We start from the raw sequence: 72,089 nt of genomic DNA on the forward strand, positions 1-72,089 counted from the left end.
TATCTTGTGCGCCTCTTGACATTGAGCACTTTTTCTGTCTGTTTTGTGTCTTCAAACTCACGGCTTTTCAGTGTGATCACGCGGGTACGCGCTGACAGGCCATGACCTCTCGCAGCGGCCCCAGTAACTCCTGTGCGCGTCATGCACAAGCCAACCAATTGCGGGAAAAGGGCTTGTGATGCAGCTATTCTCAAGCCTGTAGCGTCTTTTCTCGAGAAAAGAGAAAGAATTTTTTAGCTGTATTTGAGAACTTATCGCAACTCCAGGCCACATACTGCGCAATATCATTTGGCTCGCGTGTTCTCGGGAGCCTCAACTGCCGATTGGTGGCGCTTTTTGACCATGCCTAGAATGTGTGGCAGGACCTCTTCACTTAATAGTCTTAAAAAGTGGCTTCTTCACCACAGCGCGTATTTCACAGGTAGTGTTGTTCGATTCTTTATTTTCTACAAACTGTATAGGCAGGTTCTGAAGAAAGACACAATTACTTCTGTGGCCTCATAAGCTCGTCTACTTCCATTGATGCAGACTGGAATTGACAACACAGGTTTCAGAGACTCCAAGCACAAACAAAAGCTACGGGAATAACCTATAGTCTCATAAAACTACAAGGCTAAAGTACGAACGCGGACTGCCGGCACGACTAAAGTAATAGCACCACTAATCGGCTGAACATGGAAGAATTACAGCCAGTCTGGTTCATGAATGCGTTCTCATTCATCATCATCATCAACATCATCATCATCAGCCAGGCTACGCCCACTGCAGAACAAATGCTTCTCTTGCGTTCCACCAATCCACTCGGTCCTGTGCTTGCTACTACAACTTTATACCCGCAAACTTCCTAGTCTCATCTGTCCACCTAACTGTGTCTCCCGCTCAAACGCTTGCATTCTCTTGGAATCCAGTCTATAATGCTCAATTACCAGCGGTTATCTTGCCTTCACGCTACCTGCGCTGGTCATGAACATTTTTTTGTTAATTCCGACTATCATGTCATTAACACCCGTTTGTTACATTATACGCACTGCTGTCTTCTTGTCCCTTAATGTTACACCTACCATGTTTTCTCCACTGCTCACTTCGTCGCCGTCAATTTATGGTTCATGCAGGCCTAAATTAACCCATATTTGAGAAATAAATGACGCTCCCTCATAAGTTCTATTGAACTGCAAGAATTGTCGGAGTGTGCAAAGGCACTGCCTGTTCGCTGAGTATTTTGGACTGTCAGGGTGTCATGTGGCCAAGCTGCAACCACTGCCGCTCTTCGTAACACTTTCGCAGCGCCTTGATCACGCACTCGATTGCGTTAGCTTTTTTAGTGATTTGGGCGCCAAGCATTCTTTTGGTGTGCCAGCTGGCTTTGCCCATATGAGCGTTTCGATGGTCGCGATTCACTGACACGCTTATCCGGCCACGCCTTGATATTGCGCCTGACCATGAGGCCACGAACTTCTGAACTTCAATCGATGAAGACTCCGCGAAGAAGTAAATGAGGCTGTTCCTATCATAGGTGGTCTAGTTAATTTCCTGCAAGGCAGAGCCCGACCACTGATAACGATTCAGAAAGCCAGATCTTGTTTCACTTCGAATTATCTGCGCAGCGGCAAATTGGAGACGGAAGGCAAAAAACCACAAAGCGTTGTCCGTGTGTGCTCCCTTTTTCCTATTCCCTATTTCATCCTGTACCAATGAATCAAAAGAACACCTATAACGCGACCTATCTCTGAAGCAATCATTATTGTTGCCAGTTGTGACAGTAGCCCAATCGACTACAGAGCGCCAACGGGTGTGGCAGCGCAGAAGGTATAACCCACTTTTTTTGTTGTATTGAAGCTCAGGTGACGCCTGTACTGTTTTCCGACCAGCACTTATAAAAGACGACGGGAACATGGGACGATGCAGGGAAAACTATAGCATGTAACTGGCAAGAATGTGTTTTATTAGGGTCGTTTTTAGGATATTCAGTCGAGGTAAGAGATGCGGAGTTATTTATAGTTACGTTCATGTATACATCAACAACACTTACGATAGGGAAGTATAGCGTAATCCGGTAATATGATATCATAAGATATTTGAGATGTATGAACCTACCGCCTCCTTGCTTATCCGTCGTACTCGTGTCTGTGAAAACGAAAAAAAAAAGCGTTGTTAGTACCAGCTCACTGCGACTACCTTTTGCTGCATACAATGTTATACGATCCAGGCGCCGTCTGCTTAGATAATAGTTTTGGTTTCGCATTTAAATTTTGTTTATTTAATTTTGAAAAACCCTAAAAGTCTCTCAAACACGAAGAGTTAAGCAGTCGACGTCGTAGTAAATAAAAAAACGAACAGCGAGTGAGGAATCAATCACGAGACAGAACGTTGCTAAACATGTCAAAGCAAAACATATGCCCCACATTAATTTTGCTGCTATACAATGGTTAACATCAACATATGCTTTCACTGTCCCTAGCTCCAACCATACGGTCTTGATAACAGTTCACGAAAACTAAAAATTGTATTCGCTCATATTACCCAGCTCATAAACTACTCCCCAAATATTCATTGTAATTATGCACTCCTATTTTTTGAGTCAACTCCAAAGCAAAAGCATCACCAAACATTTCCGATTAACCGGATTTAATTTTAAATTGTATTGAGTAGTGGCAATCTTTTATTTCATTTTCCCGCACAATGTGCTTACGCGTATAGCTCTGTACATAGAGAAAGATTGACAACTCTGAAAAAAAACTTCATTGTGATTTAGCTATATCGCCCAACGTGAGTGTGTCTGTTTGCTTCTGCTGATTTTTTTTCTCAACGCAGTGTAGTAGATCATTGCAGTAGTTTTCTGTTAGCGCCTTTCAAGAGTCCATTTCTTTGTTAAATAAAAGCTTACTGAAAAACCAATCGCCAATGGCGCCAAGAAATGTATCGGGGACGTTATATAGTACTCTAAATGTATTGCAGTATTAAATGTGTACATGTCAAGAAATTAAACTGGATGAAAATCAACTTTGCACCTACAGGTATCCAACGTGCAACTTTCTGATAATGCAGTCGGGTTGACAGGCAGGCTAGTTGGTACAAATTCATAATGGATTAATTAGAAGCACAAACCAACGGGACACAAGAGAAGAGACAAACAAGCGCAGACTGAAACTCAATTTATTCAGAGAAGAAATTATACACCAGAAAGATGAGAAAGGGAAACAACTGGGGAGATGGTTCCACCATGATCAGGTGTCGTCCAGAAACAATATTTCACAATCTATCAGTTATATAGACGGTGAACTGACACAACAATCAATATCTTTTTAATTAAAAAGGCTTCCGCAATCTCTCTAGTTTTCATGTCATGATGGCTGTATAAGACAGATGTGCGCGAAAATTCAAGTACGCAGAGACACTTTTTGCAATTGGCGGACAAATGTAAACCCGGGCTGATTTCACCGCCTTGTAGAGTTCTCGCAAGCGAATATTCAAGCAGCGCCCAGTCTGCCCAATGTATAAGCTGCCGCTAGACAGTGGAATACAATAAACGACATTAGATCGACAATTGATGAAGGAATCGACATGCTTGACACCCCAACCTTTCTTCTCAATTCAGCTGTAACGAAATCATGTTTCCACAAAATGGCGCGTGTATTTTCTAATCAAATAACTAGCTTGCGACAGGCAGGCTTTCCGTCCAATGTCCTCATTTTCGCCGCTCAGAAGGTACTGCGTATGAACAAAGGGAAGGGATGCCCTTTAAAGGAGGCAGATAAACGACGTAAGTTTGCGGTAGTCCCATATGTGCACGAGTTTTCGCATAAGATAAAAAATGTGCAAAAAAAATCAACCCCGACGTTGTGTTTTCCGCACGTGGAAAACTGCAGCAAATGTGCTCTAGAATTGAATTACAAAGCAGAATGAAGGCAGGTCTTGTGAAGAAAAGTTGTAGTGTCAAGCATGTCAATTATTTCACGAATTGTCGATCTAATGTCGTTTATTGTATTCCACTGTCTTGCGGCAGTTATACATAGCACAAGTAATCATGTACATGTAATCATGAGCTAGTGCTTTTTTTTGGCGTGAAGGTTAGTGTGGAATAATCTCTTTTGTCAGTTGGCGTTACGTGGCACGCGGTCTTTTCTACAAGGTGGGAGCTTAGCATCAAGCTCTAAAAGATTACAGTATCGATTCCTACCTGTGGACGGTCGCATTTTCGTCCGCTTCTGTTTCTTCACATTTATTTCAAGATCACCATTATACACTTCAAAGACTAATAACGTCCCGATAGCTTCCTTGGCTTGGATTTCTATTCGTTTCATTAGACTTTCACAGCACAGCCGTTTCAGTTGAATCAACAGTGAGGCTCACATGTAATGATAAATAAGTGATATCCAGTCATTGCGTGCATGGTGAGAACTCAAGATATTTTTGCCACCGGATTTCGACTTTGACAGTGTAGAGTGCAGAAAACCTTTATATTATGTCACATTCACCAAATGTGCCAACTTGGCGTGCCCCATTACATGGATGGGCAGTCAATAATTCCCAATGAAGACATCTGCTTAAGCACAATACGGTGTAAGTTGAGCACAGTTTCTCTTTTTGTGCAACTGTCGCCTAATGCCATGAGTACAACGAATGAATAACAATAGCAAATCTCTATAACCCTTTGCGACACAGCACCTTTCTTTAGGGGTGTGACTTAATTTTGCCGTTTCTGTGTGCTGTTTCCAAGGGATAGACCACGAACAAATCTAATGGTCAATAAAGCGTTGTGGTCACCCATACTTCATTTATATCACTTACGATTGACTTATGGGGGATATATCAATATCAATTATGGGTGACTTATGGGTGACTTAAGTTATGTGTGAGTAATGGCTTCAATTAAGACCGTACCACGTCCAATGAGTTCTACGAGGTGGAGTGCTTCGGTAGAAATTTGCAAACACTTTTTAACCTTTTCAGAAATGCTCACTCTCAGCTGATATTTGTCGCATGTAATTGGAGCGCGTCCTTGAATTCGATTAAATGAAGAAATACGTCACAAATGAGTTTGAATTAACGAGATAATTATGTACATTTCCATTATATTTATTAACTTTAAAATTTCTGGCAATGTTTTCGAACAGTCCAACTCACATAAAACTTTTTCTCTAGAACTTTAGTATCAAATTTCGTATATTCGGCACATTCTTGGGGTACAATGATGTCTGTCGCAAAAGGATATGGTCATTTCTTGTCCAGTTTGTGAATACTGTGTATTAGCGTTGTTATTACATAAACAGTACCACACACTGACATATCGACGTACGCTGCGGTACAATCCAGGCCAGAAAAATCGACGTCGCACGCGGTCGTATGTGCGGGAAACGCCGAGGTGTCCCGCTGTTGGTGCGTCGTGAAGTTGTTGAAGTATGGCAGGCCGTAGATGACGAGGGATGACAAGCAGAAGCTCAGGGCCTTCAGTGGTGACGTTGCGGCGGTAGAGGATGCCGTCATGCAGCACGAACATACGGGATTCAGCGTCATGGCTGTCAGACTGGATGGCGTCGATGATAGTGCGCAATGACTCATCCCGTCGTTGTTCGATGCGCATATCGCTGACGTCTGTAAACGTCATTACTCTGCTCTCCAGGTCAGGCGCAACGGGATCAGGAGGATCTACCGGATATCGAGAAAGACAGTCTGCGTCCTTGTGCAAACGGCCAGACTTGTAGCTGACGCTAAACGAAAATTCCTGAAGCCTCAGAGCCCAGCGAGCCAGACGTCCAGTCGGGTCCTTCAGAGAAGTCAGCCAACAGAGGGCGTGGTGGTCCGTAACGACAGTGAAAATGCGACCATATAAATATGGCCGAAACTTGGCGACGGCCCAAACTAAAGCTAGACACTCTCTCTCGGTGATGGAATAATTCATCTCCTGGGGAGAAAGCAGGCGACTGGCGTAAGCTATCACGCACTGTCTACCGTGGTGCCGCTGAGCGAGAACTGCGCCGATACCGTGGCCACTGGCGTCGGTGCGAACCTCTGTGGCAGCAGAAGGATTAAAGTGGGCAAGTATGGGGGGCGTAGTTAGGTAGCCGATGAGAGCGGCGAACGCTTGAGCCTGCTCAGGGCCCCATGAGAATGTGGTATCCTTCTTCAGCAAATCTGTCAGTGGCCGGGCAACGTCAGCGAAGTTTTTCACAAAACGGCGAAAGTAGGAACATAAGCCGACGAAGCTACGGACGTCGGATGTAGAACGGGGCACTGGAAAGCTACGGACGACGCGGATCTTTTCGGGATCTGGTTGGACACCATCGGCGTTTACAATATGGCCCAGAATGGCAATCTGACGGTGACCAAATTGACACTTCTTGGAATTGAGTTGTAGCCCAGCTGTTCTGAAGACTGCGAGAATTGCAGCGAGACGGGTCAGGTGGCTATCGAAAGTAGATGAAAAGACTATCACATCGTCTAGGTAACAAAGACAAGTAGACCACTTGTAACCACGCAGGAGAGAGTCCATCATTCGTTCGAATGTGGCAGGGGCGTTACATAGTCCAAAAGGCATGACCTTAAACTGGTATAAACTATCTGGTGTAATGAAGGCCGTCTTCTCGCGGTCCATTTCATCGACAGAAATCTGCCAGTAGCCGGACCGGAGATCTATAGACGAGAAGTATGTAGCCCCGTGTAGGCAGTCCAACGCGTCATCGATGCGTGGTAGCGGGTACACGTCTTTTCGTGTGATCTTGTTTAGGTGGCGATAGTCAACGCAGAAGCGCCAGGTACCATCTTTTTTCTTCACAAGGACGACAGGGGAGGCCCAAGGACTACTTGATGGTTCTATGACACCTTTGTTGAGCATTTTGTCCACTTCTGCTTGGATAACTCTACGCTCAGTGGGGGAGACACGATAGGGGCGTCGGCGAATAGGACTGGCGTCACCAGTATTTATACGGTGCTGAACAGTGGATGTTTGCCCTAGAGGTCTGTCGTCGAAAGAAAAAATGTCGGTATATGACGCGAGAAGGCGATGGATGTCATTGGCTTGCGCAGGGTTGAGGTCGGGTGCAATCATCTTCGAGAAACGATCTGGCCGAGAACAGGTGCTGTTCGCTACTGGAGACTGAAGTAAATCAATCTCGGTGGTGAGCGCTGCTATTTCGAATTCGTCAGCATTAGATACGCTGGCCAAGAACATGCCACGAGGAAGCACTTGAGGGCACAAGCTGAAATTGAGAAGTGGAAGCGAGGTACAATTGTCAGTAACAGTCACAAGCGTATGGGGAATGGCAATGTTGCGGCTCAAGAGGACGTCGGCGAGAGGAAGGAGGACATATTGACCATCGGGAACTTGGGGCTGTGCGGTCAAAACGACGAAGGTGGCTGCCTGAGCTGACAGCCGCACATCCTGAAGAGAGCACAGGCGCGGCGGGGCAGTGGGGGGGTCAGCGACTATCTGAGGCAACTCTAGCTGAAGAACGCCTGTAGCACAATCGATCAGAGCAGAATGATTCGACAAGAAGTCCAGGCCTAGGATAATGTCATAAGGGCAGTGGTCAATCACGGCTAAAATGACAGAAGTAGTGTGGTCCTTTATACGTAAGCGGGCAGTGCACAGACCGAGAACCATCGGCGTGCCGCCATCGGCCACACGGAGCATTTGTGCAGCCGCTGGTGTCAGAACTTTCTTTAAACGTGTGCGTAGGCTTGAACTCATGACCGAAATGCTTGCGCCGGTGTCGACAAGTGCTTGTACAGGTTCGCCGTCTACTTTAACGTCTATTACACTTCGTCTGGTGGGAACGGAAAGAGGATTTGCTGCGGAAGTCGTCAATGCAGCACCACCTCCGGGGGCTGCATTTCTCAGTTTTCCGAGACAACGCGGCCGGAAGCCACGGGGGACGAGAAGCGCCGTGGCTGCGGCGAACGGGACGATGGGCGACGTGTTTGCGGCGATCGAGACTGGTGCCCACGTGGTGAAGGCGAGCGGCTGTACCAAGTGTTCCGAGAATGGTCAATGGCATTGGGCTCTTCGGCAGGTGGAAAGGTGCGGGCGGTATCGTCGAAACGGGTCATATTGGTCGTTGCGCGATGTGCCGAGGACCATGTGTTGCGGCAGTAACGGGCAATATGTCCAACGCGGTGGCAGTTGAAACATATAGGGCGGTCATCTGCAGTTCGCCACTCAGCCGGGTTGCGAGTACGTGGAGAAGACCGTCGGTCGGAGAAGGGCATCACGAAAGGGCGTTCGCTGACTCTAGGCGCGGTGACATGGCACACGGAATGCACTCCGATGTTTTCAAGCTCCCGGCGCACGATGGCTTGAACAAGAGGAACAGTAACAGGAGTGGCATCGGTACTGCGCGAATAGAACGCCGAGGGCGCCATAGCTTCCAGTTCACGACGAACAATGCGTGTAAGGTCTCCCGGCGGCGATGCACGTTGTGGTGTTGACTGGTCCTCGCAAGTAGATGTTGCAGCGGTGTTTGGGAGTCGAGCGAATGTTTGTAGAATGCGGCGACTTTTCACTTGCTCGAACTGACGACACTCTTTGATGATCGCGTCTACGGTGGAACAGCCCTTGCACATCAGGAGATTGAACGCGTCGTCGGCAATCCCTTTCAGAACATGTCCCACCTTGTCACCTTCTGTCATGTCGCTTTCGGCCTTTCGGCAGAGGGCCAGCACGTCTTGAATGTAAGCGAGGTATGACTCCGTAGGGGATTGGGCACGGCAGGCCAATTCCTTTTTGGCGGCGATCTTCCGACTGGCGGTTTTGCCAAACACCTCCCGCATCTTTGCTTTGCATTGGTCCCAGCTTGTGAGTTCTTCTTCATTGTTCTCATACCACACCTTGGCCGTGCCTCTCAAATAGAACAGCACATTAGCCAACTGAAGTGTGGGATCCCATCTGTTCGGCACACTCACTCGTTCAAACATGGCCAGCCAATCGTCAACGTCGACGCCATCGGTTCCGCAGAATGTACCGGGATCCTTGAGAGGCGTGAAAACGTACGGTTGCGACGCCATGTTCGTCGGAGACGCTGACGTTGACGCGGAGGGCTGAGCATTGGCCATGGCTGGAAGGGCGATGCGACGTCCGCTGCGGAGCTCCGTTGCCTGATGGTTACCCAGCACCTCCACCAATATGTTACGAGGTTGGTTGCTTCTGAGCGAGATGTATTTGCAGAGTAAAAACTACAGGCAAGAGACACAATGGCTGATTGGCCCAGTCGCGCGCCTGTCAGTCGCACCTCTTCCTTTTCTTCCTCTCCGTAGCAATATAATGGCGCAGTTTGTAGCAAATCGAATGTATATTTCTCCATTTTTATCTGACTTCAGCCGTATGATGCGCTAGTTTTATGCAATGTGCATCTTAAACGTCCACATATCTGACAAACGTGGCTGACTGTAATATTCAAATAGATACTATTCCACTAATTTCAGTTTAAAATATGAGTGAGATAAGTCTGTGTATTTTTTGTCCCTGTCTACGTATCACGCTCGAATGTGAAACAAAAATGAATCGTCAACTCGCCCAATCAAACATATTCACATACCTGCCACCAAGTTAAATTTTCTGTTTTCAGTTACTACGACAACGTAGTTTAATCGTGATCTTTGAAGGGTGATCAAACTGCGCGGCATATTTTGCGACGCGAATCCAAGCACCCCAGTTGATTGATTGATTTATTGATATGTGGGGTTTACCCTCCCCGAACCCCCATATGACTGAGAGACGCCGTAGAGGAGGACTCCGGAAATTTTGACCACCTGGGGTTCTTTGAAGTGCACCCAAAGCTGAGCACTCGGGCCTATGGCATTTTCGCCTCCATTGAAAATGCAGCCGCCGCAGCTGGGATTCGATCCCGCGACCTTTGGGTCACCATCCGAGTACCTTAGCCACTAGACCACCACGGTGGGGGGGGGGGGGGCACACCAGTGCTCAGCTGAATTGGTAGAACATTTCAGTGAATACACGTGAAGGATAAGCCTACAGCTTACTATAGCCATAGGAATGGAAGTATTTCCTTATAGCTCGAATTCATTTGAACATTGTGTATTCAATAAGAAAAAAACGTCTGCCAGTTGAAAAACATGTCTTTATTTTGCTGTCGTACTGAATGATATGCAATTTTACGACTGTGAGAGTAAATTGTTAAAGCCTTAAAAAGTTTCATTTTGATAAACAACTTAACCCATAAAACTCGGCGTCAAATGTGCAAAAACAATGCTGCTGTGGTTTTTTATGTATTTCACTTGCAATTTCGACTGTACTTGGCACACCCGCCCTGGCAACTGTGATTAAAGGCTGTTCACGCTTGAGTTCGCATCCAGATGAAGTTTGAGTTCAGTTTTTGCCACTTTCCACTGCGCGTCGACCACTTAGTACGCAACCCAGTCAGTTACGCCCCCTGTGTGTGCATCTGGGAGCTGTAGTGGGACGCGGACATGGACGCTCATCTGTCGACAGGCCCCAGCTAGAGCAGCTCCACCTTTAGCCTGATGACCTTTTTTACCACATTTGTACTGCATCCTAAGCTGGTGTACTGGAGTCGGCGTAAACCTTCTACTTCAGATTTACTGCGCTTTCGTGTGATCATGAACTTTAGCTAAGTGATCTGCCTAACTTACCTATGTGCAATGAATAATTCTTCCTTGTAGGCCCAATAAACACTTCAGATTGCTACTGCAGCTACGGCTGAAGTATGGGCGCAGCCTTCGTGGGTCACAAAATGTCTTTTTTTTTTAAACAGCATATTCTGCTATTTTTTTATTTTCCTGCAACATCACCTAAACCAAAACCATGATGTCGGTGACATTGTGAGATTTTATGTTCGATTCCTCACGTGGCAGTGTTGTAAGAACAAGACAATGTGCGCCCGACATACCTGACATGCCTGACATCTCAGATGGTTCTACCGAAGACATGGAGGACATTTCCGACTGGTCAGCCATTCCTGGAAAAAAGAGCAAGATATCGTGACATGGTTACATAGACTAGACTGAGATTTGTCTCGGACCTTCACCCAAAGGCGCAACCGTTGAAAAGTGAGTGGTATGGCGACTCACGAGACGATCTCCACAGCCAAATTCGTTTGCTGCCTCGGCCATGCATTCCTCATCATTGTATAGCAGTTAGTGAAACAGTGAAGGCAAAAGAACACTTTTTTTCTCTATTGCTTTATTATTATTTGGGCATACCTCGCAATAAGTCTGTAAGTTATCTATTACAGACATTTCTTGAGTGACAGTTGAATGCGGGACTTGTTTACGACGGCGCTTTGCTACGACAACCGATCGCTCTTCGTACATTATGTTCGGTATGATGGCCATTCACGTTACTGTGACTCAGAGTTTAGAAAGAGGTGATAATTTTCACATGTGACGGAGACACTGCCCAAAGGCAAACGCGTGGTGACGTAGGTAGTACTGATTTCTTTAAGAGTGTTATTGTGACGTAACACGAGTGGTATACTTTCATGCTACATCGCAAACAGACAAATAGTCGGCAACACACACAAGTACTAACCCACAACTGCGTTTATAGGCGAAATGAGACAACTATCTTCGATAGCAAGCCGAACCTATTTGTTGTGCTTACACACTTGGAGGGGTATCTTGCCTACTCCTCTTTTCGCTTGATATCGATTTCTCTAGTTGATTGAGTGACTCGATGAGCGATCTAGCTGTGATTACCTCGATGAGTAATTCTTTTATTATTCACCTTCACTGGGGTCTAGTTTCATTATAAATTACTAATTTTTATGCGGGTTACGGACAAAAGCATTCAGGAAAGTTGAAAATATAATCACATCTTTGTTGTGGTTGTGAAATGCAGTAAAAATATCAAATAACGCATCGCGAGATCTGTGACACTCCGCGAAATTCATAACAATGAAAAAACTGCTTACTGTAAAAGTCAAAAAAGTTTGACGTTTCGGGTGATTATTTCAGTGCATGCTGTCGGATAACCAATTACAAACCTGCATAGCGTTACAGACCTTTACCTACACGTTCGGCACGCCTCCTTTAAAAAGAGTTTTTGATGTCCTACATGTGCGCACTATCTCTGCCTGTATAATATTTCTTGTAGTTTTGTTATTTCGTATTTTATCTTGTTTTTTCCATTACACCTGAAGAAGTCGGACAGGTCACTAATGTCGTTCTTCCAAAATATTCTTCCGTAGAATTACTTAAAATCAGACACTTCAAAACAACCCCAAAGTCCAATGAAATGAGTAGGCTATAAAGGAGCCACACTGTGTAAAGCTAGTATGGATGCCAGTCAACATACAGAAACTTTCTGCTATCCAAAAGTTTCGTTTCATAAATTTGTTTCGCCACCTTTGAAAGTGCTGCTCTGAAAGCTGACAAACGCTAAAACGACGTCGCCACTCGAAGACATAGACGGCCCCACACAAATTTAATGACCAGGATGATCTGAAGACAGACGCACAAACTTCAACCCCATTCGCAACAACGGGTTGGAGAACGGAGCAGCGGCGTCTGGCTCAAGGACGAACCGTCGAGAGAAGGACCACGACCGACGACTGTTGGAGACGCGCATAAAAAGGCAAGAGCTCTTTAACACGTTTTAGGCATGAATAAAGAGGTCCTATCGAAGAAGCGGAAGACGCTTCGAGCAAATGTGACGACGCTTACGAGCGAAATTGATACGAAGATAGAAGAAGACGCCCATCGAGCGCAACTTATGACGCTTCTGAACCAGATGAAGAGCGTGTCACAAACGCTAAGACAAGTTAACGAACAGATAGAACCGTTCATTGAAGAAGACGACGCGGAGGCAGAATTTGAAAGAGTTTTGCATTATGAGATGAAAATCGTCGCTGCAACGACGAAAATAGAGGAGCGATTACGCGAGTTAGAACAAGCGACGCCACTGACAACGAGAATAGTCACAGAACAGGCAAGTTCAGTGCAAGGTACTAACCAAATCTCGGAGACGCAAGAGCTTGTTAAGTTGCCACGTCTTGAGATGATCAAGTTTGATGGGAAAAAAACAGCATGGCCAAGGTTTTGGCATCAGTTCGAGACATCGGTGCATAACAGAGCGAACATGCCGAAGAATCAAAAATTTAATTACCTTCTGGCGTGTCTGAGCGGGAAGGCTGCGTCCCTCATAGAAGGTTTGCAGTTTTCTGATCAAAATTACGAGCATGCAGTCACTCTTTTGAAAGAAACCTTCGGACGAAAAGATGATTTAAAAGAGACCTAGATAAAAGAGCTTGCAAATTTGGAAGCAGTGAAGAGTCCTAAAGGTGTAGATGGGATTAAGAAACTCTTCCAAATGTTGCAAGTGAACACACGAGCATTGCAGTCATTAGGAGTGGAAATGGGTAGTTACGCCACAGTGATAGCTCCTGTTGTAAAATCTGCGCTACCGGTGGATATGAGGATTGAGAAAAAGATGAAGGAGTTAAAAAAACGTGACAACAGACCAGCAACTACGGAACCGGACTCAGCGTCAAGAGACAGCACGAGCAGTTTGAAAGAAATTATGGAGTTTTTAAACATATATATACGCAGCAGAGAAGAAACTCGAGAAGAAAAATACGACGTTACCCAGTCACCGCACAGTATGAGGCGTACTAGAACATCTGCGCTTTAAAGCACCTCGATGAAAAAATGCATCTTCTGTGAGATGACTGGACACTACACGGAAGATTGCAGAAGAAGCATTAGTATGCAACAGAAGAAAGAAGCCTTGCAACGGGAACGAAGGTGCTTCAGGTGCACCAGACCTCACCACACCGCGAAGATATGCCGCGCTAACGTACGCTGCAAAACATGCAAGGGAAGGCACGCAACATCCATGTGTCGACCACGTACGCCTGCAGGAAAGTCAGCACAGCAGCAAACCGGTGATGTTGAGCAAGTGCGTAAAAGTGCGCAACCTGACTGGTTAGACACCAGCAAGTCCTGCAACATGCACGCACAGCAGTCTGATGAACACAAGTCCATACTACTGCAGACAGCCTTTTTGTGGACGGAGGGAGAAGACAGCGGGTGCTACGCACGGATTCTGCTGGACAACGGGAGCCAGAGGACATTCATCCTCAAAAGATTGGCAAGAATACTAGCGTGCAAGGTAAAAAGATCTGAAAGGATTACTGTAGGGTCATTTGGAGGAGGAGAGATGAAACTATACATGAAAGTCGTCGAGGTCAGCGTGAGGCAGGATCCCATCTCGGAGCCAGTCACGATTGAGGCACTGGAGATAGAAGTTATATCCTGTGACGTGCTACCATCGCCACCGTTGACAATAACGAAAGAGCAAGATCAATGGGAGTTCGTTTGGCTGATGACAACGAGAAGACGGACAAAGAAATAAAAAATATGGAAACTTCTATATTAATTGGAGCAGAATATTGATGGACTGTAGTCACTGGTCGCATTCGCGAGATTCATCCAAAAGTAATGGCAATAGAAACAATATTGGGATGGACGGTCCAATGTCCTGTTAGACTTCATTGTGTGCCGATGAAATCATCGACGGTTATGGTACTCAAGGTCAGTGCCAAGTCGGACACGACTGCGGACGAACTGCAGAGATTCTGGGACTTGGAAAACATGGGCATCAAGGAGAAATTAGCAACAAAGTTGAGCGATGAACATGTGCTAGACTACGTCCGACAAACAATGGAGTTCAAGGCAGGAAGATACCAAGTGCGGCTACCATGGAAGGAAAACGTGACATTGGACGACAACACCACCATTGCAGAGAAGAGGCTCATCCAGGTGACCAAAAAATTATGCAAGGATAAAGATGAATTCCTAGCCTATGACAAAGCTATTCGAGAGTACTTTGAGCAAGAAATAGCAGAAAACGTCGAAGAAGATGCTGGATCCGATATACAGAACAAATTTGTATACTACATGCCGCATCAAGCAGTAATTAAGAAGGACCGAACAACGACAAAGTACGGATCGTCTTTGACGCATCGTCAAGCCAGAACCCAGGTGAATCCTTAAATGACAACTTGGAAAAGGGGCCAAACCTAAACCCCGACATCACAAGCTTGCTGATGAACTTTCGACATCACAAGATCGCTATGTCAGCCGACGTGGAAAAAGCATTCTTGCAGATCAAGATACATGAAAATGACCGAGACGCACTGTGATTCATGTGGTGGGAAAGAATACCCAGCGAAGATATGCCAACCCCGAAGATAAAAACATGGAGGATGACAAGGGTTACTTTCAGAACTACACCAAGTAGCTTCCTTCTAGCGGCCACAATTCATCGACATTTGGATAAATTCGAAGAAAAATATCCTGCTCGCGGCACCATGTTTCAGAAGGACCAGAGAGACCGCAGGATCGATACGTCTTCGGTTTATTGTTGACAGAACAGGAAAAAAAATATGCAGAGCGTGACCCTGGCTACTTCTTCTTCCTCGACTCCGAGCTCCATCTTCAATCTGTTTTCTACACTCTACAATTAGGCATTCTTCGACAACACCGAAAATTATTTGCAATAAAACTCTTCCTTAAGGCATTCAACCGACAACCCGCAAAAGAGGCTGCGCTCGTCAGCTCCACTGTACAGTTATCTTCTAAAAGTGACATGTGAATGGGAATTAAACCGAAGCCCTTCAGCTTCACAGCCGCTAGCCTGAGCTGCAAATCTACCGGAGCCTTCTAATCTACCCTGGCAGACAAAGACTAATGAGGTGAGCACTGCACGAGATAATGAATCGAAGAGAAAATTAAACGGCTTGGAACCAAGACAACTCGTCGAGAGAAATGTGGGTGCTCAAATGCTAGCATATTTATAAAGTATTTGGTATTAAGGAATCCCATAGCTGGTTCATTGGCGTGTAATCTTCAGGGGAAAAAACTGTGCCTTTACCCTCGTGCCACTGCTTCAGTGCTTCATCCACGTAAAAGGAAATAGCAAACAGATTCAGACTGCGCACTAAGTTTTCCGAGTCGTCCTTAAGGAATGCGTACTGGTTCTGACTTACTGTTATCGAATCTCTTCAAAACCGGAAACGATGGAACGGGAGAGCTTGCTTTCCGGCTGCTTCGAACGAACGTGCACCGATTTGTTTGTTTGTTTGTATCCTCTAATTCATGGCTCGTACCCACTCGGGGGGATTGGCCAAGAGAACATATACCATAGTCTCATATGGAAGATAACTGCCTTATTGTTTACAACGAAAAAAAAGAGGGGTTGGGGGAGTTGTATAGTGAAGACAGTATGTTAAAAAAAAGAAAGAAACCAAAGATTTAGATAGTGAGAAAAAATAATCAACAACAAAGTAGACACTAATAGCTACAACTTGATTTTGGTGCCGACCAGACAGCTGGTTTCGCCAAACCCGAATTATTTGGTATGTCACGGATTTATCCAGAATTGAAAATTACTTCTCGACTCGTTTTTCTTTTTTTTAATATCTGTTAACGTGGGCTTTATGTTGAAAAACGTTCGTTGGGTTTCTTCTTCTTCTAATCAGCACGGGAACCCCCAACATGGAAATGCCTGACATTGGCGTGGCGTTAAAAGTTAGGGTAATAATTTTCTTCAGAAGAGAGCTGTAAAAATTAAGGGACAAGCGTGAGAGAAGAATAGTTTGCGAAGAGCGCGCATATACTGAGAACCGCCCAAGACAAGTTAGGTGTTCTGCTATGGATAAAGAGCGAGAAGGAGATGTGATGCGGAAATGCAGGGAGGTTAACCGTAAAACAAATATCTGGTTGGCTACCCTGCGCTGGGGAAGGGGAGGCAGAGAAGTAGAGAAAAGAGAAATGATAGAAGGGAGGATGGACATAGAAACACAGATAAACACACGGGAGTCCCGGCTACGGCTGGTATATAAGTTCGTGATTAAGAAAAGGCGGAGCGAAAGTTCAAAAAACACTGACGCGGAAAACGCTAAGAAAACCGCAACACAAAAAACAAAAAACATCAAGTTTTCCAATTACATTCCAAGGTTTTATTTACAGGAAGGCGATAGCGGAACGCTGATACACCAATTCTGGGCATTATGCGCCGAGGTGTGTAGTAATGATTCTTTGCGATAGGTTTGTCTGAACTGTGGAGCCCACCCGTATCCATTCCTACGCGCAGCTATACATCATCGGCCGTCCGGACGAGTGTTGACCACGTGTTCTTCTATAGTATGCCATTCAGGCACCTTCTGACCCTCAAAAAATCACTCTTCAGTAGTGGTCGAAACTCCGCTGAGAATTTATTGCAGCAGCCAATTTTAAATCAATTGTTAAAAACTGTACAGCTTGCCCGAGATATATTGAAAAGTTTTCTGATGAGTATATCACAGAAAACGTTGTTGAGGAAAAAAAAATGACAGTGTAGCGCAAACATTCAGAATACCATTGCATGTATGAGCAGTAATTACCAAGAGTGTTAAGTGTCGGAAACTTTTTTACGAATGTAACCGGAAAGAGTGAGTGCCAATACAAAGACCTTCAGTGCGTTGGCGGCCACCTTTCGTATCAGTATTAGCTGTCTTCACAGCAGTGATTTCTTGAATCTGTTCGTTCTTATTAGCTAAAACGACGAACTCACCTTGTAACCTTTCTTACGGCAACAATTCATAGCTTACTCCTTCCTGCAGCAGCCAAAGCAACGTATATAAGTGCAACCTCGGAGTGTGCTGTCGCGTTCACTGCTGCAACTAAACACACCAAGACAGCCTAATTAGTGCTGAAACGCCCATTCTGTTATAAGACACTCTGTTCTGCAGGACTTCAGAAATCGGAAACACAATCGGCTTAATAGTGTGCACCAAAGTCAAAGCATGCCTCCAGTATTTTCGCCTCTATAAAAGGAAGGGGGAGGGGGATACCTAAGCTTTGGCCTTCATCCAGGGGGCGGAAAGTCTCTAATTATACCTCCAATGTATTCACTCTCGGCAGCGACAGCGCCGCTTTTACCACTGATGGTTGCCGGGCATTCTACTAGAAATAACTCAGGAACAAATAATGTCTTTCATGACATTCCTGATAACATCCTGAAATAGAGAAAAAGGACGAAAAATCGAGAGCAGGAGGGATGCCGCGGAAACCCTCCTTTCCCACTTCGCATGCAAGCGGAATGCTCTCGTGCCTTCTTTTAGGTCTGCTCACTGCTCGGGCGATGCGGACATTTTTAAAATTTTCCAAATCGTTATTTTTTAATTTTTTTTCGTATTTTCTGAAGAGGTCTAACTTCAGCTAACTGATTTTTCAGTAAAACAAAACTCAATCAGCCAAAATAAAGTGAACTTTTCCATTGCACGTTTTCTATAAAAAACAGATATACGCGTAGAGCTAAAGTGTCAATCTATAAAAGCAGTTAAACTTACATGCGGACAAAATGAGTAAACTTTGAGCCCAAAATATCCAAATTGAAGCAAAAATTACCAACAATTGCGACTAGGGCACGTCGTATTTGATTCAAATACGTTTGTTATGGCAGTGCCCATAGTTTTTTTTTACGGAACTTCAGTACCAAACAAGGCTGAAGTTCAGAGGCACGGAAAGGCTTGAAGCGATCAGAAGCTTTTCGAGGAAGAACGTCGCTGGAAACTGTGTTTCGGCAAGATTACTTGTCTTCGTCCGGGTAACAGCGTTGCCTTGACGAAGAAAAGCTCGCTTGTCAAAACTTTGGCTCCACGACATTCTTTGTAATAATCTTTAGAAGGAAATAGTCCATCACGTGTACTTGAGTGACACTATTAGAATTCATCATCATCATCATCAGCCTGACTACTTCCACTGCAGGACAAAGGCCTCTCCCATGTTCCGCCAGTTAACCCGGTCCTGTGCTTGCTGCTGCCAATTTATACCCGCAAACTTCTTAATCTCATCTGCCCACCTAACCTTCTGTCTCCCCCTAACCCGCTTCCCTTCTCTGGGAATCCAGTCAGTTACCCTTAATGACCAGCGGTTATCTTGTCTACGCGCTACATGCCCTGCCCATGTCCATTTCTTCTTCTTGATTTCAGCTATGATATTGTTACGAATAAATATAGCACCTGGTACTATATAAACTCTTTATTCAGGGCGAACTTGTGCCCGTAAACTTGAAGCTAAAAATGGTCAGCCAAAATGTCTGCGCCCCTGACTCTAACTTCGTCGGTCTCCTCTTCTGCCCCTCGAGTCTCGTGCCAGTCCCATGGCGTAGCATCGTGGCGCGTGCAGGACGGCGTTCCATGGCGCGGCTTTCTTGCTACTTGCTTGACGGCTTTTACGAACGCGAATTGTGGTACGCGTCTTCTGCGATGGTCGAGCTGTGGCATTAGTCCCCCTCCTAGCACGCATCGCCCCGATGCGTAGAGCCGGCTGACAGTTTCTAAACAATAGGACTTCTCCTTGTGTAAGACGACGTTGTTCAGTTCCTGTCGTAGTACGGTTTCATACGTACTACATGTACAACTTCCGGGAGATTCCTGCGTCGTGTTGTGCATACTTGACCTTCAGGGATCACTTCGTAGTTTAATGGGCCTAGCTGACGAAGAACCCTGTAAGCGCCAAAATAGCGCCGCATAAGCTTTTCTGATAGGCCACGTGCACGTACAGGCGTCCAGACCCACACTTGGTCTCCAGGGGAGTACTGAACAGCCCTTCGTCTTAGATTGTAACGGTGCGCGTCGACGTTCTGCTGTTGAATGATGCGGTTCCGTGCTAGTTGTCGCGCCTCTTCTGCCCTTTCTACATATTCGCTTATATCAGGGTCCTCTTCATTCGTGCTGTTGACAGGCAGCATCGCGTCTAATGTCGTTATTACTGTCCGACCATAAACAAGTTGAAATGGCGTGAAGTGGGTTGGCTCTTGTACTGCGGTATTGTATGCAAATGTAGCATACGGTAATATGGTGTCCCAAGTCCGATGCTCGACGTCCACATACATCGCGATCATGTCAGCAAGCGTCCTGTTCAGCCTTTCAGTTAACCCGTTAGTTTGCGGATGGTATGCGGTAGTTCTTCTGTGGTCGGTGTGCGTTAGTTTCATAACAGACTGTACTAGCCTGGCAGTGAACGCAGTTCCTTTGTCAGTTATAAGAACTCTAGGTGCGCCATGTCGCAGCACTATCTGGGTCACAAAAAACTGAGCCACTTCATTTGCCGTTCCTTTTGTGAGAGATGACGTCTCGGCATACCGGGTCATGTAGTCGATTGCTACAACTATCCAGCGCTTCCCAAACGATGACATAGGAAATGGTCCTAGCAAATCCATTCCGACCTGCTCAAACGGGACTTTCGGTGGCTCTATCGGTTTCAAAAGACCTGCTGGTTTTAAGGGTGGTACTTTGCGTCTTTGGCATTCTCGACATGATCTTACGTAATGCTGTACTGAATCCATCAATTTTGGCCAGTAATATCTGCGGCGGATTTTTACCAAAGTCCTACTAATGCCCAAGTGACCTGCCGATGGGTCATCATGATACGCTTCTAAAATTTCCGCTCGCAGTGATGATGGTATCAGCAGTAGGAACGTTTCACCGGTGTGTTGAAAGTTTCTCTTGTAGAGGACGTTGTTGCGGAGGACGTAGGAACGTAGTCCACGGATGAAAACTCGCGGTACTTCGACTTGCTGCCCCTCTAAGTATTGAATGAGCAGAAGTAATTCTGGGTCCATTCGTTGATCATGAGCCATCTCCGACACATTCACAGCTCCAAGAAATGCGGAGTCTTGTTCATGCTCAGGAGACGAGTTCTGGATTGGTGCTCGTGACAAGCAGTCCGCGTCATTGTACTTGTGGCCAGACTTGTAGACTACGGTGATGTCATATTCTTGTAGACGTAGGCTCCATCTAGCAAGTCTTCCGGAAGGATCCTTGAGGTTCGCAAGCCAGCACAATGAATGATGGTCACTGATGGCTCGGAATGGTCTACCGTATAAATATGGACGGAACTTACTGATAGCCCATATCACTGCGAGACATTCCTTTTCCGTAGCTGAATAATTATACTCAGCTTTCGACAGAGTGCGGCTTGCATAAGCAATAACTCTTTCTTCCCCGTTCTGCCATTGAACAAGAATAGCACCGAGGCCAACGTTGCTGGCGTCCGTATGAATGTCTGTTTTGGCATCTTCGTCAAAATGAGCAAGTATGGGAGGTGACTGCAAACGCCGTCGTAACTCAGAGAAGGCGTCTTCTTGCTCTTGGTGCCAGATGAATGGCACACCTTCCTTCGTAAGCCGTGTCAGTGGTTCCGCAATCTTGGAGAAATTTTCAACAAAGCGCCTATAGTAGGCACAAAGCCCCAGGAAACGTCGCATAGCTTTCTTGTCTCTTGGCCTTGGGAAATTTTCAACCGCAGTGATCTTATCCGGATCTGGGCGGACACCGTGAGAACTGACAATGTGCCCGAGGAACCGGAGCTCCCGGAACCTGAAGTGGCACTTTTCGGGTTTGATCGTAAGTGCAGCCATACGAATAGCGTCCAGTACCGTTCTCAATCTCTGTACATGCTGCTCGAACGTAGTGGAAAAAATTACTACATCATCCAGATAGACAAGACATGACTGCCATTTGAGGCCGGAGAGCACAGTGTCCATCATCCTCTGGAAGGTAGCGGGAGCAGAACACAAACCAAATGGGAGTACTTTGAACTCGTAGAGTCCGTCGGGTGTCACAAACGCCGTCTTTTCCCGATCTCGTTCGTCAACTTCTATTTGCCAGTACCCGCTCTTTAGATCCGACGATGAAAAAAAGTGAGCATTGCGCAGTTTATCCAACGTATCGTCGACTCGTGGGAGTGGGTACACGTCTCGCTTCGTGACGAGGTTGAGTTTTCTGTAATCAACACAGAACCGGATGGTGTTGTCCTTCTTCTTCACCAATACTACCGGCGATGCCCATGGGCTTTTGGAGGGCTGTATGACATCGTCGTCGAGCATCTCCTGTACTTGCTTCTTTATCGCCTCCCTTTCTTTTGGAGCTACTCGGTATGGATGCTGACATACTGGTCTAACATGCCCTTCGATTACAATGCGGTGCTTTGCTACAGGCGTACGTCCGACTTTCGAAGAAGAAGAAAAACACTCTGCGAATTCCTTGATCAACTCCACAATCTGGTCTTTCTGCAGAGATGAAAGCTCTCGGTCAATATCTATTTTCTCGAGGACACTTTCCACTGTTGAGGGCGTTGTAGGTACTTTTTCTATGGTGCAAACGTCTGAGACTTGTACGTAGTCATGAAGTGATGCTATGGCTGCTCCCTTCGCCACATGCTGTACCTCGTTGGTAAAGTTAGTCAATAGCACATCAGTATATCCGTTCCGCAGGTTCACTAGACCTCTCGCCACGCGTATTCCCTTTGTGAGCAGCAGTTCGACATTTCCATCAGCTAGTCCGGCATATTCACGAAAAATGTCGCTTTTCACAGAAACTGTCACGCTGCTACGTGGCGGCACTGTCACACCTTCATCCACAATACGAAGGGACGAAACAATTGGTTGCTCCGCATGACACACGGCAACAGTGTTCTCTGTAGAGAAAGAAACTTGGGATTTCTGCAAGTCGATGATGGCACTGTTTGCTTGCAGAAAGTCCATGCCCAGAATTGCCTCACGGGAACATTCAGGAAGAACAATAAAACTGCAGGCGTACACATGGCCTCTTATTCCCACTCTCGCTGTGCACAATCCTACGGGGCTGACTAAGTGCCCGCCGGCGGTGCGTATCTGCGGTCCGGTCCAATGAGTGAGCACTTTCTTCAGCTTCTTTGCGAGCATGCTACTTATTACTGAGTAATCTGCACCTGTGTCTATTAACGCTATGGTTTCTACGTCGTCTATTCTGACTTGTAGTTCGGATGTCACGTCACCATTACTGTGCTTGTCCGTCGTTGTGTCAGTGTCGTCGTCTGATCCGGTTAGCGATGGAGGGTTTTCAGTTTTTCGAAAATCAGCGGGCCTGCCTCCACAGGTCGCCGGTTCTAGTTTTCCCGTCGCGGGCTTGGTGAACGACGCCTCGGGAAAGTAGATGATGGGTGTGGACTCGGCGACCTATTGCGCATTGGTGCAATCGACCGCGATTCATGTCGCTGAGTGTTTGGATAGGCATAGCGCGAAGACAAATATTCTTCGATTTCGTAAGGGCGCTCACCGTTACGACGGCAGGGCGCATTCACTGGGAAGCCACGTAGCCCGACCCGACGGTAGTGGCATGTCCGATAAAGATGACCTGCCTCCCCACAGTGGTAGCAGAGGGGCCGCCGGTCTGCCGTGCGCCATACATCACTTTTGCGGGGTCTTGCTTCTGGCATCGGCGCTGGAGTACTGCGAGAAAAGGTCGGTGGCATAACGGGAGCTTGTGCAAAGCTCGGGCGTCTCATGTCTTGCCGTACGACTTGCGCGTATGACAGCTGTGGCTGAAGTTCCGGTTGCGTGTAGTGTGGCACCTGAGGCTGCGGTTGAATAATTGCTTGCCGCACTTCTTCACGCACAACGTCCGCGATTGAGGGCATCGCTGAAGGACTTTGAGGAAGTTGCAGTTTCTGGAGCTCCTCCTTAACAATAGCCCTCACCATTTCCCGGAGGACGTCAACGTTGGTGGGGAAGGTTGTTGACTCCACCCTGACTGAAGAGACGCTGAAGTCTCTGTTGTACAGTCGCGCACGTTGTTGTAGCATCCTTTCCATGGTCGTTGCCTCGGACCGGAACTCCGCCACAGTTCGCGGTGGATTACGCACCAGGCCTGCAAAAATTTCTTCCTTTACTCCGCGCATTAGGTGCCGCAACTTCTTCTCCTCGGCCATGTTTTGGTCGGCTCGGCGGAAGAGCCGTGACATGTCTTCTATGTACATGGCCACGCTCTCGTTATTCCGCTGGTTCCTCGCCTGAAGAGCAGCCTCTGCCTTCTCTTTGCGGTCCGTGTTCGGATAGGTTGCGATTAGCTCTCGTCGGAAGTCGTCCCATGACAGCATGCACGCTTCGTGGTTCTCAAACCACGTACGTGCCGAATCTTGCAGGGCGACGTAAACGTAACGAAGCTTTCGGGCTTCGTCCCAACCATTCAAACGTGCAACGCGCTCGAAGCCTTCAAGCCAGTCCTCGGCGTCTTCAAAGGTCTCACCGTGGAAGACCTCTGGTGTACGTGGCGAATCCACGATGAGGTGAGGTGGAGATGGCATCGACTGGGTGGCCATCGTAGTGACGCTTGTGCTTGAGGTCTCGACAAGTCTTGATGAGTCAATTAGGGGGCCAAACTCGGGCTGCTCCCCACGTAGTCGGCGACTCGTGCGTTGGTGCACAGGTGTCAATTCTGCTGGCTCCAATCTTCTGGGATCTGGGCTTCTCCTTGCCTGTGGTGGGCTTGGAATCATACCCAGCACGTCCACCAGATTGTTACGAATAAATATAGCACCTGGTACTATATAAACTCTTTATTCAGGGCGAACTTGTGCCCGTAAACTTGAAGCTAAAAATGGTCAGCCAAAATGTCTGCACCCCTGACTCTAACTTCGTCGGTCTCCTCTTCTGCCCCTCGAGTCTCGTGCCAGTCCCATGGCGTAGCATCGTGGCGCGTGCAGGACGGCGTTCCATGGCGCGGCTTTCTTGCTACTTGCTTGACGGCTTTTACGAACGCGAATTGTGGTACGCGTCTTCTGCGATGGTCGAGCTGTGGCAATATCCTTAACCCCCGTTTGTTCCCTAATCCACTCTGCTCTCTTCTTGTCTCTTAAGGTTACACCTACCGTTTTTCTTTCCAATGCTCGCTGCGTCGTCCTCAATTTAAGCTGAACCCTCTTTGTAAGTCTCCAGGTTTCTGCTCCGTAGCTAAGTACCGGCAAGATACAGCTGTTATATGCCTTCCTCTTGAGGGATAGTGGCAATCTACCTTTCATAATTTGAGAGTGCTTGCCGAATGTTCTCCACCCCATTCTTATTCTTCTAGTTACTTCAATCTCATGGTTCGGCTCTGCGTATACCTGCCCTAAGTAGACATAGTCTTTTACAACTTCAAGTGCACTATTACCTATCTCGAAGCGCTGCTCCTTGCCGAAGTTATTGTACATTACTTTCGTTTTCTGCAGATTAATTTTAAGACCCACCTTTCTGCTCTCCTTGTCTAACTCCGTAATAATGAGTTGCAATTCGTCCCCCGAGTTACTCAGCAATGCAATGTCATCGGCGAAGCGCAGCTTACTAAGGTATTCTCCATTGACTCTTATCCCTAACTGTTCCCATTCTAGGCTTCTGAAAACCTCCTGTAAGCACGCGGTAAATAGCATTGGGGAAATTGTGTTCCCCTGCCTTACACCCTTCTTGATTGGTATTCTGTTGCTTTCTTTATGAAGCACTATGGAAACTTGGGATAGGAAAAAAGTCGGATGTATGCACTAAGGGACCAAAAAGCCAACATAACTACCAATATGGATAGGATAGTTAAAATAGCGGAGGAGTTTTACAGAGATCTGTACAGTAGCCGAGACAACCACGACCTTAATACTATAAGAACTAGCAGTAACCCAGATTACACCCCACCAGTAATGATAGAAGAAGTCAGAAAAGCTTTGGAGAGCATGCAAAGGGGCAAAGCTGCTGGTGAGGATCAGGTAATATCAGATCAGCTGAAAGATGGAGGACAGATTGTGTTAGAAAAACTAACCACCCTGTTTACGAGGTGTCTCCTGACGGGAAGAGTACCAGAGTCTTGGAAGAACGCTTACATCATCTTAATACATAAGAAAGGAGATGACAAGGACTTGAAGAATTACAGGCCGATCAGCTTGCTCTCTGTAGTATACAAGCTATTTACAAAGGTTATTGCTAACAGTGTAAAGAAAACATTAGAATTCAATCAACCAAAGGAACAAGCAGGATTTCGAACAGGCTACTCAACAATTGACCACATTCATACTATCAATCAGCTAATAGAGAAATGCTCAGAATATAACCAATCACTATACATAGCCTTCATAGATTACGAGAAGGCGTTTGATTCAGCAGAAATATCAGCCGTCATGGAAACACTGCGGAATCAGGGCGTAGATGATGTATATATAAACATTCTGGAAGAAATCTACAGGGGATAAACTGCTACCATAGTGCTTCATAAAGAAAGCAACAGAATACTATTAGAATGAAAGAGTAACAAATTTCCAATCCGCTGCTACAAGAATTTTATGGCAAGGAAGCAACCTATAATTACTTGACATCATTTTAACTACTCGCCAAAGTAAAAATAAACTAAAATCATGTAGCCGAGTCAACTCGGCTACATGATTTCATCAATTTAATCATTTCAGTAAACGTATTTTCCTGACAGTAGTTTGTTTGCTCTCTTTACCACTTATTCAAGCGACACTGCCTTTCTGTCAGTCCAGGCTGGCATACAGAGAACTGAATTTAATCATATGTACACGTGCAAAACGAATACCTGCTCAAATAATTGGTAGAAACTATTTTTGCTCACCCGTTGCCTTTAGGAAACGCTGAAGCACCTTCACGTAACTTGAAATCCTCGGGTTAGCACACCGCCGAGTCACGGGAAACATGCGTTGCTCGACTAAGCCATCTTTGACGACTGTCTGGTCGACTCGTTCGGCGTATAGCTCACTGCGGCTTCCGTTCTTTGCCCGCCACAACTTGACGTTTTTATCTTACTTGTAGCTGACGCACCAACTGAGCGATATAACTGAGCGTGATCCAACTTTTCATATCGCTGAGCGAGAGGCGAGAAGGAGTGGAGGCAAGCGCTACGAACGCAAGTCGATCTCTTCCCGCGCTTCGCCTTGTTTAAAATTTACAAAATAAGGAATAAAAAAAGGCATATTAACAAAATAGAAGTGCCTTACAGCGGTATCATTTTTTTTATTGTAAAAACTTGTGAGAGCCAATAAATGCGAACATTCACATCAACTTCACTCCGTTCAACCAGATCTTAGAATGCGTTGCAACCGCTAGGAGCGTGCATGTTCCTTGAAACCGAAACTAGCGATGAGTTTTCAGGGCTTGGCTAGCCTGGCCGAGCTGCTGGTGTGTCCGTCCGCGTGGCTGTTCCTGTGTCAGTTCAGCACGGGGAATGCAGATGTGCAGGTCGCGCATGCCGTGTTCACTTCCTCTCACCTTATTCGCACTCTGCGAAACTCGTAATTCACGGAAAGTACGCATGAACGCCACTGCGAATAAGCTACTTCGAGACATGTTAAAGGGGTCGTGGAAAGGTCGCTATGAAACGACAATGCGGCATCATAAGCAGCCACAGGCGCTAACTAATATCACATCAGCTCAAGTGTACCTGCATAGGCCGCCCTTCAAGGAACGTGGAAGAATACCTAAACTTAATTTGTGGAAAAGACCTCGTTGTGGCTAAAACAGAACAACACTGTGTGGTTAGGCTTCTATTCCAAGGCACCGCTGGCTCTCACTTTCATTTCAGCCATCCTGTCTATACTTCGCTGCTCCTCAAGGGCCGGGATAGACAGCCTTGCCTCCCGCACCTCTCCGTTGTTGTCCCCTTCCTGTCCTTCGGTGTGTACCGTATACATTTCCACGTGATGTGGTGGAACTCCACGGCATCTGCGATCGCACGCAAAAGACACTCGTCGATTCCTTTGTGCGCTTCCGTGTCCCACAAGAACGGGGATTATTAGGACGTCAGCTGCAGGGTTCAAGCTAGTGCAGATTGTTTGAGGCAAAAACGCTGATGAGTGCACGCACTCGCATGCACAGTAGAGTTCCGCGTTCCTCGATGGGCAAAGCAACGCCTGCTCTAAATGGAGGAGGCGTTGGGCAAAGGGTCCATGGAGGTCGACTCTACTTACGCAAACGTCACCAAGTTAGTGCGTGTGGATGCCAGCTGTTCCACATGGTCGTTTTAGGAGGGACCTTTTCACGAATCACGAACCTGCATGCAAATACGTTCCTCCCGAAGAACTGTTAGTATAGCTGTCATACATGGACGTTGAGTAAGGCCTAGCCCGTAACGTTTGCTGGGGAGAAAGGATGCCTCAATTTTCGTGTGAGATTCCCGAAGCTTTTATTCTGCCTAGCTGTATAGGGATCACCTCTATGTGCATTTACGCGATCACCTCTATGTGCGCGATCAAACGCGATCACCTCTATGTGCATTTACCATTTTTTTTGTTTTGCGAATTTTTCGAAGTACAGGCCTCGGTCATCGTTGAAGGTAAATTTGTTTTCTTCACCCTTGCATCTTTTTATTCTAAAACCATGTAAAACAAAAACACGTGTTTTGAAAGGCTACATGTTTTGAAAGTCGTGGCTTCTTGCACAGTACTGCTTATATGTAGTGATTGTCCGGAGGGGCGATTCTAGACTATTTTTCACTAAGTGAAAATGTTCTAGAGCGAGGTGTTGAGTGAGTCGTTTTATGTTCGTTCAAAACGGGCAAGTATTTTCATCTCCGCTCGAAAAGCACTTGATGGCAGATCTGAAACACGCCAGGTGATGTTATCGCATTCGCCTTCCGAGCCGGCTCGTTTGATCTTTGCGCGCTGGTAGAAACGCTTACGCGTTTTTACCAGTGGGCGGAAGATACGCTGCGTGGGGTTTATCATGAATTTGGAATTTTCACGGAACATGACAACGAAGGTGACACCATTTTTAAACATCCTTCTATATTGTCTGTATAGTTTCCAGGGCAATAGCATTTTTGCCAAATTCAGTGCTACTTTACAGACCCTGCACTTCACTTCCATAGCTTCGGACACGCGTGCATTGTTGCCTGTTCAATTGTCTGGGTCTGGTAAAACGTGCATTTCGGCAATTATTCAGACAATTTAGATCTGGTTTATCTGTCATTATTCAACATCGAAAATGGCTTATGAATGATAAAGACCATACCTATGCAATTTTTTTTATTTAGGGCTTTTGGTGTCGTTCCTCATTGGGATTTAAACACGAAATTCTTAGCTATGGGTATTGAACGGGAGGTGCTAACGTGGACTGCATGCTACTTGAGAAACATAAGACAGGGCGTATAACATAAACGCGTGTCTCGGAAGAGTTAGCAGTGTACTCCAGTGTACCGTATAACTCAGTCCTCGGGCCTCTTTTTGTTTTAGTTCATATTATTGATATTCATCTTTTCGCCGAGCCACCGATCTATATTGCGGGCTGATTGCGGACAACTGCGCAGTATAATGAATCTAAATTAACAAAGCGCAATTAAACGATATCACGCTTTATGCTCAATTTATTATAAGCCTTATAATGAAAATAGCATAATTTCAATGTATTTTCAGTGACTGACATTGAAAATATTTAGAGTGCCACTTTATTGCACAACAAAACTATATAAGTACTGATCATTGATACGACTTTCCAAATGTGTAATTGTTATTTACTTATTCTTTTTATTCTTTGAATTGTGCCTAACTATCCAATGTATTCACTCCTGCATGAGCCCGAGAGGAGAGTGAAGTAGCTGCAAATAAAAAACTTTAAAAACATGTGCCGTCAACAAGAACGTTTCTCTGTGAAATACTGCCATTAAACAATATAGCATACATCATAATTTCTGTTGCAAAAAGTAGAATAGTGTTAGCACGCAATAAATTTATTAGGCAAGACTACAAATTTTTGGCACGTCACTGTCTTATTCGTTTGTTTCTCGCTGGGAAAGATGTATCACACGGGGAAGGCAGTACAGAAATCAAACATTGTTCAATTCACTGAACATTCCACACAACTCGTCTCAAAGGCGGTAATCCACTCATGCTTTTGAAAGCCGGGTTGGGCCTGCCGCTTTGTGGTGTCCGACCAGTAATGCACATAACCACATCGCTGAAAATCTGCACGAACACACACACACGCTACAGGAGGTCTGCAACGTTACTTCATTTTATTAAAACCTTTACATCAATGAAGCGTAATGTTATATTCAAGCACATTGTGAACGCAACGCTGTAATGTGCAAAACATCTATAGACTATTTCGCCTCGGCGGTATAAAATATATGACAATCACGGGTTGGCACTCTTAACGTTAGAGAACTAAGTTCGTTGCGGTGATATTTCCAATAGCGCAGCAGACGCCCAGCTTCGGTGTTCGAATGAACGTGGCCGTGCATTGAGAGCTTCAAACTGTCAGCCGACGCCGGCTAATGTCGTAGTGGAACTTTCTGAATTCTCTGAGGCGCTCGAAAGGACCGTTCGGGCGACACTTTTTGGAGATGTCTGTCAGGTGCACATAGAACAGGAACCACGTGAAGTTGGCCCTCTTTCTGTTTTTAGTCACGACGAACTCCGCCTGAAAGAAAAATATTAGATGAGAGCATCTAATACTCGAGGCTTGTAGTGCGGCGCCGTCCGCAAGCTTCCTCCTCCTTCTTCCACCATCTGTGCATCCCTTCCTCCTCTACACACCGCGCGCGCTTCACTCCTCCACCATCTGTGCACCCTTCCTCCTCTACACACCGCGTGCGCTTCTCCTCTTCACGAACATTCGATAGCTGTATAATGTAGCGCGCATGCGCCGTCACGCTTCGAAAACATCGGCAGCTGACGCGCGCGCATGCGCCGTCGCGCTTCGAAAACATCGGCAGCTGACGCGCGCGCATGCGCCGTTGCGCTTCTCCCCCTTCTCGAACATTCGACAGCTGACAGTGCATGCGCCGTCGCGCTGTATATATACTCAAGGTCGGCGCTCGCTCGCTCAGTTGCCGCTTGTCGGTTGGTTTGTACGGCGCGTCGACGTCCAAGGCCGCGGTGAAATGAATTCCAACGAATCCACAAACACAATGATCGACGTCTCTTCGACCAGCGCCGCCCTTTCGCATACGTGTGTACGTGTTCACTCATTTAACACCCCCTCCTACAACGACGTTAACCAATTTAGCCATCGACCCAAGTAAGTCGCACTTTAACACCCCGTTAACCAATTATATGGTCCGCATCCTCCTCAGTGTTCCCCTGAGGGAAGCTGCGGGCAATTTTTTATTGCAGTATAGGTTTTGTTACAACTAAAACTCAACTTAATTTTTTTTGTCTCGAGCTGGCGGTCCCCTGGCAATGAAGGTGTCATGGGCAGCTTGAGATGAACTAGCGTACCACCAACAACTTCCCAAATTTCAACAATTATTCATATAAATGCGATTACTACGAGGAATAAATATTTTCTTGGAGACAGAACGCGTAACAACGGCAAGAAATAAACTGCGTGAAGCAGCCTTTCAGGCAATAAATGTCGTGCACGTACGCTCGTATCTAAAACATAACGAGGATACAAGTGATCTCGACATATATTCTTCAAAACACTAATGCTTGGACATGTCGCAGTCAGAAACAGGTCGAATTCAAAGTTAGGCGTTTCATTGAATTTATTATTCTAACTTTCTGAAACCCAAGCTTATAATTTCGTGCGTGCAGCTACAACTACTTAGTGCCTCATTCCAGCAGCGCTAAACATTCAGCTAATCAGAATTTCAATAATTTCGACATGAATTTAAGTTTAAACACTACCTGCGTGTTTCTCTGCAAAGCTTCAACATTTTAATGGAAAGAGTCGGGTACAACCATCCTGGAAGCTGTAACTGCTGAATTCACCATCCACCATGGTGGCCTAGTGGCTATGGTGTTGAACCCCAGGTCACGGGTTCGAATACTGATCATGGCGGCAGTGTTTCCGGGGAGGCGAAAAGGGTTAAGGCCCGTGTACTTAAAATTGTGCACGTGAAAGAAATTTCCGGAGCCCTCTACTACAGCGTTTCTCATAATCATACCGTGGTTTCGGGACATTAAACCACAACAAATATTATTGTTACTGAATGTGCACGCTATGCATTGCCCCACAAGCTGCTTAAAACTGCACAATTATTGTTATACGAGCGTAAAAGTATTCCTCGATATATTAGTATATAATAGCTGCCAGAATACAAAAAAAAAGAAAGCCAAGGCAACGTGCACTCAATTTGAAACAAAAAACGTACATATTAAATTAGCCAGTATTTGAAGCATGTATACGAAATACACAAGTAACGAATACAAAAGTTGAAAGCGATTCTTCTTAAGATATCCTTTGTGTCAGAGCAGTGAAAATCTCGTAGTATCTAATGAACTTGATTCGTATGAGCTCTTAGCGGTCGTCTTTGATACCATGCACGAAGTTTGCTTGCTCATACTTGCAGAACGTGGATGTTATGTGCGTTCCTTCATTCAAAACAGGTACGCCCATTTTAACCTAGTGCATACCAATGGAATCACTGGATAAATCATTTCTTGAAATGCATAAATCGTAGATAAATCCAGGGTGCCCCACTACCCAGCTTGCAGGGCTGGTATGAGTGGTACCTCTTGAATTTCGCTGCGTCTCTGGAATATCGAGTGTGCTGAACCCTGAGTGGAAGCTTTAAACTTAAATTTTTGTTTTGTTCTTTTTACTCTTTTAATATTCTTTTTAATGTGGTTCCTTCTCTATTTCTGGACGTCTTAACGTACGCCCTTTACCGAACACCAGAGGCATCCTATAGAAATATCCTGAAGCCAATTGCGCCACATAACCCGCACCATCTCCAAAAAGATTGGAAACGCCGATAATCTCACGCAGTTACAGCCCTCTCGGATAAAATCTCTCATCTAGCTTGAGAACGTTGATAGTCTCACGCATCCGTAAGCACATCAGTTACTATTTTTATTCTATTATCTGCTTTGAGTGCCATCACAAAAGTTGTAGTGATTAGCGTTTGTTGGTCCCAAAAGAAACAAAGCGTGGGTATACGAACACAGTTGTATCTTTTTCTATGAGTCTAAAGTATTCCACTGTTAATTTCAAGTGCGTTTTGATATATTTCTAGGTTGTATTTAATGCACTTCTACTAACTCATAACGTATTCACGCACCTTTTCATCTATAAAAAAAGTACAGGTATGAGGATGTGTTAGAATTATTTATTACACGAATAAAATTTTGTCGTAAAGAAGTTTGGCAGTGAAAACTGTGATGAATCTACATTTTTGTCTGCTTCTAGTTTTAACGCGGAAAAGTATAAGTGAAAATATGTACCTTTCCCTCATCGTTTCAACGGTGTCATAGGTGTAGAACAGCGTCCTGCGTTGAACGTTGGTGACGCTACCGGCGGCCTTTTCAGCTCTCAGAATCTCTTCCTCAGCTTCACAGGTCTAAGGGCAAGAAATTATAAAAAAATTAAGATCCACTTACTAATACAAAGATGTCCGCCTCCCCCGTAATCAAAAGTAGATGAGAGCACGAAACAGCTGCCGGCTAGGGAGACAAGTTTGATGTTATAAGCATTTAAATTGGGGTAGTGATTGAAAATTACACTGCGAAATTTTAAAATAATTCTATGCATTTAGGCAAGCGTTCACCCGAACGCACAGCACCACGCCCAGCAAGCAGTGCGCTGGTTTTTACGCACATCATTATTTGCTGTCGCTACGTTAGACAAATCTTGCGTTCGGGCTAGCGTATGGGGCGATGACGTGACGTCACACTGGTATGCCGAACCCAACGTAATGCCATTCTCAAAGGAGGCCACAACCATCGCTGTAAACGTCGCTCGGGGCGCTCTTTAGAAAGAGACGATGACTAGCATCTTAAAGGAACATCACTATTTGGAAAATGACAAGCAAAACTAAAGCGTTCTAGAAGTTGTAGCTGCAATGATATAGTGAATAAACATATGAAAGAACTCGGAAAGCGTGTTTTATAACCTGTTTGGGTATTCATCAGCATATGCGCTTTTGTACAACGGGTGGTGGTCAGATTTCGTGCTTGTTAGAGCTCAGATTGTACAAATGTTCTCGGTTTTTTTTTTTGCTTTTTTTCGTGACTGCACTTGGAATAGCTTAATAAAGCGCGCTATGTTTTGGCTAAAGGTAACTTGAAGGTTGCCCACAACTAAAACAAAAATGTTTTATTCTTAATAAGGGACAGTGGCATACTGGAGGTCTCCATGAAATAAATACTGAAATTCTTCAAGTGTGTTGGTTTAGGGGTTCCAATGATTCAAAGCAACTTAGGCTAGTCTAAGCACCGTAGTGAAGGGTTCTGAATATTTCTGTTCACCACGCACCCTTTTGGTATCCTCGGACACAACACAGTTCATAGAACACGGCTAACCTGTGAACTGTCGCCGATAATGAAGCCACTACAGTTCTCGTATACTGCGTTGGCGGGCCGCCGGTGGGGATAAGTCATGTTGTAGATGAGGGTGCCCATCTGGAAGGCGAAGGCTAAAACTTGGCTCGGGGGCTTGAAACTGTCGTTAGCCATTTGCACCACGTAGTCCTGTACCAGTTGGAGAGGAAAAATGCGAGAAAAATGAGAACTCCGCCACAACGTAGTGGACAATTTTCGGGCAATTGCTGTCGCTAAGAAGAATTCGGCGAGTGTTGTGAAACTAGTCAGCTTCGTGAATCTTTTTTTTTCACTCAGTGGGGAACTCTGTGAGTTGTTTGCCTGCTGCCACTAATTAGAAATTTCAAGGTACCGAGTGTGCGTCCAAAAATACGCAGTTATTACAATGAAGATGGATAACTGTGAGCTTCAATTTGTTCATAATAATTAAGCTTGCCCCTCATAGAGGCAAGGCTGATTTCTCTGAAGCTGCACTGGTTCATTCGGGCGCAATACTGATGCATGCATGAGCAAACCGAATCGTATTACGCAGTTTCTATGAATAAAAAGAGCAAGGTCTTCTTGTTAAAGCGTGCAAATTAAAAATAATTATTTTTCATTATCAAGATTGGGAATCTTTCTCAACTGAATTAAATTTTCAAGTCTTTTTGACAGAATGACTGATTAAATGATTGATTGTGCTGATATGGATTACTGTGATTTTTAAATACTAACATAGGAATGGCAGTTTGCATGGCTCTGTGCATGTTTGATGAGCCTTCCGCATTAAGTAAACGGTCTTGAATATGTGCATTTCTCAAAACACTTTAACGGCATAGTTCTTTGTGAAGTTACTAACTCGGTCCATAGGCGGCACCAACATATTGATAGCATACCTAATTGATTTTATGTCCCAGCTATCTTGCTCCCGAAATTATCAGAGCTGAAGGGCTAACGATAGTTATAGCGCGAGAACAGAAGGACGACACAGAGACAAGAAGGTCACGAAGGACACGTGTCCTTGTTGTCTCTGTGTCGTCGTTCTGTTCCCGCGCTACAACTATCGTCATGTGATTCCAACTAGCCCAAGCTGCCACACTTCTATGAAGGGCTAACACACAACTAACATTGCGCTTATGGGATTCAAAAACGACAGACGTTGTAGAATGCCTGGTGACTAGAACACCTCTAGAAGTAGAATTTAACACAACTGGCACCTTGTAAACGTAGCGGTAACAGGAATGACACTGAGCTAGAATGCATTCGAGTGTAATTTTTTTTGCAATGAACTGAATAAATTCCCAAGAGTGAGCAGCGCCCACTACGAATTTAATTTCTTGTTTAATAATGGCATTGTGTTGCACCCGGAAAACCAAGAACATTACTTAATTCAGCCCATCAAGCCCTTGGATGCTCAAAGAACGCGTTGAAAAAACATCAGCAAATATTTTATCATCGTCTTCCACGATTCTCGGGTGCATTTGTAACAATAACTCTCGAAGGTCGTCAACACAGCCACCAAATTTCACGAACGTTTACGCATAATTATGAGATATAATTGCTAGTAAGGCCAATTAATTGCATTATTTTCTAGCTGTTCACCTAGAAAGCAAAGAACTGGAAAGTACCCACTCTCATTAGGTCTCACATTCTTTTCAGCATTTAGTATGTTCATTAGACACGAACACTGCAATACATCTCAGCGTTGCCTTTCTAAGGACAGTTTCCTGGCTAGCGGTTAATTCTTAACATTACAGGCATTGGCATTCAGGGAGTTACGTTAGGCGATGAATAAACTGATCTTGTTACCTACGCCTCATTAGCCCCTACAACTGGCACTCTAAGCATCTGTTTACACTTGCGGTACTGTGCTCGGTGGATAAACACGTGCTTCAGGATAGGCTGGCTCACGCTTAGCATTTGTGTCTCTAACTTAAATAGAGCTATTGTCCTGCCCTGAGGACTTGCCTTGTAGGTGTCATACTCGGGGTGCATATTAATGCGAAAACCTTAGATGCTCTTCAGACACAAAAAGTGACCATCGGCGTTAGCGTCTGATGCCTTCGACACGAGTGATGTGAAATACCATTACGTAATGCTGTTAACACGTGACGTCATCGTGACGTCATCGTGGCGACAAAGATAGCCGAAGCTTGTGATCGTGGCATCGCGATGACATCACATGGTGACAACATTGCACGCCACTGCCACTTGGCTAGTAGTTAGCTCACTGTGGAAGCATTGCAAAACAAGAAACGAAAAAACGGGGGGGGGATGTAGAAAGGCAGCAGTTAAATCTTGCGGTTGGGCTGGTTGATAACACGTCATATTGTAAGTAGATTCAGCGATATACAGGAATTCCTAAAAACTCTCACACATTTACACTCGCTTCTACTGAAGAATAACACGCAGCACACAGCACTTAAGCGCTGTGTGTGGTGTGTGTGTGTAAGTGAGTGTGAATGTGTGAATGTTTCGAGAAATTACTAAGTTGCGTTTAACCTGGAAGCAGTTCAAAACCGCCTTACGGGCTGTAGGCTTTTGGAGAGGGCCGAGAGGGGAACAGTACATCGAGTGAGGAGAAAAATTATATAGCTTTCGCAACAAGTCGTCTTAGCACAATGCATAAGAGACCCTGTGAGTTGTATATGCGCGCTCCAAATACAGTGTTGTGAGTGAACAGCATGAATGCTTCGTCTAATGTGTTAAGTTCTTAACAGTCATAGTGCTTGGCTGTCACCGCTGGCTAACCCTTGTATCCGTAGCTACAGGTATATCCTCTTACGCACGTCAGGTGGACGTTTCACTAAGAAAATGATAATAAGATAAACGCGCATGTCTGTAGCAGCCTTAAGCATTTCTGTAAAATATTATTCTATATATTACAGCTCGTTACACCTCAGTTACTGTTATTGATGATGGCCCGTAGAGATACTTTAACACGGTTGCCTTTAGTTCTTCGAAAGAGTAGCCAAAGTTGCTGGTGGATATTTTGATGCAACTGCGCCGAGCGAAAGGCACAATGCGCCAAGGAGACATAGAAGAGGCCAACAATATGCCTCCTAAAGTTCCAGTAAAATTTCAGTAAAAAAACGTTAGACGTTCTTTCACCAAAATGAACTGTTGCAAGTTTGTCCAAATAGTTACCCTGCTCTCTTTGTCTGTAGGACTTCCTGCGTTTCACTCAGGGCCACTTCATTCAAATGTTGCACCAGCTTTCCTGAGTTCAAGCTTTACTGAATTGAAGACGTTACGCCAATTGGCCCAGTAATATGTGACTATGTCAAAGTGTTGTCCAAAACTTATTTCTCTTTAGCGTGAAAGGGTCCATTGTGTGACAGCCCACACTCACGAATCTAGGCGGGTAGTCGCTGATGCTCCTGAATGTCGTCGGAGGCAGAGCGATGCACGCACTGGCGCTGGGCACGCTCAGCACGCAGGTGATGACAACGATGATGTCCTTCCTGAATGCAAATGAAGATCACACAATAGACCAAAAAGATGGCTTCACACGTTGCTTTAACAACAACTTGTTCTACAAAGGGACTGAGCTAAGATTTATGGAGGTTAATTAGCCCCCTGCTTATTTCTCTTCCGGAAGGCAGTGGTATATAGGGAAGAGCGAAGAAATTTAAGTGAGTGGGTAGAAACATTACTCACCAATGCGTATACCAGACACAATATTGCGAGGTACGGTCTCAATGAGACAGCTACCTAACTGCAGCTGAATGGAAAATAAATTACAAGACCGATGTATCTGTAGGGAAAAGACAGCTACGAAGATACCCGTTTGACGGGTGCAATCCGACGAAAATATCATAAAAAATGAAGGACCCATAGCGCTACTTTTTTTTGCATTTCGGAAAATGCTAGTGCTCAAAATTTCAGTGCATGAGCATCATCAAGCAATGCGGAATATTGTATGAGTAAGTAAAAATATTTATCAAGGAATCTAAAATGCAGCTGTCCAGCTCAATAATTCCAAAGTTCTATAGAAATTCAGATAGCAGGACAAACAAAACATATAGTTCTTTTAAGACGGTGCAGTCTGCGCGGCTCGTCAAGTTACTCCGCAGTGTTACAGTCACACGAAATTAATTATATGTATGCTTATATTTAATTTGTCGACGACGATTGTTGCAGAATATTTCAGATGCCATCATGTTCAGTGCCTAACCCCGATGTTATCATTTCGCTACGAACACATCTGCATTTTGGAGGTTTGATCACAGTGGCATGTCATCTTCATCTCATAGTTTGGACATGCTATTCCGTTTTTTTTTTCATTTTGTTACAACTATGGAGAGAGACTTCTGCGAAATTCAGTTCTCCTATTCAATCATCCATGCAGCTGTTCATTCGCTTGTTGGTTCATCTGTGCTGCGACTTTCTCTGCGATGGTACCTTAATAGAGCTGAGCAGGGAAGCATCAACACCACTCTTGAGACATTGGATATTTGAATTGATCAGCTAATGGTGTCCGTGAAGTAGAACTTACGTAGGTTAATGTAGTTGCGATGAGTGAAAGGCACAAAGAAGTGCGAAACAATAGGACGGGACAGAGGGTGCGCAAACTTTCAATTGAGTTGAAAGTTTAAACAGGTGAGTTGAGATTCGAGAGTTTCAACTTACAAGAGTTGAAAGTTTTCGCATGCACCACCTGTCCTGTCTTCTTGTTTTGTGACATCTTCGTACCTTCTCGCTCAGCGCCACATTACAATGCCGTACACAAACTAGCCCAAATTGAAGCTTTGCTAAAACATACGCATTCGACGCGAGGATCAGAACCTGCAGCCTGTTCCAGGAGATCTTTTTGTTGTAGAAGAAGAAGCCGATTCCATAGATAACTCGTGACGTCGGAGCCTTCAGCTTCGTTATTCTCTGAGAAATAAAAATGGAGACAAAGAAAACTGTTATTCGAAAATAGGACAGAACAATGGAAGAATCGGCGCCTATTCATCGTGGCTAACAGCGCGGGGAAACGCAGACGACTACGATATTTAAACACGACCAAGTCAACTTCTCGTCTTCGTTTTTGTTTAGTTGTTTCAATGGTTGACTTTCTTCCGTCTCAGTCCATACAATGACGCACAACCGTAGATACCGAAAAACCAAAGCTTTCTTTGCACTTGCGATATTGAACGTTTTATTGAAAACTAAGGCATGTGGTGCGGCAATGACATCAATCTCTCTAGTGAACGTTGCGATATCTATGTTATAGTGTAGTTTTCTTGATTGTTGAGTTGCTCACAGCTTGATCGCTTAGCACGCAAGGCAGGACGGGTAAACTTTTCCTTTGCAAACTTGACATTTACTCGACTCAGTGAATAGTGGCTATGGTGCTTCGCTGCTGACCCGGAGGTCATGCTCTTGCTCCCGGAAGTGATGATCGCATTTTGATGGAGGCGAAATGGTATACTGTGCAATGTCCGTGCACGTTAAACAACGCCAGATGAACAAACATTATTGGAGCCCTCCACTACGACGTCTCCTAATCACATCATGGTTTCGGACGTACAACCTGTGATGTTTATACGGTGCGTTTTCGCTGCCCAGTACTCTGTTTATGCACCAGAACGTTTCCCGTGCAAGATTTCATGGAGCCTCGTAGTCTACCACAGTGAGGCACATCACCACCGCATTACCTCTCGTAATACCCGCATCGCTGACGTCGGCTCTAACCGTCATAAGTGGCTTTTCGTGGAACTGTGATGAATGCAGACGACACCTGGAAACGTGAACTGTTTGGAAAGGGATGCTATAGAGCGTTTAAATCTAAGGCCCCCTTGATGTCGGGGCCTTATTCGAGCCAACAGGCTCCAAAGCATACGGTTTCCTAAAATTAACTAGAGGGGACTCTGGTGCTGCGACCGTTCAGCGGTCATGAGAATGATTGGTAGTTGATTGATTTATATGTGGGGTTTAACGTCCCAAAACCACCATATAATTATGAGAGATGCCGTAGTGGAGAACTCCGGAAATTTCGACCACCTGGGGTTCTTTAACGTGCACCCGAATCTGAGCACACTGGCCTACAACATTTCCGCAACGGAAATGCAGCCGCCGCAGCTGGGATTTGATCCCGCGACCTGTGGGTCAGTAGCCGAGCACCTTAGCCACTAGAACACCATGGTGGGGCATGATTGGTAGTACACAATTTTGCCTAGTCTTCGCCCATGCAGGTGGTGAATCGCACTTGTGGCTTCGTTAATGGCTGTGTTTAGGTTTTGTTTCGAAAGAAAGAACGAACCATTTTGAACTCTGTTACATTATTTAAAAGGTAAGCCTAAAAGTATAAGGTGGTGAGACGAACCGCTTAACAGTTGCTCATTTTTGTTTCGCGAGAAAGCAGCTCCAAGCCACACAGACAAACACGGAGCCAGAAGTACTAAGACTGGACAAGTCCGTGTACTACCCATCATTCCCTTACTCGCTGAAGCGCCGTGCGCTGCAGCTCCTACAGACACTAGTGCCAAAGTTCACTCTAGTGTATATTTGGGAAATTCTATGCTCAAAGGGACACTAAAGTGAAAAGATGAATTATTTTAGAATGATGAAGTGCACTCTGAGCACTTCACTGCCTACGTTTCACCATCATACGTTCATAATTAAAGAAGAAAATCGATGTTGAAGTTTCATTCTTAAATTTTGCGCCCAAATCTCCACACGTGACGTCACTGGTAATAATATGTATTTTTCATACTTGCGCGACACTGGATAGATGAAGTTTTATGAAATATCGTACGCTAAGTCTATGGCGCTCACAGATGACAACGTACTTCAATTTAACCCATTAGGAACTACGTAGGATCTCGTACCTCCCTAAAAATCTTCTATATTCACATCAAGTTGTTTAGTGCGGGAACCTCAACGTTGCGTCTTCACCGACATTTTCTTTTTGCGGGCTTGCTCGCTAGCGATGTGCCATCTCGCGGTAAGAGTGACAATTTAGGGAATGTGGAATTATGATTTCCAAATACGCAAATTATCTCCTGTCTCTTTAGTGTGTCTTTAAAAATCATGCTCGTTAAAGTTAATTTTCGCATATCTTTCCTAAACTCTTAAAGCAAACTTAAGCATACTAAAATACGGAGAATGGGTGCGCCATTCTCTTCCAGCTTTCCCTTTCTTTAGACGCAATTCACGAAGCCAGCAGTCTGTTTGCGTGACGGCATAATAAGTTCTCGATTGCTGCCTATACATTCGCCATGTTGGATCAGCGATTAGGCTGATCGGCTGCTAAGCCGGAGGTCATTGATTCGATCTCGGCCACGGTGGTCTCATTTAGATGGAGGCGAAAAGGTAGAAGAGGCCCGAGTACAGTGCATAGTAAGTGCACATTAAAGATCACGATATGGTCGAAATTCCGGAGCTCTCCACTTCGGCGTCTCTCATCATCACATCATTGGCTTTGGGACGTAAAACTTCATTTTTATTATTAGTATTATCAACAGGTTAGTATATGAGGGTATAAAGTTATTAAATACTGTGCAGCCGTACTGCCTTTTCTTGCATGGCTATCACTCGTGATCAGCTCGTTTCACCTCGTTTCAGGCATTCTGTTTTACTTTGAAAACGAAGATAATAAGGTATTGCCGAAAGCCTTATCCTGATAAGCTCAACACATAGAGCTGGCATTGTGTGCATGTTTTATGTAGAAATGAATAGCGAGAAAAGGCTAGTGCCGGTGTAAAAGCAAGAAAGAATACACTATCTTTTCTTCAAACTCGGAGTGGTATCGGGTCCTTATAACCGCATACTCTGTAACACATCATGCCATATACTTCCTGATTCCTCAATGGGCGTTGCCTCTGCCACCGTCGAACGAATAGGGTTGATCTGTCGATAACAAACAGTCTAACAATTAATCTCGAGTGATGCAATGACCAGCGTTAACACGAAAAGGAATCAACAATTACCAAACTGCGCCAATAGTATTCCGTTTGTACTTAAAACAATTTATCCATTTATATGTATCTTATTTCGAAATACCATAAAGCATTTGTGGTGTGTTTTTATTTCAGCGTCTGTATTTGATCATCTTAATTGCTTTCTCTTAATAACTAACATTAAGCACTACGAAGTAGTGAAGGCAGCCGGCAAGTCAGTGCTTTTAAATGCGTCTTACATCGAGAGCAGGCTCCACGTAGAAGGATGCCTCCAGGACTCTGTTGTCGTAGTCGTACATGTTGAGGATGCCTAAATGCACGACGTTCTGCCGCCGTAAGAGAGCGAGCTCCTCTGATATGTCGCTCGTGAATTGCGAGGCCTTGACAAAGCTGCGAAAAGATACAAGGAACCCTTTAAAAACCTCTGTGAATCACCACGCATAAGTGCGACATGCAATATCATGATGTTTTTTTTTTTGTACCCACTTCCATACGTTTCCCTAGTTCTGGGTAGTCATCATCCAAGCTCTACCTACCAACGCCTCTTTCATTTGCTTCAGTGCTAGTGCAAACGTAGGCTCCTCAACGGTATAGCCGTCAGTCCGCCTTAGTTTAAGGTAGTGGTTGTGATGCGATGGGTAGCGCTGCTTGCGTCACACGTGCGTCTGAGTGCGCTCCCATGGAGGTACGATAGACGCGTTTTGCTCTCAAATATCACACGTCTGTCAGATTTCTTCCTTCGTGCTCTTTCCTCGTGGCTTGAAGCATTCCTGCCACCGCCTCACAGCGCTCTTACAGTCGGCACCTCGCAGCGTCGCAGTGATGCTTCTTCTACGGTTGCCCGCACAGCGCCACAAACAGCGGCACGCTATCTCAGATCATCGTATCTCTTTTGGATCCAGCATGACCGCCTACATTGTGAACACAAAGAATGCAAGACGCCCTCCCCTACGAATCTGTACGCAGCTTTAACAACAAATTACTTCAGATGATTTCCGTCACGAGGCACCAACGTTGGGTGCCCCAAGGAGCTTTAAAAAATTGCTGGAGTGGAAATCGTCGCCCATTAGAGAAGCCATGCCAACCGTGAGATGGCGGCTGTGGCTTCCATCTTACTAGGGGCATGATGAGCTGTTCACGGTCGGCGATTGAGAAGGAGCATTTTCCTCGCACACGAACGAGTTTAACGTGGCGTACTTTTAGGTTCAGATAGTGCTCAAAGTGAATCTTTGAGTTACTAGTTTGATTAAAGGCAAATTTCATTGAAGATTAAGCCACTGATACTAGTACCTGCGGATTATTTCTTCGGAAACACCTATCTTTTAATTTATAGTTAACGCACTCTTTAAACAAACAAATCCAAACCACTTTATCTGTAAGTGGGCCCCACCAGAAAATAGCATGTCTCTGAGATCTTTGGAGGGCAAAATCTGGCTTCACCAGTGCTGGCAAAGCATTGCGGAAGCTTCCGCTGAAAGGCTGAATTGGGCACATCTGGCTGTCATTGAAAAAAATAGAAGTGGCGTTGGCTCTAGCAACACAAGCTTCTTAAATGCTTTCACCGGTCGATTGGGGGGAGGGTTTGTGCGCTCTGTTTTCTCAGAGCAACTCGCTCCGTTATGAATCGCTTACACTAACTCTCCCGTAAAGCTGCAGACTCGCGTGCAAGCAGAACGAGCAGCGTACGCCACCTCCGCTGTTGTGCGAGCAACCTTGGTCGCACTTGGCAGCCAAGGCCAAGGTTGCCATAGAAACACAAAAACGCGAGGAAGGGTGCTACGCAAGATTTCCCGGGCTTCCCGTGCACACGACTTTGCTTCGTTCTCGCACTACGGTGGTCATAACACGAAGGCCGTGTGGAGTGCACGATAACGGCGTTGATATAAACGACTATACAAGAACGAGCGTGGCGTCAAAAATGTACGTGGGTATTTTCAGAGTTTATGAAACAAACAACACGTGCGAGCACCTCAGCGCCGCCACTCAGTCAACACTTCAACAGCGCAGCGACGTCAGCGTTGTTGTCGCGCTATCAACATCGCGCCTCCCACATGCGTGTTCCAGGTTCTTTGTCGCATTCGGAGAGCTTCTTTCACTTCACCTGCAGCATAGAAATTTCCACTCCGGAAGGCAGCAGAGGTGCACGCGCAGCCCTGTCGTGCTGTTCATTTCGCTTCTATCCAACATAGCTGACAACTATACGGTCAGGTTGTCGACAGGAGCACTTGCATCATGGCGGTTGGAGGTCAGGATCCAGTGCCTATATATATATGGGGTGGTTAGTGAAAGGTTGTGCAGCGCGAGCAGTCGGCTTTTCACTCGAGAAACTCGCTAGCAGACACTGCCTGTGTTGGAGTTGCTAGGTGAGAGAGGGGAAGGGACGCGCATGCGAAGTAGTGGTGTAAACGCCACTGAAAGGAATGCCTGGAGGAGAGGGTTGAGTGAGCGTACGTTAGACGACGCTCCCTGCATCGGCGTAGTGAGGTGAGAGGAGGCAGCGTGGGAGGGGAAAGGAGTTGCGCATGCGTAGAGAGAGTGCGGATGCCGACGCCGTGGTACATACACCCGAGCAAGATATGCTCCGCACGTAGAAGTGGTTGATGAGTGAACTCAGTTACAAACTCTAGATACTGAAAAGGCCTGACGCCGATCTCCGACGACAGCGTAGCTCTGACCTACTGTACTTGCCCTACGCCATCTCCTGACGCCGACAAGAGCTCTCGCAAGTGATGCCCCGTCCTCGGACTCCTATGACCATGTTTCCATCTTTCCTATCTCTCCTATCCCTCGATATGTCCTCGCTCACTGTTCCAGCACGTTTCTCTCTCTCTATATATATATACCTTTATTCCTATCCTTTAATGCCTCCTCAACCCCATTCCTTGTGAGCTACTGTTGAGGTGTCGCACCCTGATGCAGACAGTTACGGGGCTCACTTTTCTCTTCTTTTCCATCTTATAACAACTCTTCTGAAAAGGCCCCGAAATTCAACTTGTGACTGTCATGGTGACGGTATAGTTGTAAAGCGTTTTATGCAGCACACGCTAAGCAGCATCTTATATGCATGTAAAGTAACGTGTTCAGCTTGCACTACTTCTGCAAGCCATATGAGCAATACAGCAGCTTGTGATCACCTTGCTTCTTTCAGCTTTTTGAGTTTGTCGCCTGCTTGATATGCTTAAAAATGAAGACTGCAACAGCTTAACTTCACTTCATTTTGATAATTAGGCTTAATTATGACTTAATATGAGCAGAATAATGTTCCTAAGTATTAGCTTATTAGGCCCTAGTTATGGTTTGTCAAACACTATCTCTCAAGAGGTTGGTATATATAACAGCAGCATATTACCAGTACTTACCTACGGAGCATGAACGTGGATGCTTACAAATGGGGTGTAAATAAAATTCCGGAAAACGTAGTGACCAATCCAATGGAAAATGATAAGTGAATCTTGAGATACAGCTATAATGCAGAGTACGTCAAGGAACAAATGGAAATTAAGGGTATTACACCGATTCTCCTATCTAGGAATCGGTGTAACACGAAAGTAAAACATGCATTCACATATATAGTTAAGCGCTTATTGCGAATTGTTTTAGCAACAGCAACAAATTGAAAAGTGACGCGATGAACAGCAAGCAGCTCAAAGCTTTCAGCGCACATGTCAAGCAGAAAGCACGCAGGAAATGAGCGTACACAGGACGAGTGCGGACTAACTAATGTCACGGCTCGGCACCTAAAGGGGCCCCGCAACACTTTTTGAGTCTGGCCAAAAACACTGCATATCAGTAGTAGAGGCTCCCGAGAACACGCGAGCCAGATGTTATACACACCACATGGCCTGGAATTCACTATACAATATCAAAGTCGGTTCAAAATTGCTTTATCTTTTCTTGACAAATTACGGATGACGCTAAAAAATCACACGTAGAATGGCCATCTATCACCCATTGGCTGATTTGAACATGGCGCGCTCGTTTCTTACAGAAATTGCTGTGAGAGGCCGTCACTTGTCCATGCTGTGCCCACGATCACACTGAAAAGCCGCGTATTCGAAGAAAAAAAAAAGAAGAAGCTTCTCGACGTCACGAGGCACGCGTGACGTTTTTATGTTCTTTATTTTATTTTTTTTTTGCCCCTGCCATCCCTCCCTGCTTAGCTTCCAGCGCTTTCGTCGGAACAAAAGAAGAGAGAATGCGATTGCAGCGTGTGACATATCTTTGTCACTCCGCTCGTACTAGACGGATTCTTAAAAATTTTTGCCGCGTTGAATTTGTGAGGCAATACGTTTTTCCACTGATTTAATTCCATGGTTACTCAGAAAAGTGTTTCAGGGCCCCTTTCAAGTGCGCTGTTCAAACAAAAAGACACACGAAACAAGAGCACAAGTATAGCATTACAAGTGCGAACTACCGTCAAACTTCTTAACTCGTCATGTGCATCAGTGGTCTTCCTACGTAAACGGGGCTGCGGCAGCCCAAGGATGTGGCCTTTATCTTCTCCCGAATTGCGAATCTGATGAACGCCTATGCAGGAGCATGGCCTCCGATATGACAGGCGTGTGCCACGCTCCTGTCATCTCGGGGGATATAGCTGGAAAGACCACGTTCCGTGGAGGTGGCACTCCGTTGAGGCGACGACTTTTAGAGTGATCACAACACCCAAAGTTATTTACCCAACACGAGCCCATCATGCCATCTCGCTACTGATAAGAAAAATGCGTTAAGGTTTCGGTGTTCTGAGCACCGCCGAATGGTGTATGGTATATATGAATGGTTTGCCGTTAGCTTTCTGACAACGCACGCTTCATGGCATAATAGTTAGAGCCACATGCTGTGTATCGAGAGTTTGCCGGTCCGACTCCGGGTGACAGAATCTTTCCTTCTAGATTTTTTTTTCTTGGTGATCTGTTAGTATACCCTTTACAACGTCATGTGCGTAACGGAAATTCGTCAGCGGAGCCATGGTGGACACGGGCTCTTTCGTTTTAAAATCCGACCATGCCACACTAATCTTGTGTATTCCTGCCTGTAGGCAAAGTGTGCTCACCGGGCGTCGAATGAAATTCCACAGGTGGTCTTCGAGTATTTTACTCCACACACAGTGGTGAACGTCGTGTAGCTGTCCATGTCGTCAACCGCCACAATTTGGTTCTTGCTCGCGCGAACGTGCGTGTACATGACGATGTCGCACAGGTTGTCGTCCGGGTACAGGGAAACCAGCGTGGCCGTCTCGGAGACCGAGCACAGAAGAGGTTGCGGCGTGGTTGTGGCTGCACAAAGCACACGTTGGAACAGTATTTCGTAGAACGTGCTCACAAAGAGTTATGTTATATAAATATTTTGAAACCAAGATGAGCTACCGTCCTGATAACTTCTATAGGGATCAGTACGGTATCAGGACGACCTCTTTGAAGTCGCCATTGGCCGATACGGAAGGGTATCTTTTTAATATGAAAGTTGCGAAAGTACACAAGCTTTCAGAAGCATGAAAAAGCAAAATTTTAGGAACAATCAACCAGCAATTATACTAACAGTCTGGTAGATAGGAAAAAAAAACGAGCGCGCGCAGCACACGCTGTCAAATTTAGCCATGTCGCCTTTAGAAGGTAGACTAATGCAATTGTGCTCCCACTGCGGAGGTCTACGATTTCGCTCGCCACGCTACTCCATTTGATAAGCGCAGTGTATTGATCGCAATGATAGTCGTGCCACATGTATAGCTGATCGCCTCTGTGCGGAAAAGCAATCACCATTTTCACAGATAGATAACGAGCCACATCATTTATTCGTGTCTAGTTGCCCTCTATAAGCGAGTAAGAATAACATATTCTGCACTCTACGAATGCTGCAATTCAAAGGTCACGTGGGCCGCGTAGCTTGCTTTTTTCAATCTGCACCGACACATCTGTCTGTGCTGCCCAGACAGATATGGGAAAGCGTTGGAAACACTTGCCCTTTTCAGCATCGCGTTGCACTGTCAGCGCAGTGTGATGACCGCTATGGTCCTTGGAATTGGTTGTGCGTGCCTTCTCTAGTAAAAAGGCACACATACGAAACATCGAGGTGTTGTTATGGTACCTCCAATATGTGCGATAGTTGTTTTTAATTGACAATCGCACAAGCATGAACGCTCAAACTTGAGAAATAACTGCGGGCACTGTGGATTGGGTTGGCCGTTTGAGATATTGTTTGGTGCCGTTAGGGATATCGTTACCACGGACAAACAGAGCAATGCACAGACAGACAGGCATAAATTTTGGCATCGAAGGTCCCCAAGAAAGATAATCGTCTTTATTATATATATATCCAATAAAGTGGCTGGTAGTACAGCCGCCGTGGTAGCTCAGTGGTAGAGCATCAAACGCGTTATTCGACGGTCGCGGGTTCGGTTCCTGCCCACGGCAAGTTATCTTTCAATCCAATTTGCTTTCTTCACATTTAACTTACAATTCGGTCTAATTACCTTCCTTATACTTTCTTTGGCATTATTGTCTGTTAGATTTTATTAATATGGTGTCAAAACACGGAAAAACAAGCCCTTAAGTATACACTTCTTTTCCTTGTTCATTAACGAGGGCCTTGTACTGGTAGACTTGGTGCCTTAGGTTGTATACGAGGGACTATTAGTCAGCTGCCAGTTCGTAACAAGTTCACATGCTACGTGACGCCAAACAGGCTCATAAAATAGTGTGCCACCCTCACCGCCATGGCTACAGATGGCGCTGACTGACACTCCCACGTTGAAATTCACATATATACCCAATAAAGTGGCTGGGTGGATAGCCGCCGTGGTAACTCAATGGTAAAGCATCGGACGCGTTATTCGAAGGTCGCAGGTTCGGTTCCTGCCCATGGTAAGTTATATTTTCATCCACTTTTCTTTCTTCACATTTTTCTTATAATTCGGTCTAATAACCCCCTATATTTTCCTTGTCATTATTGTCTGTTAGATTTCTTTATTATTGTGCCAAAACACGGAAAAACTAGCCCTGGAGTATACACTTCTTTCGCTTATATATATATATATATATATATATATATATATATATATATATATATATATATATATTCATCATCTCTACTCTGTAGATATGCTGTGATTTTGGGTGGACGGGCGAACGCATAGATGAACGGCAACCACGGGCGGACAGACAGATGGATAGACGTACACATACAGACAGAATGACTCACAGAAACATGCACAGACAGAGAGACTGAGAACGGGTGGACGGACGGAAGCATGGATGATTGGACACACGGGTGAATGGACGGATGCTTCGCCCCACTCATCGTGATCCACTTCATGGATATGTTGTGAAAATCACTAATGCCATCTAGGTATATATATTATTCCCAAGTACATGTATACATAACGCATTCTATTGAGAGAGTCATAAACTAGTGGTGGCTGCATACTACATACGGAGGAGGGAACGACCAGGCTGATCTGATTTAGCATCGGCGCGATGCTCCTATAAGGAGAGACACGTGACACGTGTGTATAGGTAAAAGCGATAGAAGATGGGAATGTTTTGCTGGCTCTGGCTACTGGGACCATAAATTTTTGGAGAAAGACGAAAAAGGCGTCTTGCTGTATAGCTGATCTTGAACACGCTTTTCAGCAGCCGCAAGTTCTTGTCATCCTTTGTCCGCGTTGCACATATAGACGTAATGTTGCACCGCGACAATATGTGCATACATCAACAAGGGAGTTTAAGTCAGCGCCGCCTGCAACCTTGACGGCGATTGTGGAACACTTTTTCTGCCTGTTTCGCGTGCCGCAGCATTTGAATACGAGCTGGCCGCCGACACATATTCCTCGTATGCTGCCTGAAGGCACAAAGTCTGCCAGAACGAGACCCTTGCTATGAATGAAGGAAAGAAGTGTACATTTAAGGGCTCTTTTTCTTTGTTAGAAACCATATATATATATATATTCATGCATCTATCGGGAGTGATGGGGGGAGGGCGCAAGGGGCCCGTTTAGCCACTTTCACCCTCGCCCTTAATTTTTTTTTTCAGAAGTTCGGGCAGGGGTTCAGCCAACTCATAAACCACAAAACATAAAACTTCACCACCAAACAGGACACAACCAGAAAGATGTAGACGGTACCAGCGCAGACTAACAACCTCGAAGGCAAAGGATAACACTAAATAGCTGAAGTTACCACTGCAGGATCAGCCTACGTCGGAATCCTGCGACAAAAATGTCATTCGCTACATAACTTTGGCCTTTCCTTACAAGTAGTAGGTGCTGGAGTGGTGGCTTGGGTGAGCCAGGTCACTTCGCCTTTGGTCGTATCGGTTGCGTGGCTTTCGATGCGCTGGGTACTACGAGTGCGCGTTGGCAGAACCTGAAAAATGTCATCGGTAAATTAAGACATCGAGCACGCACTGCTGTACAGTTGTCTGCCGTCTGAAACTTATCTTTAACTACACGACCTCCTGATAGTAATCTTTTTATCACTCTAAAAAGTTCAGTGTTTGGGGAGTGTCCAAGTTATATGTATAAGAGCCCATGGATTCAGTAGTCGGCAGCTTGTTGCCACCGTTGAAACCTACGTGAGTAGGAGCCAACTAACTGCAAACAAACAATGAAGAATAAAATACGACGTCACAACCGGAAGCGTTTGCGACCTCACACATTTGCCTTACATTGCACGAAATGGATTTTTTCCTTAAATGCCGACCTTTCAGGTGTCATTCTTAATACGCGCTCTTATTCTGCCTTGTGGCTCACTAAATGCGTGCGGGAGAAGAAAAAAAACTAAGCTTGAGTAAGCAAATCTGTTCTATTATACAAATTATGTACGTACAACATGCCCGAAAAACTTTGCCGAGGCAAATGTGAGACAACTTTTCACGTGCGCAATAGCACAATAGTTCGAAAGCTCACGATGCCTAATAAAAACAACTGCAGCGAAACAGCGGCTTTGAAAATATAGCTTTGTCAGCCGTAGAGTATAGGGTCCGGTTGCTTCAACGCCACCAAAGCCGAGAGCACAACACGTTCACCATCACTGAAGCCGAATGCATGCCGGCCGTGCACCAGTAAAAACAGTCGGCTGTCACAGGAGTGGCCATTTACACATTCTGTGAGCTAGTTCAGCTTTTGAATGTTACACCAGTAAAGAGCACATAAAATATAAGTAAAGGACTGAAGAAACACATGAAACAACCACGAAAAAGTGAGCGATGCCTCGTTGACCTGGCACCGCGCTAAACCAAAGAACACGCCGAACAAAACGCAAGCTCTGATAGCCAATCGCCTGGATAAGCCCCCCTACTCCCCACTTCTGACACTCGACAAAAAATCGAGAAAATCAACTATTTATGCAAGGGTGAGACACATCGTAAGGTAAGTTTATAGCTAGTTAACTTTGTCATATATAAAATTACGACTATTTGAAAAAAAATTAAATTGAGTATTTACTTTTGATTGTCCCTTCCTCACCTATTCGCGCAACAACCATTCGCGGGCGTTGATGCCTGTTGCAATAAGTTTCCCACACTTTTCAGTCCATGTTTCGCGACCCATGTGATTTGACCATGGAGTGTCTCTGCAAGACAACAGTATTCGTCATCTACTTCAAGTACTTTCCTCGCGCTATCACCATGGTTCCTGTGTTCGCGGTCACGAACGGCGCGCACGTTACAAGTGTGGCATAGCATTCCCGACAGCATTAGGCCACGGCTGGGTTTTCAAGAAGAAAACCCAGCCCTGGCTCACAAACTCAGCCCTGGCTGCACAACCGTTCACTGGCCACCCCGTATATATAGGCACTGGATTTCAACCTTTAAGGTAGTGTCGGTGGGAGACTTCTCCTGCGCCTTGTTGAACAATTAAAATTTGCAGCGAGTGCGTTAACTCAAAACGGACTGCGGGCTTCTGTGTCCAATTTGAGTCTCCTGTCTCTCATTGCCCTCTAGCAGTGATCGGCATGTTCCAGTAGAAAACACCAGTTCATCACTGCATGCTTTGCCCATCTGAGTCTTCTGTATCTCATTGCCCATCATCAGTTATCGGTATGTTCCTGGCATCACCGCCTCCGTCGTCTGTCCTATCTTTCACACTCGTGAGACTCGTGATTCGGAAAAGGGCGAAGTTATTTCGCTCGCTGCCGCGGCCGCGGTTTCGAAAGAAGCTCGTTGCTTCTTTCGAAGAAGTTAGGACTGTGAAGAAACGAAGAAGTTAGGACTGTGACTGTTCAAACGATGAAGTTAGGACTGTGACTGCTCTCGCTTATACAGTGTAGATTTGAGCGTTCGTTTCGTGCGTCTTCCTTTCTGTTTGAACAGCGTGCTTTAAATGTCAAGTTGCAACAGTCATTAGTCCGCGCTCATGTTGTGTATGCTCATTTCGCGCGTGCTTTCTAATTGAGGTTCACGCTGAAAGTTTCGAGCTGCTTGCTGTTAATCACGTGACATTGCAATTTGTTTCTGCAGCAACCATTCCTTCGCCATTGTATTCAAACAACGCACAATAAATGCTTAAATACCTTTTCAAAAACAAGACGCACTTTTGTGTTTTACTGATACCTAAAAACGGGATCATCTTGGTGAATATGTAAAAACTTACGACAGTTTGGTCACTTTCAGGTGCGTCAGGCACAAACAGTTCCGGGATAGGAGAGCCTCCACCTCCACTGCCCCCTCCGCCGCTGCCGCCTCCGCTGAAAGCGCCAGAGCCACCGTAGCCGTCTTCATCGTTTATTTCCGCTGAAACAAAACATATTTCATAGATAGATAGATAGATAGATAGATAGATAGATAGATAGATAGATAGATAGATAGATAGATAGATAGATAGATAGATAGATAGATAGATAGATAGATAGATCTCAATTTGAGGCACCGTCATGTACTGGGGCAGCGTTGACGTTGTGGAATTCGTTGCAAAATCACTATCTACAGGCACCTAAATGGCTCCAAGGTGAAGTAGTTGTGTATAGTGGAAGAAGATAAGAAGACCGTTTATGGCGGATATTTCTTTCTTGTTTCATACAAACATCTCAATTTGTAAAAGAGTGCTGCTGTTGCACCGGTTGCATAAGTTCTCCTTTCAAGTAAAGCATCGTTTTCCGCGGAATGGTAGCAATAGCCATTGATTGATTTGATGATATGTGGGGTTTAACGTCCCAAAACCATCATATGATAAGAGACGCCGTAGTGGAGGACTCCGGAAATTTTGACCACCTGGGGTTCTTTAGCGTGCACCCAAATCTGAGCAGACGGGCCTACAACATTTCCGCCTCCATCTGAAATGCAGCCGCTGTTGCCGGGATTTGATCCTGCGACCTGCGGATCAGCAGCTGAGTACCTTAGCCACTAGACCACTGTGGCGGCGCCGGTAGCAATAGCCATATAACGGCCTGGTTCTAAACTTTCGAATTATTTTAAGGTACGTGGTTTTCGATAGCGAAAACAAAGAAAACATAGTCACCATCGTTGCCGAAGACGAAGAGGACCAGGAATAATAAGATGAATGCGATGGCCAGACAGCTGCAAGTCATGACGACCCACACCTTGCTGCCGCTAAAGGAATGAGAACAAACGTAAATTAGGACTGGTATTGCGTGTTAACAGTAACTGTCAGTGTCACAACGTGATACTTTACGGAGCTCTCTGTACTTAAAGACCATAGATGATCGCAAAAATTTCTGTCTGTCTGTCTGTCTGTCCATGGCACGAGTAAGTCACGCAGAGAAAGTTCCAGCCCTTGCTCAACACCCAACCACGTTAACCTGTTGGCTGCATTCATACTTGTCAACAATGTCGAACAAAAACAAATAATATGCATATAGTAGACGCAACATTAATCCGTAAGTGTTTCGCTCATAGCATATGCAAATATGTGTTGTTCATAAGACTGCGGCGTTTTTGACACTGCGCTGACAATGCAACGCAGTGAACGAAAAGCGGGTGTTTTCTACACTTGGCTGCGAGAACATGGTAATGCCACCTACCAGTGACTCTGCGTTCTACCCCAACTTTATTTTCCCGACATTTGTGCCAGATGGCGATCATTACGTACGCAGTGCCTCCAGACTGGAATTTGCAACATCTTTGGACAGCATTTGCAGCAAAGCACGAAGATACACGGCTAATTATTTGCTTTCTTTTTCAGTATTACTACATACAGCCGCTCATTTCTGGCTATGGTATTAGTGCTGCAGACACCAAGTGTCAAGTTTCAGATATCAATTCACTCGACAAAAAGCGAACATTACGCGTTATAGCATTGCAGTGTTAAATTGTTACGAAAAAATTAGCTACATATGTACACGTCATATGTAGTTACCAATGGTGCAATATTGGTTTGGTCAAGCTACTGGCACAAAACGTCGAATAAACATTAGGCCTTTATAAAAATGACTGAAGCATAGCGAGTTAGTTCAAGTGCGTGGGAACTTTCAGCTTTTGTTTTGGCACTGCGTGACCAGATTCGCCATATATGTTGTGGCTTCTGAGATTACCAAAAGGCCGTAAGCTCGTATGTCAGTGACAGTGTATGAACAAAGTATTATTTAAAACAAACATTGAACAATCATACCCGTGTGCAACTGTTGGAGAAGTACTGTTTATAAAATAGTGGGTGGATCACAACTTTTATACACACGTATCGCGAGATAAACGAAACATGTCCAGACGTTTTACACGAGCTCCATTATGACATGCTAAACTCAAACAAGAAAGTGTAGATCAAAGCGTTGATGACTTGAATATTTATGTATCAGGCAATTTTTAATTTTTGATGTGCGCTTTTCTGTGAAAGTATCGAACGAAATTATCAAAGTGCTTTTAATTGGAAAATACTTTCTTATTACCAAAAACATGAAATTGCACTGATTCGGCAGTTTGTTCAGAGAGCACAGAAGAGCAGAAAACTGCCACTTTTTACTGCACACTGTTTATACGAACTCTTCAACTATTAGTCCTCACCGTTTTCGCTAACTGAGCATGACATGCGCGAGTTACGGAACTCGTAGACTTGCGCAAGCAAAAAAAGAGAGATACAAATATTTTGATGGAGAGCTGGAGAAGTTTGTCTGGCATTTCACATGACACGCTACTCCAAGTAGCGGGTCATGACCATGAGATATACAATGATTAACGTATAATACATACATGCGCACACACGCACTACCCTGCTTACGTAAAAATATGCGATAAGCTAGTTGTTTAATAAAGCGGGGATAGGTATTTTGTTGCCGAGGTTTAAGATGATTGTAAGTGATCTACATGCATATAGCAAATAAGCCAGTTTTGGCACCTGCAAAAGCACATTTACAAATGTTTATAAATATTTCAGAATATAGGGAAGCACGTAAGACACCAACGTCATCAGAGACATTACAAAATGGCACTCCAGATACCCGTTGCTCAGTGCTCTGATACTTCGCTTGCAAATCACTAGCGAGCTTTTCCGGAAAAACAATATGTGAAAACACCGACGTTGACATGGCACGTACATTTCTCTCGGTAATTCGTCGACAACACGTCTCACTTCCGGTACTCTGTTGGCCTCCAGTGCAATCCTGCGAAGTGATTCGTGCATCCAATATTAGCAATCAACGTGCAATAGCGTAAGCTTGTTACACAAACCGGAAGTATTACATACTTGCAAAAATGCAAAAACGTCATCAGTAAACTATATTCAGATATAAAACAAGGTTTCGCTCACCGCTACAAAAAAAACGCACGTAAATGCTCGTAAACATTCGGAAAAAAATTATCGAACTTCCTAAATACCGAATGTTGCTACAAGAAAACTACGTGGCAACTTTCTCGAAAGTTGCCACGTATTTGCTTTGTAGAACCGTTCGAGACATGGTGCACTTTATTCCTTGACTTTGGCAGTAGAAATCTTACAGATCTTCCTTTAATTTCACGTATACTGAAACACTAATCCACACGTACATTTCATTTTGCATTATCTCCTCTATGTTCCTCTCCGCCGGCGGTTTAATGGACACCCGTGGTATCCTGCAAAAAAATAATAATAAACATGTAGTTAACGTGCTGGGAGAATACAAGGAAGCTTGCACCCATAAAGACGACTCAACATGTTTTTACACACAAATATATGAAAGGTTCGATTTTTGAACACAAAAAGGGCACAGCATGCTTCCCTCTTAAAATCTCGGATATCACTCACTGGTATGAAAAAGATTTAAGAATAGCCTTAGGGGGAGTGAAACTCAGCGTGCGATATGTACTACAAGAGCAAGGTCGTAAAGAATTGCAGTTGCACCAGGCGAACCCGGAGCTATGTAGCAATAAAACTAACGTAGGTTAAACAAAAAAATTCAAAATGTTGAAGCAAGTGTCGCAATACTGCTCTGATTGATTGATATGTGGGGTTTAACGTCCCCAAACCATCTTATCATTATGAGAGACGCCATAGTGGAGGGCTCCAGAAATTTCGACCACCTGGGGTTTTTTAACGTGCACCCAAATCTGAGCACATGGGCCCACATTTCCGCCTCCATCGAAAATGAAGCCGCCGCAACCGGGATTTGAACCCGCGACTCGCGGGTCAGCAGCCGAGTACCTTAGCCACTAGACCACAGCGGCGGGGCGCAATACGGCTTTGCTTCGCTTGCAAAGAATCACAGCACTCTCAAAGTATATATATATATATATATATATATATTTTCGCCACCATGCCTGCCTATATATATATATATATATATATATATATATATATATATATATATATATATATATATATATATATATATATATATATATATATATATATATAGAAAGAGAGAGAGAGAGAGAGAGAGAGAGACGTCACAATTCACGTGACAGAACACGTACCATATTCCTGGTGTTTGGTAGACACTGCTCGCCGCCCGTGATCTCTTAGGCATCAATAAAGGCCTGTGGTAAAGTAGTAGTAATAATACTAGTTAACGTGCGGCAGTGATGTAATGAGATCATACAACACTTACTTGGTCTACCGTTCTCGCGTCTCGAACCGACAAATGGGCAGCGAAGTATTATCGAGAAATTCATGTGAAAATGCTTTCAGTGATCTTTAAAGGGACACTAACGCCAACTATTCAGTTGACGTTGATTTCTGAATTAGCGGTCCAGAAACCTTGTAGTATTACTTTGGTGCCAAGCAATGACTTATTTTGAAATAAAATGGCGTTTTAGTGACCTGCACCGCATTAGCGCACTTCAAATTACCCGTCTTAAAAAGCGGACCGGCTCCCGTCACTATTGCGGTGCACAGTGTTGCTCAGATTTACTGCGTGGTCATCGACACTAGTAAACAGAACGGAAGCAGTGGGAGCCACAGCAGCAACAACGGCCATTGATCAATTTCCTGCCATTGGCTCCAAGATGGCGGACGCGTTTTGCTTCAACTGCGCCACACTAGATGTGACGACCTGCCCAGTTTAACAAGAGTTACTGCTGATTTATCGATATGTGGTGTTTAACGTCCCAGAACCACCATATCATTATGAGAGACACCGTAGTGGAGGGTTCCGGAAATTTCGACCACCTGGGGTTCTTTCACGTGCATCCAAATCTGAGCACACGGGCCTGCGACATTTCCGCCTCAATGGGAAATTCAGCCACCGCAGCTGGGATCCGATCCCGCGACCTGCGGGTCAGCAGCCAAGTACCTTAGCCACTAGACCTCCGCGGTGGGGCACAAGAGTTACTGTATATGCTTCCTTTATGGTACAGTGACTCTAAATTTAACCACGCGAAAATTGAATTTTTGAACCACTCGCGCCATTCTCCATAGTACCATTCGGTGGTTCTTTTTTTCTATAAATGAAACAGAAACGAACAAGCAGCATTTTTTGCGTGTCTTAATGCCCAGTGGGTTCTTTATTTAGTGCAGGTAGAACAAGTGATTAGTTGTAGGTGGTTCGTATGACGTCATCGGTATCATTTTGAGAATGTGCTATTGCAGCGCATGTGTTCTTGTGCATTTACCCTAATTTCTCAGTAAGTATAGTGCACTGCTGTTGATAATATAATCGTTTATATGTGTTTATACATTAAGCTTTCACTCTGAAGAAAATTCTTATTTGACTTTAGTGTCCCTTTCACAAAACAGAATAGAGTGCCGTAAGAAGTTAAGGATTGTTTCCGTGCTTGCTGCCTTCCTCAATAGATTGTTGTTTCGCTGTCTACTAAGGTTCTTTTTAATAGCTACACAGCTACACAGCGATGCATGGTCATCGAAAGCAATGCTGCACTGAAACTGCACTTCTGGAAATAAAAAAGTAAAATTGTTTCAAGGCGTAGCTTATTTCCTTATCGTCTCTGATATTCGACTCCTGCGAGTCAAATATCAGAGACAATAGGACAATAAGAGCACGAAAAATTGTTCGTAATGTTCCAGTCAGATTGAATGTGCCTTAATGAAACTTGTATACACTGAAGCTCCTACGTATTAACGTAACGACGTGAACGAAGTGATGTCTGCAGCTCACTCTTGTGTTTCTATGTTAGTTCCCCAACATTACACCTCAATAAACACCACTGAAAACTGAAGGCAAGTTGCGCAATACTGCATTGTTTCGCTTGCAAGGAGTCACAGCATTCTCAAAGCAAACATACAGACGTCAGAATTCACGTGAAAGAATACGTACATATCTCCTGGTGTTTGGTAGACACTACTCGCCGCCCTTGATCTCTTATGCGTCGATAAAAACCTGCGATAAAGTTAATAATAATACTAGTTTCCGTGCGGTCATGATGTAGTAAAATTATACAGCACACCCTTGGTCTGCCGTTCTTACGTCTTGAACGGACAATGTGAACGCAACAAAATAGTGTGCAGTAGGCAGTTGACCATTGATTCTGTGCTTGCTGGCTCCTTCAATAGATTCTCGTTTCGTTGTCTGTTGATGGTTACTTTTGACAGCTGTTCTGTTACTTTGTGATAGAAGTGCTGCATTGCCATCGAAAGCAATGCTGCACTGAAACAAAAATTCTGGAAACAAAAATAAATATGTTTTGAAACTGAACCTTATTGTCATATCGTCTCTGATATTTTATAGCTATTTGACTCACAAAGGCTTAAAAAATCATTCGCGATGTACCAGTCAGTATAAATGCGCCCTAATTAAACCTATATACACTGAAATTTCTACGTATCAACGTCTTCTACGTGAACGAAGTGATGTCTGCTGGTTACTCTGAGGCCTCTCAGTTCCCCAACATGATAACTCAATAAACACCGGTGACGTTGCCCCTGCAGGTTCATTTTCTTAACCGTAGTAGCAATCATAGTCGTTGTTTGTGAGCTCTACATGTGCTCTGCTTCGAGGCACCGTTCTTAGCTGGCGTTAGCATCTCCATATCGAAAGTATTGAACATGTACGCAGGAGACATAGCAGGTAGTTGGCGTCATTGTATAACCATCATTCCATTCCTAACAAATCAATCAATATCCCTGATCACTCAGCGCTTGAAATAATAGTACGCAGAGAGCGAGACTTCATTAGTGGCTTTTCTCAACAACTCAATTGCAAGACAAGCAGATTTCTGTCACAGCATCAACATTTTAGAAAATCTCATTTGAGCACAAACCAAGCAAGGTACGTACGAAGTACCAGCAATGCTTTCATGGTTAAAATATGCGTAGCTTCGTCGGTCAGGTAGTGCCGTCAATGTGACATATATAGGTGAGAAGTAGTCAGCACGAAAAGAAGTTCGCTTTAGAATTTGTATGTAGATTTGTCTCAACAATTCTTATTGCGCGACAGCCTCCAGGATGATGCACATTTGGTGCGATCTTTGAAGTCTTGATTTCGCAAGTGCTTCTGTAGACTTTCAATGTGCACATAAAAATTTTTGTGGCAAGCAAGAAGACACTAAAAAGCTTACTTGGGGGATGGAGGTTCATAAGGAGGAGCTAAAAGAAAACAGAACAAGAGAAACCCGAACATTTTTAACATCACTTCATAGGGTGGTGGTCTGGTTGGGTACAAGTTACATTTTTACTATTCGAAAGAACAACTACAGCACCATTTAGTCGATGTCACTTGTAAACTTCAGAGCCCCTTCAACGAACTTCTAACGTCATAAACTTTGCGTGTTAAAAGTCTCGCTCAATGAAGTAATGCGCTCATATTGATAACTGAAGTGAAACACTAATGAAATCAAAAATAGATTAAATAAATAAACACCAGAAGACATCAACAGATTAGCGGATATCATGGAAACCACGTGCTGGAATTTCAAGAAGGCGTTGTCACACTAGTATCGGCATTCATTTTCTTATTGCTCTCATAATTCCGATTGCACGCAATTAAACTTATTTTAGAAGATGTGTAATGAAGGTCCCTAATGAATCGCTTCAGGTCTCGCTATATTGCGACATGATCAATGTGGTCAACTGTAATGTAGCAAGGTACCGCAAGCCACTTTCGCACGCATTGTCAAACTTGTTACTGAAAAATTGGGAATCGAGTATTTACACTTGTTTCACTTCAAGAATGATCCGAGGCACGCGGCATTCCTAAATATGAAGAAAGGAACATATTTTGACGTAGACAAAAGATTTGGAGACAATTTAGGAAACACCCGGTGTGAACTGTATCAATGGTGTAGGTCGGCGTAGTTTCAACTTCAGATTACATGTATAATATCAATTTTATTTATTCATTTACAAATACTGCAGGCCCTTTCCGGGCCCAAGCAGGAGTGGGTACATAACTGTGTGTGAGAATAAAGGAAATCAATAAAGGTACAAAAGTTACGAGAACTTACAAAATGAATGAAGAATGTAATAAATATATAGTATTACAAGAGTACCATTGTCAGCACCAATGAGGAACATAAGATATAGCAGCATTTGAAAAATCAAGAGGGAGATTATTGACGAGATGGGCGAACGATTCTGTCGTGTCAGCAATAAACACTTCTCCCGCCAACTTCTTGCATAATGAAAGAGAATGAGAGAAAAATAAATAGTACATATTATATATTGCCACGTTCCATTTCCCAAGTTTTTGTTATCGTCCCAAAACACCACACGATTCTCAGCGCAAACCGCGCCTGCAGTTTTCTAGAGGGTTCCGGACTGTAGTAGATCATTTCGATAAGATCACGCCCACTGTGCGAATGGTACAGATTGTTCTGGAACGCACGCCACCGCCAGCGATAGCGCTAGAACATTCGACGGCGGGAGTATAAATGCCGACGCGCTTCGCCGCTTGTCAGTTGTTGATCGAAGGCCGACGCTCCGTTCGCCGCTATCAGTCTGAGACTGCTATCTGTGCGAGACTGCTGCTGTAATTGGACTTTCTGTTTACCGGGCACAGGTTCGCCCAAATAAACAGTTAAATTCCAACAAGAAGTCTCCTGTCTTCGGCCACGTCACGACCCCGTGACATCTGGTGGAGGTGCTGCTTCGTTCATGTACCGCACGCCCCCGTCAAGCCGTGAACCCAGCCCACGTCGCGGAGAAGACACCGACGCCAACCAGGAGCAGCGAACAAGCCGCCGACAGCAAGGGCTACCACCGGAGTACGGGCTTCTACACGACAAGCCGCGGAAGACCAAGGCCATGACCGCGACTGCAGCGACAATGACAACCGCAGCGTCCCAGCCCACGATGGTCATGCATCAACCCAGGGAACCACCAATTTTCCATGGGTCATCGTTCGAAGACCCGGAGTCCTGGCTAGAGACATACGACCGTGTGGCCGCCCTCAACCACTGGGACCATGACGAAAAGCTGCGTCGTGTGTTCTTCTATTTAGAAGACACCGCAAGGACCTGGCTCGAAAATCGGGAGTCCACGCTCCGAACGTGGGATGTTTTCTGCGGCGCATTCCTGCAAACGTTCGCGAGCGTCGCTCGAAAAGAGAGGGCCGCTGCTTTATTAGAGACCCGGGTTCAGCTACCAAATGAAAATGTCGCCATTTTCACAGAAGAAATGACCCGACTATTCCGTCACGCTGACCCAGACATGCCTGAGGAGAAAAAAGTTCGTTTCCTCATGCGAGGGGTCAAACAGGAGCTCTTCGCGGGGCTGATGAGAAACCCACCGAAAACCGTCCAAGAATTTGTAGCCGAAGCGACCACTATTGAAAAGACCCTGGACATGCGCACCAGACAGTATAATCGTCGCCTGACTGCAGACTGCGCTGCTGCTCAAGCCAGTAACTCCGGAGACCTGCGTGAAACGATCCGAGCGATCGTGCGGGAAGAGCTGCGCAAGCTGTTGCCTTCGGCGCAGCCTCAAGTGGATTCGATCGCCGACATTGTGCGAGAAGAAGTTCGGCAATCGCTTCAAGTTCCCCACGCACCGCTGCCCGAGCCGGAAGCTATGAGCTACGCCGCTGCACTGCGTCACAACGCTACTCCCCGTCCACGCCAAAACGCCGCCCCATCGCACTTCCGTCGACAGACGCCACCGCCGCCACCACCCCCACCGACGTCATACCGTTCGCCAGCGGCCCAGCGCAGTGCACCGAGGAAGACTGACGTCTGGCGCACCCCTGACCATCGCCCGCTCTGCTACCACTGCGGCGAGGCCGGACACACATACCGCTGTTGCCAGTACCGACAGATGGGATTGCGTGGCTTCGCCGTCAATGCACCGCGCCCACAGCCAGGAGAACGACCCCGTGACATCGCCGACTACCTGACAGGAGCTCGGTGGACACCACGAAGCCCTTCGCGTTCGCCGTCGCCCAGCCGCCGCACGTCACCGCACCACCGACAGTACTCTGGCCCAACGCGGGGCCGGTCTCCTAGCCCGTATCCGGGAAACTAAGGGCAGCAACCGGTGGAGGTGCGGTTGCTGTGCGACGAACTACCGAAGATCCTCCGACGACGACGACGCCGCGACGGAGCTTTCCGAACACAACGCCAACCCGGCAAAGCCCTGACGACGAAAGCTCACTTACCGAAGGTGGCCTGACGACGCAACATGGAAGCAGCGGAACAAGTCGACGCAGCCGTGACCCGACGCCACGCCCTAACTGTAATGCGAGACGGCGAATTAGCGACCTCGACGTTCTTATCGACGGCCACAGTGTGACCGCTCTCATCGATACTGGAGCCGACTATTCTGTCATCAGTGGGTCGTTCGCCGCGAAGTTAAAGAAAGTTAGGACAGCTTGGAAAGGCCCTGAAATCCGCACAGCCGGAGGTCATCTCGTAACGCCTGCAGGAATCTGCACAGCGAGAGTCACCATTAACGGCCGCATTTATCCTACAGACTTCGTAGTCCTACATCGTTGCTCGAGAGATGTCATCCTTGGCATGGACTTCTTATGCCTCCATGGTGCTGTCATCAACCTAAAAACAAAGTCGATAACGTTATCCACAGAAGAAGCACTACCGCCGCGCACGCCGTCTGGACACCATGCCTTGAATGTGCTGGAAGAACAAGTCACCATTCCGCCTCGCTCAAGCGTCATTATTTCAGTCGGCGCTCCTGAATCACCTGACTTTGAAGGCGCCGTTGAAGGCAGTCAGCATCTGTTGGTCACCCGAAATATTTGCGTCGCAAGAGGAATTGCAGAGTTGCGGGGAGGCAAAGCAACGGTTATGCTCACAAATTTCAGCAATGAGTACAAACATGTTAACAAAGGAACAACGGTCGCATACATCGAAGAAATTGTCGAAGCCACCAGTGCTTTCGCCCTCGCCGATTCTGCGGAACCTGCTCAGAGGAACCAAGCCCCTCCCATAGCTTTCGACGTCAATCCCAGACTTCCGAACGATAAGCAAGAACAGCTCAAGGCCCTCCTCCTGCAATACGAAGATTGCTTTTCGTCGTCATCGAAAATTCGGCAGACCCCAATCACGAAACATCGCATCATAACCGAAGAAGATGCCAGACCACTCCGTCAGAGTCCGTACAGGGTTTCGACGCGAGAACGTGAGGCCATCAAGAGACAAGTTGATGAAATGCTGCGGGATGATATTATCCAGCCGTCCAACAGCCCATGGGCATCCCCCGTGGTGTTAGTGAAGAAAAAGGATGAGACCCTACGTTTTTGCGTCGATTATCGCCGCCTGAACAAAATCACAAGAAAGGACGTGTATCCTCTCCCACGAATAGACGACGCACTTGATCGGCTCCATAACGCCAAGTACTTTTCGTCAATGGACCTCAAGACTGGCTATTGGCAAATCGAAGTCGACGAAAGAGACCGAGAGAAGACGGCGTTTATAACACCGGACGGCCTCTTCGAGTTTAAGGTGATGCCCTTCGGCCTTTGCTCAGCGCCTGCAACTTTTCAACGCGTTATGGATACAGTACTGGCAGGATTGAAGTGGCAGACTTGCCTTGTGTACTTGGACGACGTCGTCGTGTTTTCTTCGAGTTTCAACGAGCATCTTCGGCGCCTTGAAGCTGTACTTCAAGCCATCAAAACTTCCGGACTCACACTGAAGCCAGAAAAGTGCAGATTTGCGTATGAAGAGCTCTTGTTTCTGGGGCACGTTATCAGCAAGTCTGGAGTTCGTCCTGATCCACGGAAAACGGCCGCCATCGCCGAATTCCCGCCGCCCACTGACAAGAAAGCCGTGCGCCGATTTCTGGGCCTGTGCGCCTATTATAGGCGGTTCGTGAAAAACTTCGCCCGCATCGCCGATCCTCTCACTAACCTTACTAAGGCCGACGTGGAGTTCAAGTGGGAAACGCCACAGGAACACGCTTTCCAGGAGCTTAAACATCGCCTCCAGACGCCTCCGTTACTTGCCCATTTCGACGAATTCGCCGAGACAGAAATACATACTGACGCAAGCAGCGTAGGTCTTGGCGCCGTTCTTGTGCAGAGGGCTGACAGACTTGAAAGGGTTATTAGTTACGCCAGCCGATCGCTATCCAAAGCAGAAGCAAATTATTCCACAACAGAAAAGGAGTGCCTCGCCATCATCTGGGCTACGTCGAAATTTCGCCCATACCTCTACGGCAGGCCCTTCAAAGTTGTGAGCGACCACCACGCCTTGTGTTGGCTAGCCACTTTGAAGGACCCTTCAGGTCGCCTCGCACGATGGAGCCTGAGACTTCAAGAATATGACATTACTGTCATTTACAAGTCCGGCAAAAAACACTCCGACGCCGACTGTCTCTCTCGTGCGCCTGTCGACCAACCGCACCCGACGACCCGGATGACGACTACTTCTTGGGAACGATAACTACCGACGACTTCGCTGAACGACAGCGGGCCGACCCGGAACTTAAGGCCCTAATAGAATACCTCGAAGGCAGGACCGCCGAAGTCCCGAAGGTATTCAAGCGCGCACTTGCGTCGTTTTTTCTACGAAATGGTCTTCTACAAAAGAAAAACTTTTCACCGCTTCGGGCTAAGTATCTCCTTGTGGTGCCTTCAGCTCTGCGACCAGAACTCCTGCAGGCCCTGCACGACGATCTGACGGCAGGGCACCTCGGTGTTTCTCGCACGCTCGCGAGGATACAAGAAAGGTACTACTGGCCGCGTCTTACCACCGACGTCACTCGTTATGTGAGGACATGCCGGGACTTTCAGCGACGCAAGACACCGCCGACAAGGCCAGCGGGACTTCTGCAGCCAATTGATCCACCTTGCCGACCTTTTCAGCAGATTGGTATGGACCTATTGGGGCCGTTCCCGACGTCGGCTTTCGGAAACAAGTGGATCGTGGTAGCCACCGACTACCTCACCCGCTACGCCGAGACAAAAGCCCTGCCAAAAGGCAGTGCATCCGAAGTAGCTAAGTTCTTCGTCGAAAATATCGTCCTACGTCACGGCGCCCCGGAGGTCCTTATCACCGACAGAGGAACGGCATTCACTGCCGACTTAACTGAAGCGATCTTGGCATACAGCCAAACAAACCACCGCCGGACGACAGCGTACCACCCACAGACCAACGGCCTCACCGAGCGGCTTAACAAGACGATCGCCGACATGCTGTCAATGTACGTCGATGTCGAACACAAGACGTGGGATGCCATTCTTCCGTATGTGACCTTCGCATACAACACGGTGGTGCAGGAGACGACGCAGTTATCTCCATACAAATTGGTCTACGGAAGGAGCCCGGCAACGACGCTCGATGCCATGTTACCCAACGTCACCGACGAAGAAAACCTCGATGTGAGCGAGTACCTTCATCGCGCCGAAGAAGGCCGACAACTTGCGCGTCTCCGTATCAAGAATCAACAGACGACCGACAGCCACCGTTACAACCTTCGACGACGCTTCGTGGAATACCAGCCCGGTGAACGTGTTTGGGTGTGGACGCCGATACGCCGACGTGGACTAAGTGAAAAGCTTCTGCGACGGTACTTCGGACCGTACAGGGTGGTTCGACGTCTCGGCCCACTTGATTACGAGGTTGTCCCCGACGGCATTACGAACTCTCAACGGCGCCGATCGCGACCTGAAGTCGTCCATGTCGCGCGCCTCAAGCCGTTTTATGCGCGTTAACAAACTGAACCAGTGTTTTTGTATTATTGTTGTATCGTAATTTATTCATTGTACTTTCTTGCATTATTATTGTACCTTCATCTTTAGTTAAAGCATCGAGACGATGCCTTTTTCAGAGGGGGGCAATGCCACGTTCCATTTCCCAAGTTTTTGTTATCGTCCCAAAACACCACACGATTCTCAGCGCAAACCGCGCCTGCAGTTTTCTATAGGGTTCCGGACTGTAGTAGATCATTTCGATAAGATCACGCCCACTGTGCGAATGGTACAGATTGTTCTGGAACGCACGCCACCGCCAGCGATAGCGCTAGAACATTCGACGGCGGGAGTATAAATGCCGACGCGCTTCGCCGCTTGTCAGTTGTTGATCGAAGGCCGACGCTCCGTTCGCCGCTATCAGCCTGAGACTGCTATCTGTGCGAGACTGCTGCTGTAATTGGACTTTCTGTTTACCGGGCACAGGTTCGCCCAAATAAACAGTTAAATTCCAACAAGAAGTCTCCTGTCTTCGGCCACGTCACGACCCCGTGACATCTGGTGGAGGTGCTGCTTCGTTCATGTACCGCACGCCCCCGTCAAGCCGTGAACCCAGCCCACGTCGCGGAGAAGACACCGAATGTATATATATACATCCTATATGAATAAGATATGAATGTATATTATTATTATTATTATTATTATTATTATTATTATTATTTCTACATATGTACATATTGTTATGCAAGACGCAATACGCTTTCCTAATTCGTATTTTCAGCAGCACCACATTTTTATCCGGTTACGAAAATAAAGACGCGTAGCCGAAATATTTGTACATTTCGTGCATCTTCCATTGAAGACACGTGGTCTTACCATTCTCACGTGGTGGATTATCATCTGTCAAAAAAGACAAGTACACAAAACTTTCAATTGTAGCGAGAACGCGAATGGGTAGTGTTATCAAAACAGGGGGTTTGTTAAGTTTAAAGTTTAAAAGTTTATGAGTTGGATTTATTTGTTCTCACTTACTGACTGTATGGGAGTGCCACCCGACCGGTTCGGCCTCCGTCATCCCTCGCCACGCAGACGTTTCTGAAAGCAATGCAGAACGATTTCTCAGCGTGCAGGACTGACTTGTACGTATGACCCAAATATATAAGAATACATAACCGTTAGCGCGAAAGCAACTCGTACTGTTCACCAGAGGATACTTGAAAACACTGGTTCAAAGGCATCTCGCTTTTCAATTAAAATGAAGCACAAAATGCTCACTGGGGTAGATTTAGTTGCACCTAAAGAGCTCCCCACCACCCCGAGTTTGAAGGCGAAGAAGTGGTTTGTTTGTCATCTCCGCAAACATAGCTACTGGCGATGTCTCTTCCTCGCAAATTATTTCTTAAAAGTACAGAGGCGGTCAAAAGTTCCTAGGACATTATCCTATGTGCGCCTAAGGCAGTGTGGCATGGGACTTTTAGACACCCCCCTTCTTTCTGTACATAAAGCGTGGACCCTATCAGGATTCGCGCTTGAATGTGCAGACGAAGAAGAAAAAGAGTGAGCCATGCACGATAGCCAAGCAAGACAAAGAAAAGCAAGTGGATGCCTGCATAGCGAGGGATTCTAGGAGACAATTCACAGTTGGTGTTTTGCGTATTTAGACGGATCAAGAGTACGCACCGAGAAGATGTCAAGTGAAACACTCCTCTTGTGTCAGGAAGTGCGCCAGAAGGACGAGAAATGCCAGGGCAGAACAACGCGTATGTTTCTTTGATTTTCTTTTATATTTTTGGAGGCTAGTGAAGGGCTCTTTAAGGAACCATTTAAAAAAGCAGTTATACTAGCGAATCACTTGCCTCCGCGCTGTTACTCCTGTCTCTGTCTCTCTGAACAGACGGGTAGTTACGTTGGATTAATTTTCAGTGACCTATGACTTCGCTTCTAATAACAATGTCGTCAACAGAGTGGTTTGGAAAGAGATAGACCAGGCCGTTCACCAAAATAAAAAAAGAAATGCCGACTGCTTTTGCGCAGAGCTCGGTTCATGTCCGAAGCTGATCTAATCGTAACAGATATAATCTCGACAGTTACCAATGGCATACATGTAGTCAGTCTGCTGGTGTGCCTGCAAAAAAAAAAGAGCGGATAAATGAGCGGTACGTGGCGTTTGGTGCCCTGCATAGCTTAAATAAAGCAATATGCCATCTTTTCTTCCCACCTTATCTTTCTCAAACTAGATTGAGGTTATGCGACACTCAACTGTGCAGTGCGAACTGTCCGTATATGACGCTAAAAATGCACACTCCTGCAAAACTTATTCCTATTTGGGTGTTTATCTTGATTGTAAGTTCCGCCACCTCTACAGTGCTCGACACGTTTCACTGCATGCAAGCCTTCACTGGAGCCTGTAACCGTGTAGGCTTATGCCACAGGAGCGAAAGAAACACACGCCTGAACGATAACCGATGCCAGCCCGGAACGTGAGCCGTAGCTTCACGTGCCACGGCCTAGCGCCTTCTTTATTTTCTTCTGTCGCCATCGCGCGCTCTCTGGTTTGCGCGCCGCCCGAACGAGGGCGCTACAGGGCCCCCCGTGTAGCGCCCTAGCCGCCGCCCGATCTAAAGGGTACAGCCACATCCATCCATCCATCCATGTAGACTGGAAGTCGGAATGTGACATGCCGTTTGTGGTATTCCAACGGAAGATCAGTCGTAGATGAGAGGCTTTCTAGGGCGCTCTCCAGGTACGCCGGCTTGAGTCGGTCCAAGCTGACTGTCTCTTCACGGCCGTTCTGAAGTAGAGTGGCAGTTTTGGGGGTGCGGTGAAGGACGCGGAATAGTCCGTCGTAAGCTGGTGTCAAAGGTGGTCTGAACGCGTCGTGGCGCACGAAAACATGTGTTGCAGTGGCCAGATCAGGGTGGACGAATATGGTCTTTTGTTCGGAAGGTCTGGGTGGAGTGGGCCGGAGGTCTTGAACGCAGTCGAGGAGGCGTTGTAGGAATTGCTGTGGCTGGTCTGGTAGCTTCATTGACGTGAAGAAGTCTCCCGGAAGCCGTAGAGAAGTGCTCTGCTGTTGAGCACTGCAGGTCTGCCCGGATGACAGCTCGTAAACCTAAGAGCACCAGTGGCAAGGCATCAACCCAGGTCGCTCTATTGAGGAGGGTAGTCAAGGCGGTCTTCAGTTGTCGGTGAAGGCGTTCCACCATGCCGTTGGCGCAGGGATGATAAGCCGTGGTACGGCAATGTCTGGCTCCGAGGATGCGATTAAGGCAAGTAAACAGCGAGGACTCAAACTGACGTCCACGGTCTGTTGTCATGGTGCCCGGACAGCCAAAACGCGATACCCACGCAGAAATGAAAACGCGGGCAACTGTCTCGGCTGTGATATCTTGAATTGGAACAGCCTCTGGCCAGCGTGTGAAGCGATCGACCATGGTCAATATATAACGGTACCCCTGAGACACTTGTAGAGGGCCCACAATGTCTAGATGAACATGGTCGAAACGACGGCCGGGTGGAAGGAAAGGTTGGGACGGCGTCTTTGTATGACGGGAGACCTTTGTCATCTGGCAGGGCAGGCACATGCGCGTCCAAGCGCGCACATCACCGTTGATTCCGGGCCAGACATAGCACTGGGTGAGAAGACGCTGAGTAGCCCGAATGCCAGGGTGACAGATGTCGTGTAAGGAGTGGAAAACGGTGCGTCGTAATGAAGCGGGAACGAAAGGGCGGGGAAGGTCAGCTGAGACATCGCACCACAAGCGCTCAGATGATAATGGATGAGGCACCCGGCGTAGTCGGAGAGAACGGGGGTTCTCCCGAAAAGCGGCAAGCTCTCTATCATCCTGCTGTGCCGAGGAGAATGAGGCCCAGTCGATGGTTGGCGGTGGAGAGTCAACCGCGGCTATACGAGAAAGGGCATCTGCGGCGGTGTTGTCAGCTCCTTTCACGTGGCGGATGTCAGTCGTGAACTCCGATATATAAGCCAGATGGCGGAGTTCACGGGGCACGTACTTGGATGAGTTAGTGCGGAAAACATACGCCAGTGGCTTATGGTCAGTCAGCAAGTAAAACGAGCATCCTTCCAGGAAATGCCGAAAGTGCTGTATTGCAGCGTAGATGGCTAGTAATTCCCGGCCAAAGACGCTGTAGCGGGTCTCAGCAGGAAGTAGCTTCCGAGAGTAAAACGACAAGGGTCTCCACTCGGAGTTAATGCACTGCTGTAAGACGGCTCCGACGGCCACGCTGGATGCGTCCACCATCAACCGAGTAGGGGCGTTGCTGCGTAGATGAATGACAAGCACGGCGTTAGCGACCACTTGCTTAGCAGCAGCAAAGGCGGCCTGGGCCTCTGACGACCAAGGAATGGCGGAGGACGGGCCGGCGGTCGACCGAAGGAGGTCAGTGAGCGGTCGTAGCAGTTCAGCACAGTGTGGTATGAAGCGCCTGGAAAAATTCACAAGCCCCAGGAATTGGCGTAATTGGCGCAGTGTTGTAGGCTGAGGATAATCCTGAATTGCTTTAACGTGGGACTGGAGAGGGCGTATTCCTTTGGATGATATGTGATGGCCCAAGAACTCGAGCTCAGATGCGCCGAAAGTACACTTAGAGGCGTTCACAACGAGGCCGTACAGCTGAAGACGTTGGAACAGAGCGCGTAGATGGTGCTCATGATCTTCAGGTGTGCGGCTGGCGATGAGGACATCGTCAAGGTACGCAAACACAGTAGGAAGACCCCGTGTGACCTCAGAAATGAACCGCTGGAATGTTTGAGCCAAATTGCGGAGTCCAAAAGGCATCCGCACATATTCAAACAACCCAAAGGGCGTCGTGATGGCAGTCTTAGGTATGTCGGCGGGCTCGACAGGAATCTGGTGGTACGCCTTAACAAGGTCCACTTTGCTGAAAATTGTGCAGCCGTCGAGGCGCGATGTAAAATCCTGGATGTGAGGTAGAGGATAGCTGTCGTGGACAGTCTTGGCGTTCAACGCTCGATAGTCCCCACAAGGACGCCAGTCACCAGGATCACGCTTTGGCGCCAAATGCAGCGGGGAAGCCCAAGCGCTTGACGATGGGCGGATAATGCCGAGCTGCAGCATGTGGTCAAACTTCCGTTTAGCAATAGCTAGGCGGTCTCCGAACAGGCGGCGTGGTCGAGCAGCTGCCGGTGGACCCCGGGTGACGAAGTGGTGTGTCACCGTATGTTTAGGCGGCTGAGTGAGGTTGCACGGTTTAGTCAACTCCGGGAAACTCGCCAAGATTTTTTCGAATGGTGAGGAAGGTATCAGCATGCGGATGGCCATTGGAGCGATGTCGGACAGGACTCCCGAGATGGAGAGACGAGTCTTACCATCTATGAGGCGGCGCCGCCGCACGCTGACGTCCAAATCGAAGTATGAGAGGAAGTCCGAGCCGATGATCGGTTGAACCACGTCTGCGATGACGAAAACCCACCGGAAAATGCAGCGAAGGGCGAAGTCGAGGGTGAGAGATCGGAGCCCATACGTTGTTATAGACGAGGCGTTGGCAGCACGAAGCACTTGCCCCTGTGACTTTGAACGATCAGCCTTAGTCGGGGGCACAACGCTCATTTCCGCGCCCGTATCTATAAGGAACCTGGCGCCCGATAGCTGGTCCGTGACCATGAAAAGGCGGCTGGGACGAGAAGGGAGATCACACGCCGCCGTCAGTGATCCCGGCAGGCGTTTCCCTGCCACGAACATGGGGGTGTACACTTCGTGGCTCGGTGTCGGAAACGCCGGTGGTACCAGCAGAGGGGTGGAGGGCTGGGACTCCGAGCATCTCGTGTGCGTGG

At 46.1% G+C, this 72,089-nt stretch overlaps 1 long non-coding RNA gene across 1 annotated transcript; it reads right to left on the reverse strand.

Annotated features, from left to right (window-relative positions):
* Nucleotides 1–2,044: 2,044 nt before the first annotated feature.
* LOC142764910 (uncharacterized) lies at nucleotides 2,045–16,014 on the reverse strand. Its single transcript, XR_012883956.1, has 3 exons — nucleotides 15,963–16,014; nucleotides 10,863–10,931; nucleotides 2,045–2,124 (listed from the first exon to the last, which is right to left on the reverse strand). It is a non-coding gene; the product is annotated as an uncharacterized LOC142764910 (long non-coding RNA).
* Nucleotides 16,015–72,089: the final 56,075 nt, after the last annotated feature.

This window comes from Rhipicephalus microplus, chromosome 6, assembly GCF_043290135.1.
Source record: "Rhipicephalus microplus isolate Deutch F79 chromosome 6, USDA_Rmic, whole genome shotgun sequence".
NCBI classification, from domain to species: Eukaryota; Metazoa; Arthropoda; class Arachnida; order Ixodida; family Ixodidae; genus Rhipicephalus; species Rhipicephalus microplus.